Below are 72,089 nucleotides of genomic sequence, written 5' to 3'. Positions count from 1 at the left end.
GCTTATCTTGGAGTGCTGCCTCTTTTCTTTTAATTTTTTTTTTATCTATTTCGTAATTGGATATTTACTTAAGGGTCTCTGCGCCCCACTTTATTTACAAGGTATTGGTGCTGTTCTATTTTTTTTTGTCTAACTATCATTTAGTTTACATATTGCAATTAGTAATCTATCTATATTTTATCTACAGGTGGATAAATGTAGATATTCGTGGCTTTATTCTTCAGATCCCCAGTGAGTCACTAGCTTTGGGTGCTCAGCAGCAGCCCCCAGGCAGGAAGCATGCTGTAATGTAGCCATCAGTGACAGATCACATCCCCTGACCATGCTGCACAGCCTGACTCATATCTCCTGGCCAGGCTGCGCCTCCTCTAAATCACTTTACAGACAAAATCTGTCACACTCCTTGAGTACAGTGCACACCCTCTGCCCTCCTGTCGCTGTTTATATAGCAGAATGCATTTATATATATATATATATATATATATATATATATATATATATATATATATACAAGCACACGCATACATATAGCACAGATGTGCTATTTATGACTAAATCACATCCCTGTAGTGTTTCTACTATCTCTATTATAAAGGAAATATTTTTGGAATTACAAATTAGATTATAAAGGAAATTTTTGCAAAATAAAAACATCCAATAAATGGAGGGTATGATGAGCAAATAAATAATTTAAATAGTGCAGATAATTTTTGGCTCAGTGGCTAGCACTGTAGCTTTGCAGCGTTGGGGTCCTGGGTTCAAATCCCACCAAAGACAACATCTGCAAGGAGTTTGTATGTTCTCCCCGTGTTGTGTGGGTTTCCTCTGGGTTCTCTGGTTTCCTCCCACACTCCAAAGACATCCTGATAGGGAATTTAGATTGTGTCCCCCAATGGGGACAGTGATGATGATGTCTGTAAAGCGCTATGGAATTAATGATGCTATATAAGTAAATAAAATGCATCAAAGGTTAGTCTGCATTCTATGATTTTCTCCTTAGCTAATGATAATCCCTTCCTGTAGTAATCACTGACAATTTTGCTGCTACCATAACCAACATTAATCTGAGCAGTTATAAATGTAGTCATTGGGGAAAAACAACAGTAATCCCTAATTCATATTTGTTAAATCCCATTCACTGACATATAAAATGTGGAGATAAAAAACAAACATGTAAATGCAGTAGGTGTGTACAAGGCCTAAAAATGCAAAACATCTCAACTAGTGGTCTTTTTATTTTTTAAATAAAAAGCATTTAACCTGTATAAATAAAATAGTATTGACCATCATTTTCATAAAATGTCTCCTATCATTTTGTGTATACAGCTCATATGCAGACCTGGGTGTAGCCATGGTTACAGACTGCAAATGTGCCCTATTTAATGTGATCATACAGCCATACTTTCTGCATCTGTACCCTATTTCCTACAAACCTACTGAATGTATGTAAGGGTAAGGCCAGACAGTGCAGTTGTGGTATGGACATGATGCATTAAAATGATGTAAAACAGAAAAACACATGCAGTTGTTGCATAAACAAAGATGCTTAGACAGTGCACTTTTCATTGAATGTTGTTTAGCAGGATCGTTCTGGTCCATATTAATACAAATGACCTTAATACATTTGCAATAAAATAAATGCAGTTTCTAAACAAAGATCTACATGTGGTCAACTGTATGTGTTGTTTTGACCGAATAGACTGCATCACAAATGCTTTGTCTTACCCTAACCCATCAAATATAAATACCTAAAATGAAGGTGCAGTGATAGTCTGTAATAACACATTAATCCTTCAGCTGGAAAAATCCAATACACATCACTACCATTTACAAATTGGCATAGGCAAATAGTATTCCTTAGCACAGGACTGTAAAAAAAATATTATTTATTCATTCCTATTATTACTCGAGTATGACACATGTAATGCTATACAATGGATTAAAACCCCAATGCCAGATTGATCAGCCATTGGAATACTGCCATCGTTTGATGCAAATCTTTATGCCAACACAGAAGACCTCTCACAAGCTCCAATAACAAGTTATTGTAATAGCACTAATAGCCATTCACATGTGCTGGCATTGGGAGCAATTGTATGTACATGATCATATATACTGAACCAATTATAGCACTAAGGGACCGATTAATTATTGCATTTGCATTTTTTTTTGTCTAGTTTTTGGTGTTTTTCACTGGTTTTTCATTTGTAATTTTTTCACTTTTTAATTTTCACCTTTTTTTAATGTCTGTTTTATATGTGTTCACTAGAGTTGGTGCAAATTTATTCCCACGTTCCATTGCATCAGCCATGACAGTGGTCTGTGCCCGCTGGATGGGAGAGAGAGTATCGCCTCTTCCCTGGCGAAGTCCGCGGCTCTTCTTTCGATTGGCCGGTCTGACGCGACACAACATGTGCGTTACGCCACAACGATGACATTGCACCAGGCTGGCTAATCGGAAGAAGAGCCACAGATGCTGGCACATAAGAATCAGTGCTCTCTTTTCCGCCCATTGACCACAGACCAATGGCATGGCCAATGGAAGGGACGTGTGAATCGATTTGTACTATTCCAACTCCAGCGTTCACCTATATTTTTTTATGTAATTGTGGTCAGGGTTTTCCAGATGTTTTTGACTAATTCATCAATTGCTACTTTTTAAAAAGTTGCCAAACTATTGTACAGGTGCACCTGAGTCTCCCTCTGGAGCGATTTTATATACACAAAATGGTTCTATATATTTTGGGTGATTTTAGCAGAACATGCAACTTTTTGTGCTAAAAAAAGTTGCAAAAAAAGTTAAATCAAGAGAATTTTTGAAATTGCACAAAATCCATTAATCACATGTGCCATTTTGAAGAATTTATTGCAAAAAGTCAAAGAATACTACAAGATCGATAAAAATTATATAAAAAAAAAACACTGCAAATAATGAATCAAGCAGTAAGTCTTAATTCACTTGACCACAGGAAATCAATCAGTCACACCTGTATTTTAAAAAGCTACTGATAGCCCCCCCAACATGTTTCGCCTACCAGCATCATCAGGAGGACGAAACTAAAATGTTATGATTGATGAATCGATTGAATACATTCGGAGACCCAAAACCTGTCCACAGTGACGAACATAAAAAAAAAAACTAAAAATAAAAAATAAACACGTATAAAATAGACGTTAAAAAAGGCACAAATGTAAAACAGAAAAATACCAAGAACCAGACAAAAAAGGCACAAATACAATAATGACTCTGACCCATAGTACTGTCATATCAGTATACACAATCATTGACATACATTTACTTACAAAGCCAGCACATGTGAATGACTACTACTGGTACAATGAACGGTTATTAGAAACTGCGAAAGGTCTTACATGTTGGTATAATGATTTGCATCAAGTCCTGGCAGTATGTCAATAGTTGTTCAGTTCCGGATTGTGGTTTGTGTAGTATTATATATGTCACACTAGACTTATAATAGCAATCAATAAAGGTTGATTTTATTTACAGTCCTGAGCTAAAGGCTCCCATATACATTAGACTAATAATGGCCAAAACCACCAATATCTGCAGGTTCGGCCAACAGTCTAATGTGTATTGGGGGCCTCTCAACTCTCTTGGGGGGGTGATAAATGACCGGCATGTCCGATTTTGGATGGCCAGTCCTTTTGTTCTCAACAAGCTAAGCCACGACCAGAGGTGTCTCACAACGGCTCTCTCGTAGATAACACAGGAGCGCTCTTCTTTATGTAGGAGTAAGGAGAAATAACTTCCAGTGAAACAAACAAAATGGATGGGTTGGCTGACTTTTCTGTAATGTGTATGAGAGCCTTTGGGACAAGCCATCAATATTAGATCAGAGGCTATCAATAGCAGAACAGTGTGGTACAACTGATTGTTATCAGACATAGATCTCTACTTTCTGTAGTGGCTGTGCCTGGTACTGCAGCCCTGGAATGGGAGCGTTAATACCAGGAACAGGCAAAGCTAAAAGTACAGAGCTGTGTTTGGTAAACAATGAAGACTGATAAACCGTTACCAGCCAGGATTTGTGCATTCTCCATCCCTTCAGTCAGCTGATGGTGGGTGCTGAGGATGGGAACCCCGATGATCTGGGGTTCCCATCAACCCCGTTGATGGCCTATCCAAAATGGCCATGGAGTTTGTAGTCCTAGAGAACCTTTTTAACGGAAAATAGGGGAACATGTCACATGGTTCCTTGCAATTTACAGCTGATTCTCTAGTGCCAGAGCATCCCGGCCTCTTGTGTAAGTGTTCCATCCCAAGTGACTGTGTTATATCTGTGAAACAATAGTATATAGGTCCTTTGCAGTCCAATAGCTCATCATAATGAACAATTAAATTCCACCTGCATTGATGGTGGAATTGGGCTCCCTTAACTCTTGGGCCCTGCATACATTATATATATACAAACACAAATCAAGATTGCAATACCAAGAAGGAAAAATCATGGAATTGTGGAAATCACAGGAGAGATAAATGTGTTAATGATGTACAAATTATAGTATAGATTGAGTGTAACATGCTGAAATCCCCGCACTTACAGTATTGGTTGCTATCAGGGAAGTTATTAATGGTTGTCTAATGAATGCTCTGTCATGCTGAATGCAGTTTGGAAATCATCAAGATCCGCTGCTGGCAGCTCCCTTTGCAATTGCGAACCAATTACGTCAAAGATGTGCTCAATGGGAGGCAAGTCCGGAGACGCTGCTGGCCATGGTGGCACATTTAGGCCATGCAGGCTGCTCACAGTAGCACAAGCAACTTGCAGCTTGGAGTTGTTTAGAAAAACGGCTCCTGGAACACTTTGGAGAAATGGGTGTACTATTGGATCCCCGATTGCTCCATTCTGTACTGCAAGTGAAATTGGATGTCACGTGCCAAGCATAAAGTATCAAAAAGTGTCTTCCCAAACCATCAAAAGGTGTTTGCACAATATTGGGCTACAAGCCAGATGACCAGCTACAGGTGTTCCACTGACCCCACGTCAATGCTCTCAAAGGCTATCATGGTGCAGAACAAGATGGCGTTGGAGGCTGGAAAGGAAGGCTGTCCTCATCAATGATGAGTTTTGGATGCAATGATAGCCAAAGATTTGCCTGGACGCCACATGGGCAACACCATGAAGAGGCCTTCACAAGGGAACCTGACATCGGTCCTACTCCCGGGATTCTAGTGCGGGGTGGCATAATGTTCTGTCTAGTGTTCATTGCAAACCTGTCTAGTCTTCATTTCAGGTGCACTAACAGCTTCTTGTTGCCTTGATTTGATGGTGGAACCAATTGTACGGCTATTTTTTCTTGGTGTCCCAAAAGCCGATTTTCAACACAATAAAGCCAGGTCCCATGTTGCACCAGCTACTCTGAGCAGGCTGGTGGCCGAAACGTTATACCATGGACTGCAGCGTCTCCAGATGTCAATGGCACATCATTAGTTTTCAATTGCAAAGGGAGCTGCCAACAGCGGAGCTTGATGATTTGCAGCTCCAGATGCATTCTGCATGGCAGAACAGAATATTTCTCCAAAAAACATTAATAACCTAATTAATTAAAGGGGTTGTCCACTAATTTCACATTGATGCCCTATCCGTAGGATAGGGCATCAATGTATGATCGGCGGCGTCCCGCACGCGGCACCCCCGCTGATCAGTTGATATCGGTGCTGGCGGCGGCGGCTGCAGTGCTTGGCCGTCAAGTTGTAGTGGCCACTGCGGGGTACTGCACATCCACCTCACATTTAATTGAATGGGAGGCGGATGTGCAGTAACAAGCGGCGGACCTACAACTTGACGGCCAAGCACCGCAGGCAAGGACTTCCGTCTGGGGGCCGCCGGCACTGAAAACAGCTGATCGGTGGTGGTGCCGTGTGCGGGACCCCCGCCGATCATACATTGATGCCCTATCCTACGGACACTCGCAGAATTTATTACAGTAAACTTGATTGTGTTATGTATTTATTGTGGATTTTAACCACCCATTCTTGTTTATGGGCAAAATCCACAATTAATCTGCATAATTTATGCAGGTGAAATTGACATGCTTGCTGATTGAAAAATAAGCAGATCAATTTCTGGCCTAAAAATAAATGAAACGTGTATGAGTATAGTAGGATCTTAAACACTTTGATAGGATTGTTGCAGGTTTTATGTCTGAAAATGCAAAAGGAAAGTCTGCCAATAATCTGCTATGTGTGAACATACTCCAAGAGCGTGCCAACAAACCTATGATGGGCATTAATCGTGTGAGGGATAACACTATGATGGGGTCCCCTCTATAGGAAGGTAATGGAGGCCAGTGAGTGCAGAGCGCTGGCAGTGCCCTCTTGCTGCTGGCATGACTCTGTATATAAGATGTTTTCACTCTTCCTTGCAGGAATGACAGGTTTCCTGACAGCGGAGAGGACGCGGGGTGGGGAGAGCAGACACAGGACCTCACCCCCTGGCACCTGCACTTTATAGCACCCGCAGACTGATACCATGTTACCAGCCCGGATTAGTGCAGTCTCCGCCCTGACCAGGATGGGGACCGGCGCCCTCTCGCGTGTAAGCGGCCGCGCTAACCAGCAGCGCCCGGCGCCAGGAGTCTGCCGCGCCGCCTCCGCTGTATCCGGTGTCATGCCGGGGCCCTGCCCGCACCACCCCCCGGGCCCTGCCCGCACCACCCAGCGCAGCTCATCCCCGATCGTCGCCACTTGGCTCCTGCTGAGGCCTGTTCTTAGCCTTCATCTCCTCACATTCCCTGCCTGGGGCTCTCCGGTGCAGAACTCTTAATCATCTTGTCTGCTGCAGATCCTCAGCTACTCCCCTCATAGATGTCTCACTGGCCTCACAAGCCACTTAACCCTATCCATCCAGCGGAGGAGGAGGAGGAGGAGAAGGAGGACGAGCTCCAGATTTCACACAACACATAGATATCATACACAAAGTGCACTATGTACAGCACACACAACACTATACATGCATCATATACACTATATACAGCACACACAACACTATACATGCATCATATACACTATGTACAGCACACACAACACTATACATGCATCATATACACTATATACAGCACACACAACACTATACATGCATCATATACACTATATACATCACACACAACACTATACATGCATCATATACACTATGTACAGCACACACAACACTATACATGCATCATATACACTGCATACATCACACACAACACTATACATGCATCATATACACTATATACATCACACACAACACTATACATGCATCATATACACTATATACATCACACACAACACTATACATGCATCATATACACTATATACAGCACACACAACACTATACATGCATCATATACACTATGTACAGCACACACAACACTATACATGCATCATATACACTATATACAGCACACACAACACTATACATGCATCATATACACTATATACATCACACACAACACTATACATGCATCATATACACTATGTACAGCACACACAACACTATACATGCATCATATACACTGCATACATCACACACAACACTATACATGCATCATATACACTATATACATCACACACAACACTATACATGCATCATATACACTATATACATCACACACAACACTATACATGCATCATATACACTATATACATCACACACAACACTATACATGCATCATATACACTATATACATCACACACAACACTATACATGCATCATATACACTATATACATCACACACAACACTATACATGCATCATATACACTATGTACAGCACACACAACACTATACATGCATCATATACACTGCATACATCACACACAACACTATACATGCATCATATACACTATATACATCACACACACTATACATGCATCATATACACTGCATACATTGCACACAATCACAATACATGCATCATATACACTATATACAGCACACACAACACTATACATGCATCATATACACTATATACAGCACACACAACACTATACATGCATCATATACACTATATACAGCACACACAACACTATACATGCATCATATACACTGCATACATCACACACAACACTGTACATGCATCATATACACTGCATACATCACACACACTATACATGCATCATATACACTGCATACATTGCACACAATCACAATACATGCATCATATACACTGCATACATCACACACACTATACATGCATCATATACACTGCATACATTGCACACAATCACAATACATGCATCATATACACTACATACATCACACACAACACAATACATGCATCATATACACTATATACAGCACACACAACACTATACATGCATCATATACACTATATACAGCACACACAACACTATACATGCATCATATACACTGCATACATCACACACAACACTATACATGCATCATATACGCTACATACATCACACACAACACTATACATGCATCATATACACTATATACATCACACACAACACTATACATGCATCATATACACTATATACATCACACACACAACACTATACATGCATCATATACACTGCATACATCACACACAACACTATACATGCATCATATACACTATATACATCACACACAACACTATACATGCATCATATACACTATGTACATCACACACACAACACAATACACGCATCATATACACTATATACATCACACGCACAACACTATACATGCATCATATACACTATATACAGCACACATAACGCTATACATGCATTATATACATCACACACAACACTATACATGCATCATATACACTATGTACATCACACACACTATACATGCATCATATACACTATATACAGCACACACAACGCTATACATGCATTATATACATCACACACAACACTATACATGCATCATATACACTATGTACATCACACACAACACAATACACGCATCATATACACTATATACATCACACACACAACACTATACATGTATCATATACACTATATACAGCACACACAACACTATACATGCATCATATACACTGCATATGTAGCGCCCCGAGGGCTCGGCCGCTACAGGGGTATTGCACCTCAGTCCAGAGGTGTGATATTCCACTCCCGGGTAAGGATGGAGTATGGACCAGGGCTCAGTTAGCTGCATACAGCACACACACCCCATTTCCGAGGGACAGCTCAACGGTGCTCCCACTAGACAGAAGTGCAGGCACGACCGACTATGTCCCTGCCTGGAGTGGGGAGGGGGGTGGAACACCCAGTGCTGTAGGGGCAGATAGGGGTTGGTTCCTGAGCGTAGGTAGGAGCTCATTGGTTGCTGGTCACCTGGGCTCATGGTCAGAGGGAGGTATAAAAGGTGGGCACCATCTTAGAACAGTGTTCAGTCTGTGAGGAGAGGAGAGCTGACAGGGAGCAGCAGCTCAGGCTGAGTGCTGCTCCAGAGGCAGGCCTAGAGAAGAGGCCGGAGCCTGAGAGGAGAAGGAGAAGTGGGCCTGGAGAAGAGGCCAAGGGAAGGAGGAGAAGACAGAACAGGAAAGAAGGAGAAGAGAGAGAGAAACAGAAGGGCTCAGGAACAAGAAGGTGGAAGGGACCCTAAGAACCCACGAGAATCCAGGGTGAAGGGTCAGGCAGATTAAGGGTACCGGATCCCAAGTTGGTGGAGGAGAAACTACCCTCAGCCAAAGACCGGTCGTCGTGATCATTTATTGGTGCGACACCTCATCAAACCTGCTAGGAAGGCACCATATAGGACAGCGGAGGACGGGGCCCACGTTTACCCGCATAGATCCGCGGCAGCTGGACAAAAGTGGGTCACTGGTGAGGCAGGCCAGAGAAAGGATTAAAGGGGGTCCTGTGCCATGCTCCTGAACTGCCTGGGAGTTGACCGAGCCCCTCACCTGGTGGACGCAGCACGGCTCGGGCAGTCATTCCCTGCAGAAGTGACTTGGATATTAACCGTGAGTAAAGACCCTGGACTGCAGTACGTTGTCTGTGTGCTTTTTCGCTCCTCCGGCACTACCGGTACTGGGACTCTCACCACCATCACTCCCACCATCCACTACACTGCCCTGGGGCCGCACTCTTCCCGTGGGGAGTCACATCATCCCAGCTGCATACATCATCAGCCCCAGCGGTCTGCCCTGCAGCGGCGGTTCCTAACAACCGCAATCCACGGGTGGCGTAGTCGGACATAATCAATAGCTCATAACGGACTACCACTGGCCTGACCACCCTGAGCCACGGAACCGGGTTGCCACTACTACTCCCATCATTCCCTATTGCCCGGATCCGAGTGCCCCACGGCCCAGGGGGCGAGTCAGCTTTGGCGTAGTCGGCAGGATCGTTACCCACCCGCCACAAGCGGGTATTGCGCGCCTGAAAAAAGACTGTTTTATTGTACGAAAGATGGCGCCCGCCCCAGAAGAACGAGTGCCATAATGTGCACGCCAAAAGACAACAGGAAGCCACCTCCCATCGTGGGCCAGGTCCCAGAATGGCGCCAAAGAAAGAGCCCGCCCCCAACAGCCCTGAGCACGGCTGTGGAGATGTCCATCAAGGTGGGGGCGCTGCCCCTGAAAGTGATTGTCACCAAGTTGCCCCGGGACCACCCCCAATGGGGGTGGGAAGAGAAGAAAACTGTGGGGCAGGGTGTGGTCTGGATCAGTCTGGCCAGGCCACACCCAAAGATAGAGACAGGAACCAGCTCCAGCGCCCAGGCGCATGGCCTGCTGCAGGCCGAATCCCCATGCAGCTTCACGGAGCTGCTAGCACACCTCCCAAGGAAGACCCCGAGTATGTGCGGGCTACGCTGGAGGAGCTGGACCGGAGGATGGTCCGGGCGCAGTGGGACGTGATTGCCGGGTGGAAAGAAGAAATGGCCCGGCGGGCCGTGATCCTGCAGCAGGAGGCGCCGTCGACATCCAGCGGCACACCAGCCACCGAGGGCAGTGAAAGCAGAGCGGAGGCCGAGGAGGACGCCGCGGAGGAGGCCGCGACAGCAGAGGCAGGTAACGGAGACGCCCCTACCCCGAACCCTGGGGCCGCCGACCTGCCTCTGCACCCTGTTGCGGAGCCCAACGTACCTGAACCCGCCATCGACGCCGTGCCTCCACCGCTACCAACCGGTTCCCAGGCCATCGACACCACCAGCGAGCCCCGCCCCACGCCGTGCCCTCTGACCCCGGGCGTGATCCGCAGACCACAATCGCAGGCCCGGTTTCAAGGCCTAGCGCCCCCGTACGCCGCCCGTCGACGGGAGTATTGCCGCCAACAGCTGGAGGTATTCGAGAGGGAGCAGCGGGAGCGGCGCATGAAACAGGAGAAGCTGCAGGCCCAAATTGCGGAGCAGAAGATGAAGGCCCGACGAGATCCCCGAGCTGCCCGCGGTCCCCGAGTCACCGGGACTGTCGTGAAATTTCACATGGAACATGGCTGCGGTTTCATCCGAGACCCTGAGACCATCAGCGATGTGTTCGTGACGAGGAGAGATGTGGAGAGCCACCTGCCGGAGGGTCATCGAGGGCGAGATCTGTTTCCAGGCGATGTGGTGTCTTACACCCGACACCAAGGCATGAAGGGATGGTACGCCCTCCACGTCCACAGAGTAGTAGAGGAGGAGGAGCAGCACTACTCGGACTCTGAGTACCAGGAGGGCCCGGACGGGCCTGAAGATCATGAGGAAGAAGGAGCATCAGGAGGACACCGTTACCAGTGAACGGTAAAGTGGAATTGTACATAGTTACCCGTCAGGGTACAGAGAACTGTGTGGGACTGTTTCAAATTGAGTGTGGTCCCCGTTGGGACTGATATAGGACTGTGTGAAAGTTATCCCCTACATCCCCTACCAGGCTGAGGACTGAGCAGCCATTTCCCTTCCCAAAACTGTCCGCGGACTGAGAGCGGCCACCCCTTTGTATATAGTTGCGCTTCTTAAAGCGCCCCCTACTGGTTTTATAAAAAAACTGCAACGTCTACCTCAAGGTAAATTTGCTGGACTGTTGCACTTAGAAGAAGAAATAACACCTGGTCGCAAGTTGCACCGTGGCCTTGATCCAAGGATACAAGAATGTGTCTTATTTAAAAAATGTTTTATATGAAGAGTTTAATATGCTGCTAGAAAATGTTTTACATAATTTTGAGACCGTTTTATATGATAAGTGACAAAAGAGTTCCAGAAGTATTAGTATGTGTTTTATAATAGTGTGACAAGAAAAGAAAAGTGTGTCCCATAAAGGGAGTTGAACAATGTCGTCCGTTTCTAAATGTAAAAAGTTTTAAAAAGTTTTGCATGTCCTGTAATCGACTGTTTTTGCTCTTTTCCAGCCCGAGGACGTGCTGTGCTTTACCAGGGGGGAATGTAGCGCCCCAAGGGTTCGGCCGCTACAGGGGTATTGCACCTCAGTCCAGAGGTGTGATATTCCACTCCCGGGTAAGGATGGAGTATGGACCAGGGCTCAGTTAGCTGCATACAGCACACACACCCCATTTCCGAGGGACAGCTCAACGGTGCTCCCACTAGACAGAAGTGCAGGCACGACCGACTATGTCCCTGCCTGGAGCGGGGAGGGGGGTGGAACACCCAGTGCTGTAGGGGCAGATAGGGGTTGGTTCCTGAGCGTAGATAGGAGCTCATTGGTTGCTGGTCACCTGGGCTCATGGTCAGAGGGAGGTATAAAAGGTGGGCACCATCTTAGAACAGTGTTCAGTCTGTGAGGAGAGGAGAGCTGAGAGGGAGCAGCAGCTCAGGCTGAGTGCTGCTCCAGAGGCAGGCCTAGAGAAGAGGCCGGAGCCTGAGAGGAGAAGGAGAAGTGGGCCTGGAGAAGAGGCCAAGGGAAGGAGGAGAAGGCAGAACAGGAAAGAAGGAGAAGAGAGAGAGAAACAGAAGGGCTCAGGAACAAGAAGGTGGAAGGGACCCTAAGAACCCACGAGAATCCAGGGTGAAGGGTCAGGCAGATTAAGGGTACCGGATCCCAAGTTGGTGGAGGAGAAACTACCCTCAGCCAAAGACCGGTCGTCGTGATCATTTATTGGTGCGACACCTCATCAAACCTGCTAGGAAGGCACCATATAGGACAGCGGAGGACGGGGCCCACGTTTACCCGCATAGATCCGCGGCAGCTGGACAAAAGTGGGTCACTGGTGAGGCAGGCCAGAGAAAGGATTAAAGGGGGTCCTGTGCCATGCTCCTGAACTGCCTGGGAGTTGACCGAGCCCCTCACCTGGTGGACGCAGCACGGCTCGGGCAGTCATTCCCTGCAGAAGTGACTTGGATATTAACCGTGAGTAAAGATCCTGGACTGCAGTACGTTGTCTGTGTGCTTTTTCGCTCCTCCGGCACTGGGACTCTCACCACCATCACTCCCACCATCCACTACACTGCTCTGGGGCCGCACTCTTCCCGTGGGGAGTCACATCATCCCAGCTGCATACATCATCAGCCCCAACGGTCTGCCCTGCAGCGGCGGTTCCTAACAACCGCAATCCACGGGTGGCGTAGTCGGACATAATCAATAGCTCATAACGGACTACCACTGGCCTGACCACCCTGAGCCACGGAACCGGGTTGCCACTGCTACTCCCATCGTTCCCTATTGCCCGGATCCGAGTGCCCCACGGCCCAGGGGGCGAGTCACGTACATCACACACAACACTATGCATGCATCATATACACTATATACATCACACACAACACTATAAATGCATCATATACACTATATACATCACACACACACACAACACTATACATGCATCATATACACTGCATACATCACACAACACTATATACATCACACACAACACTATACATGCATCATATACACTACATACATCACACACACAACACAATACATGCATCATATATGTAATGCACACGCCCGGGCTGAGCGGCGTGTGCGTGTGATTCCACTGGACCGTGCCGGAGAGTGAATGCCTGGAGGGGCGTAACTAGGTATTCACCCGATCCGACCAGGGTCGCATGACGGCATACGACGCCAGTGCACCAAGGAGGAACCGAGCAGAGGGACCAGGTGCTACTCCAGGACAGACCCCGGACACGGCTGTTGACCCACACAGGGGAATACAGGAACAGACTGGTAGGCTGGCACACAGACTGGCGGGAATAGGCAGGCACGACTGGTATGCAGGCAGGGGGGTACAGGCAAGCACGGCTAGAGTGCAGACAGGGAGGCACTAGCAGGTAGGAACACAGGCGGGATAGAACCCAGTACACACTGGGACTCAGGAACAGAACCACAGATGTGAGGAACACAGGCAGGATAGGACCCAGTACACACTGGGACTCAGGAACAATACAGGCAGAGGGGTACAGGCAAGCACAGCAAGAATGCAGACAGGGAGGCACTAGCAGGTAGGGACACTGGCGGGATAGGGCCCAGTACACACTGGGACTCAGGAACAGAACCACAGATGTGGCAGACAAACACAGCAGAGTGAGGCCGCCCAGAGAGGTGAGCGAGAGCAGGGCAGGACAAGACCGCCTGGAGCGGTGAGCAAGAGTAGAGCAGGACAAGGCCGCCTGGAGCGGTGAGCAAAGGGTCAGAGCTGAGCGAGACTGCCGGAGCAGTGAGCAAGGAGTCAGAGCAGGACGAGACCGCCTGGAGCAGTGAGAAAGAGGAAGCAGAGCGAGACTGCAGGAGCAGTGAGGTAAAGGAAGAGAGCAGAACGAGACTGCCGGAGCAGTGAGAAAGAGGGAGCAGAGCGAGACTGCAGGAGCAGTGAGGTAAAGGAAGAGAGCAGAACGAGACTGCCAGAGCAGTGAGAAAGAGGGAGCAGAGCGGGCTAGAACCGCCGGAGCGGTGAGCAAAGGAGTCAGAGCAGGCTAGAACCGCCAGAGCGGTGAGCAAAGGAGTCAGAGCAGGCTAGAACCGCCAGAGCGGTGAGCAAGGGAGTCAGAGCAGGCTAGAACCGCCAGAGCGGTGAGCAAGGGAGTCAGAGCAGGCTAGAACCGCCAGAGCGGTGAGCAAGGGAGAGCAGGGGGGACTGGGCTCTGTTCACACGGAACAGACAGGAAGAGAAAGGCAGAGAAAGGCAGAGCCAGATACCCACAGGGTACTTGCAGTGAAGTAGCGAGTGGACCACAAACGGGAGTACAGAGACAACAAGCAGGAGTTAGGTACGAGTTCAGACTCTGCAGAAAAAGGAAGGGAACGGACAGAGGCAAAACAGGTAAAGGATAGGAGAGAGTTCAGACTGGAACTGAGTGTACGGAGGAGACCGACACTGCAGAGGGATAAAGAAGCGGGTCTGGGAATACAGCCCCCAGAGAGGCAGGACAAACAGGCAAGGAGCGTGCTCAGACAGGACAGACAAGATACAGGAGCGGGTCTAGGTAATAGGCCCCTAGAAGGCGGGAGGAACAGGCTAGGAGCGTGTTCAGACAGGACAGACGAGATACAGGAACGGGTCTAGGTAATCAGCCCCTAGAAGGCGGGAGGAACAAGCTAGGAGCATGTTCAGACAGGCCTGGAAATACAGCCTCCAGGAAAGGCAGACAAGAGAACACAGAACGGGACCTGACACCTTCAGCGTGCACGCACACACTGAATGAAACACTATGCTCAGGCATGGATTGATTGGAGCAGCTGAGTTATATACCAGGTGACAGACAGCAATAGGCTGAGGACGCACAAGGGGTGTGACCCACAGCAGGTACAAAAAGCAGGAAGTGATCGGGCGCCGCCCTTAAGCAGCAGAAACAGACACAAACAGACAGCATGGAGGAAAGCCAGAGAGACATTCTGGACAGGAGATCAAGTGCGCGCTCTTGCACAGTGGGAGATGGGCCACTATGCAAGGTCGCCGCCAGGTATGTTACAATATACACTATATACATCACGCACAACACTGTACATGCATCATATACACTGTATACATCACACACAACACTATACATGCATCATATACACTATATACATCACACACAACACAATACATGCATCATATACACTATATACAGCACACACAAGCACAATACATGCACCATATACACTGCATACATCACACACAACACTATGCATGCATCATATACACTATATACATCACACACACTATACATGCATCATATACACTATATACAGCACACACAACACTATACATGCATCATATACACTATATACATCACACACAACACTATACATGCATCATATACACTATATACATCACACACACACACACACCACACTATACATGCATCATATACACTGCTCATATACACTACATACATCACACACACAACACAATACATGCATCATATATGTAATGCACACGCCCGGGCTGAGCGGCGTGTGCTTGTGATTCCACTGGACCGTGCCGGAGAGTGAATGCCTGGAGGGGCGTAACTAGGTATTCACCCGATCCGACCAGGGTCGCATGACGGCATACGACGCCAGTGCACCAAGGAGGAACCGAGCAGAGGGACCAGGTGCTACTCCAGGACAGACCCCGGACACGGCTGTTGACCCACACAGGGGAATACAGGAACAGACTGGTAGGCTGGCACACAGACTGGCGGGAATAGGCAGGCACGACTGGTATGCAGGCAGGGGGGTACAGGCAAGCACGGCTAGAGTGCAGACAGGGAGGCACTAGCAGGTAGGAACACAGGCGGGATAGAACCCAGTACACACTGGGACTCAGGAACAGAACCACAGATGTGAGGAACACAGGCAGGATAGGACCCAGTACACACTGGGACTCAGGAACAATACAGGCAGAGGGGTACAGGCAAGCACAGCAAGAATGCAGACAGGGAGGCACTAGCAGGTAGGGACACTGGCGGGATAGGGCCCAGTACACACTGGGACTCAGGAACAGAACCACAGATGTGGCAGACAAACACAGCAGAGTGAGGCCGCCCAGAGAGGTGAGCGAGAGCATGGCAGGACAAGACCGCCTGGAGCGGTGAGCAAGAGTAGAGCAGGACAAGGCCGCCTGGAGCGGTGAGCAAAGGGTCAGAGCTGAGCGAGACTGCCGGAGCAGTGAGCAAGGAGTCAGAGCAGGACGAGACCGCCTGGAGCAGTGAGAAAGAGGAAGCAGAGCGAGACTGCAGGAGCAGTGAGGTAAAGGAAGAGAGCAGAACGAGACTGCCGGAGCAGTGAGAAAGAGGGAGCAGAGCGAGACTGCAGGAGCAGTGAGGTAAAGGAAGAGAGCAGAACGAGACTGCCAGAGCAGTGAGAAAGAGGGAGCAGAGCGGGCTAGAACCGCCGGAGCGGTGAGCAAAGGAGTCAGAGCAGGCTAGAACCGCCAGAGCGGTGAGCAAAGGAGTCAGAGCAGGCTAGAACCGCCAGAGCGGTGAGCAAGGGAGTCAGAGCAGGCTAGAACCGCCAGAGCGGTGAGCAAGGGAGTCAGAGCAGGCTAGAACCGCCAGAGCGGTGAGCAAAGGAGTCAGAGCAGGCTAGAACCGCCAGAGCGGTGAGCAAAGGAGTCAGAGCAGGCTAGAACCGCCAGAGCGGTGAGCAAGGGAGTCAGAGCAGGCTAGAACCGCCAGAGCGGTGAGCAAGGCAGAGCAGGGGGGACTGGGCTCTGTTCACACGGAACAGACAGGAAGAGAAAGGCAGAGCCAGATACCCACAGGGTACTTGCAGTGAAGTAGCGAGTGGACCACAAACGGGAGTACAGAGACAACAAGCAGGAGTTAGGTACGAGTTCAGACTCTGCAGAAAAAGGAAGGGAACGGACAGAGGCAAAACAGGTAAAGGATAGGAGAGAGTTCAGACTGGAACGGAGTGTACGGAGGAGACCGACACTGCAGAGGGATAAAGGAGCGGGTCTGGGAATACAGCCCCCAGAGAGGCAGGACAAACAGGCAAGGAGCGTGCTCAGACAGGACAGACAAGATACAGGAGCGGGTCTAGGTAATAGGCCCCTAGAAGGCAGGAGGAACAGGCTAGGAGCGTGTTCAGACAGGAGAGACAAGATACAGGAACGGGTCTAGGTAATCAGCCCCTAGAAGGCGGGAGGAACAAGCTAGGAGCATGTTCAGACAGGCCTGGAAATACAGCCTCCAGGAAAGGCAGACAAAAGAACACAGAACGGGACCTGACACCTTCAGCGTGCCCACGCACACGCACACGCACACGCACACGCACACGCACACGCACACGCACACGCACACGCACACGCACACGCACACGCGCACTGAATGAAACACTATGCTCAGGCATGGATTGATTGGAGCAGCTGAGTTATATACCAGGTGACAGACAGCAATAGGCTGAGGACGCACAAGGGGTGTGACCCACAGCAGGTACAAAAAGCAGGAAGTGATCGGGCGCCGCCCTTAAGCAGCAGAAACAGACACAAACAGACAGCATGGAGGGAAGCCAGAGAGACATTCTGGACAGGAGATCAAGTGCGCGCTCTTGCACAGTGGGAGATGGGCCACTATGCAAGGTCGCCGCCAGGTATGTTACAATATACACTATATACATCACACACAACACTGTACATGCATCATATACACTGTATACATCACACACAACACTATACATGCATCATATACATCACACACAACACAATACATGCATCATATACACTATATACATCACACACAACACTATGCATGCATCATATACACTATATACATCACACACACTATACATGCATCATATACACTATATACAGCACACACAACACTATACATGCATCATATACACTATATACATCACACACAACACTATACATGCATCATATACACTATATACATCACACACAACACAATACATGCATCATATACACATCACACACAACACTGTACATGCATCATATACACTGTATACATCACACACAACACTATACATGCATCATATACACTATATACATCACACACAACACAATACATGCATCATATACACTATATAAAGCACACACAAGCACAATACATGCACCATATACACTGCATACATCACACACAACACTATACATGCATCATATACACTACATACATCACACACAATACATGCATCATATACACTGCATACAGCACACACAACACTATGCATGCATCATATACACTATATGCATCACACACAACACTATACATGCATCATATACACTACATACATCACACACAACACTATACATGCATCATATACACTACATACATCACACACAACACTATACATGCATCATATACACTACATACATCACACACAACACTATACATGCATCATATACACTACATACATCACACACAATACATGCATCATATACACTGCATACATCACACACAACACTATGCATGCATCATATACACTATGTACAGCACACACAACACTATGCATGCATCATATACACTATATGCATCACACACAACACTATACATGCATCATATACACTATATACATCACACACAACACAATACATGCATCATATACACTATATACAGCACACACAAGCACAATACATGCACCATATACACTGCATACATCACACACAACACTATGCATGCATCATATACACTATATACATCACACACAACACTATGCATGCATCATATACACTACATACATCACACACAACACTATACATGCATCATATACACTATATACATCACACACAACACAATACATGCATCATATACACTATATACATCACACACACAACACTATACATGCATCATATACACTGTACACATCACACACAACACTATACATGCATCATATACACTAGATACATCACACACAACACAATACATGCATCATATACACTATATACAGCACACACACACACAACACTATACATGCATCATATACACTGCATACATCACACACAACACTATACATGCATCATATACACTACATACATCACACAACACAATACATGCATCATATACACTGCATACATCACACACAACACTATGCATGCATCATATACACTATGTACAGCACACACAACACTATACATGCATCATATACACTGTATACATCACACACACAACACTATACATGCATCATATACACTGTATACATCACACACAACACTATACATGCATCATATACACTATGTACAGCACACACAACACAATACATGCATCATATACACTGCATACATCACACACAACACAATACATGCATCATATACACTACATACATCACACACAACACAATACATGCATCATATACACTATATACAGCACACACACAACACAATACATGCATCATATACATCACACACAACACTATACATGCATCATATACACTATGTACAGCACACACAACACTATACATGCATCATATACACTATATACATCACACACAACACAATACATGCATCATATACACTATATACATCACACACAACACTATACATGCATCATATTGTAACAGGTCTGGGAGGTGGAACCTCTGAGCAACTATACAAAGGGGCAGTCCTTGTAAGGAAGCGGGTGGCTCCCAGGGTAGGCGGGCAAGTAGTCACAGCTAGTGACGGGGACAGTCTCTGGGTAGAAGGGCAGGAGGTCACGGCAAGTGACGGGGACAGTCTCTGGGTAGAAGGGCAGGAGGTCACGGCAAGTGACGGGGACAGTCTCTGGGTAGAAGAGCAGGAAGTCACGGCAAGTGACGGGGACAGTCTCTTGACAGGCGGGTGGTCACGGCAAGTGACGGCTAAGCCTCCAGATAGGCTAGCAGGCAGGTAGCAGGAGGACGCTCCCAGGTGAGCGGGCAAGAGTCTCTGGACAGGCAGGTGGTCACAGCAAGTGACGGCTAAGCCTCCAGATAGGCTAGCAGGCAGGTAGCAGGTGGACGCTCCCAGGTGAGCGGGCAAGAGTCTCTGGACAGGCAGGTGGTCACAGCAAGTGACGGCTAAGCCTCCAGGTAGGCTAGCAGGCAGGTAGCAGGTGGACGCTCCCAGGTGAGCGGGCAGGAGTCTCTGGACAGGCAGGTGGTCACAGCACGTGACGGCAGAGCCTCCAGGTAGGCTAGCAGGCAGGTAGCAGGTGAGCGCTCCCAGGTGAGCGGGTAAGAGTCTCTGGACAGGCAGGTGGTCACAGCATGTGACGGCAGAGCCTCCAGGTAGGCTAGCAGGCAGGTAGCACATGAGCGGGCATACAGATCCATAGACAGACTGGCAGGGCTGGTAGGCAGACTGTCGGACCGCAGGAATGTAAGCAGATAGACAAGTAACAGGCAGGTATCAAGCAGGAATCTGGCAGGTATCTGGTAACGGGACCTGAGGGCTGATGCAGAGTGATAGGCTATGCAACAACATTGCTCGGGCACCTCCATTTTGGAGGAGGTGCCTTATATATGGTGAGGTCCTCCGGCCATTGGCCGGGGACTCCTTAGGACGGCGCGCGCCGCCCCTTTAAGAGAGGGGGAGCGCACGCGGGCGCGCCCTAAGCACAGTGGCCGGGAAGCAGCGCGCGCTGCCAGCAGAGTGAGAGGAAGACGCCGGGCACGGAGCGGAGAGGTGAGGGGAGCAGTGTCCCTGCCTAGCAGGAGGCAGGGACGCCGACGCTACACATATACACTATATACAGCACACACAAGCACAATACATGCACCATATACACTGCATACATCACACACAACACTATACATGCATCATATACACTATATACAGCACACACAAGCACAATACATGCACCATATACACTGCATACATCACACACAACACTATACATGCATCATATACACTATATACAGCACACACAACACTATACATGCATCATATACACTATATACATCACACACAACACTATACATGCATCATATACACTATATACAGCACACACAAGCACAATACATGCACCATATACACTGCATATATCACACACAACACTATACATGCATCATATACACTATATACATCACACAAGCGCAATACATGCATCATATACACTATATACATCACACACAACACTATACATGCATCATATACACTATATACATCACACACAACACTATACATGCATCATATACACTATATACATCACACACAACACTATACATGCATCATATACACTATATACAGCACACACAAGCACAATACATGCACCATATACACTGCATACATCACACACAACACTATACATGCATCATATACACTATATACAGCACACACAACACTATACATGCATCATATACACTATATACATCACACACAAGCGCAATACATGCATCATATACACTATATACATCACACACAACACAATACATGCATCATATACACTATATACATCACACACAACACAATACATGCATCATATTCACTATATACATCACACACAACACTATACATGCATCATATACGCTACATACATCACACACAACACTATAGATGCATCATATACGCTACATACATCACACACAACACAATACACGCATCATATACACTACATACATCACACACAATAAACAATGCATGTATCATATACATTATATACATCACACACAACACTATACATGCATCATATACACTATATACATCACACACAACACAATACATGCATCATATACACATCACACACAACACTGTACATGCATCATATACACTGTATACATCACACACAACACTATACATGCATCATATACACTATATACATCACACACAACACAATACATGCATCATATACACTATATACAGCACACACAAGCACAATACATGCACCATATACACTGCATACATCACACACAACACTATACATGCATCATATACACTACATACATCACACACAATACATGCATCATATACACTGCATACAGCACACACAACACTATGCATGCATCATATACACTATATGCATCACACACAACACTATACATGCATCATATACACTATATACATCACACACAACACTATACATGCATCATATACACTACATACATCACACACAACACTATACATGCATCATATACACTACATACATCACACACAACACTATACATGCATCATATACACTACATACATCACACACAATACATGCATCATATACACTGCATACATCACACACAACACTATGCATGCATCATATACACTATGTACAGCACACACAACACTATACATGCATCATATACATCACACACAACACTATGCATGCATCATATACACTATATGCATCACACACAACACTATACATGCATCATATACACTATATACAGCACACACAAGCACAATACATGCACCATATACACTGCATACATCACACACAACACTATGCATGCATCATATACACTATATACATCACACACAACACTATGCATGCATCATATACACTACATACATCACACACAACACTATACATGCATCATATACACTATATACATCACACACACAACACTATACATGCATCGTATACACTGCATACATCACACACAACACTATACATGCATCATATACACTATATGCATCACACACAACACTATACATGCATCATATACACTATATGCATCACACACAACACTATACATGCATCATATACACTATATGCATCACACACAACACTATACCTGCATCATATACACTACATACATCACACACAACACTATACATGCATCATATACACTATATGCATCACACACAACACTATACATGCATCATATACACTATATACATCACACACAACACTATACATGCATCATATACACTATATACATCACACACAACACTATACATGCATCATATACACTATATACATCACACACAACACTATACATGCATCGTATACACTGCATACATCACACACAACACTATACATGCATCGTATACACTGCATACATCACACACAACACTATACATGCATCATATACACTATATACATCACACACACAACACTATACATGCATCATATACACTGTACACATCACACACAACACTATACATGCATCATATACACTAGATACATCACACACAACACAATACATGCATCATATACACTATATACAGCACACACACACAACACTATACATGCATCATATACACTGCATACATCACACACAACACTATACATGCATCATATACACTACATACATCACACAACACAATACATGCATCATATACACTGCATACATCACACACAACACTATGCATGCATCATATACACTATGTACAGCACACACAACACTATACATGCATCATATACACTGTATACATCACACACAACACTATACATGCATCATATACACTGTATACATCACACACAACACTATACATGCATCATATACACTATGTACAGCACACACAACACAATACATGCATCATATACACTGCATACATCACACACAACACAATACATGCATCATATACACTACATACATCACACACAACACAATACATGCATCATATACACTATATACAGCACACACACAACACAATACATGCATCATATACACTATATACATCACACACAACACTATACATGCATCATATACACTATGTACAGCACACACAACACTATACATGCATCATATACACTATATACATCACACACAACACAATACATGCATCATATACACTATATACATCACACACAACACTATACATGCATCATATTGTAACAGGTCTGGGAGGTGGAACCTCTGAGCAACTATACAAAGGGGCAGTCCTTGTAAGGAAGCGGGTGGCTCCCAGGGTAGGCGGGCAGGTAGTCACAGCTAGTGACGGGGACAGTCTCTGGGTAGAAGGGCAGGAGGTCACGGCAAGTGACGGGGACAGTCTCTGGGTAGAAGGGCAGGAGGTCACGGCAAGTGACGGGGACAGTCTCTGGGTAGAAGAGCAGGAAGTCACGGCAAGTGACGGGGACAGTCTCTTGACAGGCGGGTGGTCACGGCAAGTGACGGCTAAGCCTCCAGATAGGCTAGCAGGCAGGTAGCAGGAGGACGCTCCCAGGTGAGCGGGCAAGAGTCTCTGGACAGGCAGGTGGTCACAGCAAGTGACGGCTAAGCCTCCAGATAGGCTAGCAGGCAGGTAGCAGGTGGACGCTCCCAGGTGAGCGGGCAAGAGTCTCTGGACAGGCAGGTGGTCACAGCAAGTGACGGCTAAGCCTCCAGGTAGGCTAGCAGGCAGGTAGCAGGTGGACGCTCCCAGGTGAGCGGGCAGGAGTCTCTGGACAGGCAGGTGGTCACAGCACGTGACGGCAGAGCCTCCAGGTAGGCTAGCAGGCAGGTAGCAGGTGAGCGCTCCCAGGTGAGCGGGTAAGAGTCTCTGGACAGGCAGGTGGTCACAGCATGTGACGGCAGAGCCTCCAGGTAGGCTAGCAGGCAGGTAGCACGTGAGCGGGCATACAGATCCATAGACAGACTGGCAGGGCTGGTAGGCAGACTGTCGGACCGCAGGAATGTAAGCAGATAGACAAGTAACAGGCAGGTATCAAGCAGGAATCTGGCAGGTAACTGGCAGGTATCTGGTAACGGGACCTGAGGGCTGATGCAGAGTGATAGGCTATGCAACAACATTGCTCGGGCACCTCCATTTTGGAGGAGGTGCCTTATATATGGTGAGGTCCTCCGGCCATTGGCCGGGGACTCCTTAGGACGGCGCGCGCCGCCCCTTTAAGAGAGGGGGAGCGCACGCGGGCGCGCCCTAAGCACAGTGGCCGGGAAGCAGCACGCGCTGCCAGCAGAGTGAGAGGAAGACGCCGGGCACGGAGCGGAGAGGTGAGGGGAACAGTGTCCCTGCCTAGCAGGAGGCAGGGACGCCGACGCTACACATATACACTATATACAGCACACACAAGCACAATACATGCACCATATACACTGCATACATCACACACAACACTATACATGCATCATATACACTATATACAGCACACACAAGCACAATACATGCACCATATACACTGCATACATCACACACAACACTATACATGCATCATATACACTATATACAGCACACACAACACTATACATGCATCATATACACTATATACAGCACACACAACACTATACATGCATCATATACACTATATACATCACACAAGCGCAATACATGCATCATATACACTATATACATCACACACAACACTATACATGCATCATATACACTATATACATCACACACAACACTATACATGCATCATATACACTATATACATCACACACAACACTATACATGCATCATATACACTATATACAGCACACACAAGCACAATACATGCACCATATACACTGCATACATCACACACAACACTATACATGCATCATATACACTATATACAGCACACACAACACTATACATGCATCATATACACTATATACATCACACACAAGCGCAATACATGCATCATATACACTATATACATCACACACAACACAATACATGCATCATATACACTATATACATCACACACAACACAATACATGCATCATATTCACTATATACATCACACACAACACTATACATGCATCATATACGCTACATACATCACACACAACACTATAGATGCATCATATACGCTACATACATCACACACAACACAATACACGCATCATATACACTACATACATCACACACAATAAACAATGCATGTATCATATACATTATATACATCACACACAACACTATACATGCATCATATACACTATATACATCACACACAACACAATACACGCATCATATACACTACATACATCACACACAAGCACAATACATGCATCATATACACTATATACATCACACACAACACTATACATGCATCATATACACTATATACACTGCTCAAAAAAATAAAGGGAACACTCAAATAACACATTCTAGATCTGAATGAATGAAATATTCTCATTGAATACTTTGTTCTGTACAAAGTTGAATGTGCTGACAATAAAATCACACAAAAATCATCAATGGAAATCAAATTTATTAACCAATGGAGGCCTGGATTTGGAGTCACCCCCAAAATTAAAGTGGAAAAACACACTACAGGCTGATCCAACTTTGATGTAATGTCCTTAAAACAAGTCAAAATGGGGCTCAGTATTGTGTGTGGCCTCAACGTGCCTGTATGACCTCCCTACAACGCCTGGGCATGCTCCTGATGAGGTTGCGGATGGTCTCCTGTGGGATTTCCTCCCAGACCTGGACTAAAGCATCCGCCAACTCCTGGAAAGTCTGTGGTGCAACGTGACGTTGGTGGATGGAGCGAGCCATGATGTCCCAGATGTGCTCAATCGGATTCAGGTCTGGGGAACGGGCGGGCCAGTCCATAGCTTCAGTGCCTTCACCTTGCAGGAACTGCTGACACACTCCAGCCACATCAGGTCTGGCATTGTCCTGCATTAGGAGGAACCCAGGGCCCACAGCACCACCATATGGTCTCACAAGGGGTCTGAGGATCTCATCTCGGTACCTAATTGCAGTCAGGCTATCTCTGGCGAGCACATGGAGGGCTGTGCGGCCCTCCAAAGGAATGCCACCCTACACCTTTACTGACCCACTGCCAAACCGGTCATGCTGACGGATGTTGCAGGCAGCAGATCGCTCTCCACGGCGTCTCCAGACTCTGTCACGTCTGTCACATGTGCTCAGTGTGAACCTGCTTTCATCTGTGAAGAGCACAGGGCACCATTGGCGACTTTGCCAATCCTGGTGTTCTGTGGCAAATGCCAAGCGTCCTGCACGGTGTTGGACTGTGAGCACAACCCCCATCTGTGGACGTCAGGCCCTCATACCACCCTCATGGAGTTGTCTCCTGGTGTACTGGCCTGTCTCCTGGTAGCGCCTCCAGCCTCTGGACACTACGCTGATAGACACAGCAAACCTTCTTGCCACAGCTCGTATTGATGTGCCATCCTGGATGAGCTGCACTACCTGAGCAACTTCTCTGGGTTTTAGAGTCCGTCTCATGCTGCCACGAGTGTGAAAGCACAACCAACATTCAAAAGTGACCAAAACATCAGCCAGAAAGCATTGGTACTGAGATGTGGTCTGTGGTCCCCACCTGCAGAACCACTCCTTTATTGAGTTTGTCTTGATAATTGCCAATAATTTCCATCTGTTGTCTATTCCATTTGCACAACAGCATGTGAAATTGATTGTCAATCAGTGTCGCTTCCTAAGTGGACAGTTTGATTTCACAGAAGTTTGATTTACTTGGAGTTATATTCTGTTGTTTAAGTGCTCCCTTTATTTTTTTGAGCAGTGTACATCGCACACAATCACAATACATGCATCATATGCACTACATACATCACACACAATCACAATACATGCATCATATACACTATATACATCGCACACAATCACAATACATGCATCATATGCACTACATACATCACACACAATCACAATACATGCATCATATACACTATATACATCACACACAACACTATAGATGCATCATATACACTATATACATCACACACAACACTATACATGCATCATATACACTATATACATCACACACAACACTATACATGCATCATATACACTACATACATCGCACACAATCACAATACATGCATCATATGCACTACATACATCACACACAATCACAATACATGCATCATATACACTATATACATCACACACAACACTATACATGCATCATATACACTATATACATCACACACAACACTATACATGCATCATATACACTATGTACAGCACACACAACACAATACACGCATCATATACACTATATACATCACACACAACACTATACATGCATCATATACACTATATACAGCACACACACAACACTATACATGCATCATATACACTATGTACAGCACACAACACTATACATGCATCATATACACTATGTACAGCACACAACACTATACATGCATCATATACACTACATACATCGCACACAATCACAATACATGCATCATATGCACTACATACATCACACACAAATCACAATACATGCATCATATACACTATATACATCACACACAACACTATACATGCATCATATACACTATATACATCACACACAACACTATACATGCATCATATACACTATATACATCACACACAGCACTATACATGCATCATATGCACTATATACATCGCACACAATCACAATACATGCATCATATACACTATATACATCACACACAACACTATACATGCATCATATGCACTACATACATCACACACAATCACAATACATGCATCATATACACTATATACATCACACACAACACTATACATGCATCATATACACTATGTACATCACACAGCACTATACATGCATCATATGCACTATATACATCGCACACAATCACAATACATGCATCATATGCACTACATACATCACACACAATCACAATACATGCATCATATACACTATATACATCACACACAACACTATACATGCATCATATACACTATATACATCATACAGCACTATACATGCATCATATGCACAATATACATCGCACACAATCACAATACATGCATCATATACACTATATACGTCACACACAACACTATACATGCATCATATACACTATATACATCACACAGCACTATACATGCATCATATGCACTATATACATTGCACACAATCACAATACATGCATCATATACACTATATACATCACACAGCACTATACATGCATCATATACACTATATACATCACACAGCACTATACATGCATCATATGCACTATATACATCGCACACAATCACAATACATGCATCATATACACTATATACATCACACACAACACTATACATGCATCATATACACTATATACATCACACAGCACTATACATGCATCATATGCACTACATACATCACATACAATCACAATACATGCATCATATACACTATATACATCACACACAACACTATACATGCATCATATACACTATATACATCACACAGCACTATACATGCATCATATGCACTACATACATCACACACAATCACAATACATGCATCATATACACTATATACATCACACACAACACTATACATGCATCATATACACTATATACATCACACAGCACTATACATGCATCATATGCACTATATACATTGCACACAATCACAATACATGCATCATTTACACTACATACATCGCACACAATCACAATATATGCATCATATGCACTACATACATCACACACAATCACAATACATGCATCATATACACTATATACATCACACACAACACTATACATGCATCATATACACTACATACATCACACAGCACTATACATGCATCATATGCACTATATACATCACACACGAAATGCATCATATACAGGTGCTTCTCACAAAATTAGAATATCATCAAAAAGTTAATTTATTTCAGTTCTTCAATCCAAAAAGTGAAACTCATATATTATATAGAATCATTACAGAGTGATCTATTTCAAGTGTTTATTTCTGTTATTGTTGATGATTATGGCTTGCAGCCAATAAAAACACAAAGGTCATTATCTCAGTAAATTAGAATAATTAACAAAAAACACCTGCAAATGCTTCCTAAGTGTTTAAAAAGGTCCCTTAGTCTGTTTCAGTAGGCTCCACAATCATGGGGAAGACTGCTGACTTGACAGATGTCCAGAAGGCAGTCATTGACACACTCCTCAAGGAGGGTAAGCCACAAAAGGTCATTGCTAAAGAAGCTGGATGTTCACAGAGTGCTGTATCCAAGCATATTAATGGAAAGTTGAGTGGAAGGAAAAAATGTGGTAGAAAAAGGTGCACAAGCAACCGGGATAACAGCAGCCTTGAAACGATCAAGAAAAGGCCATTCAAAAATTTGGGGAGATTCACAAGGAGTGGACTGCTGCTGGAGTCATTGCTTCCAGAGTCATCACACACAGAAGTATCCAGGACATGGGCTACAAGTGTCGCATTCCTTGTGTCAAGCCACTCATGACCAATAGACAACGCCAGAAGCGTCTTACCTGGGCCAAGGAGCAAAAGACCTGGACTGTTGCTCAGTGGTCCAAGGTGTTGTTTTCAGATGAAAGTAAATTTTGCATTTCATTTGGAAATCAAGGTCCTGGAGTCTGGAGGAAGAGCGGAGAGGCCACAATCCAAGCTGCTTGAGGTCTAGTGTGTAGTTTCCACAATCAGTGATGGTTTGGGGAGCCATGTCATCTGCTGGTGGAGGTCCACTGTGTTTTATCAAGACCAAAGTCAGCGCAGCCGTCTACCAGGAAATTTTAGAGCACTTCATGCTTCCCTCTGCCGACAAGCTTTTTGGAGATGGAAATTTCATTCTCCAGCAGGACTTGGCACCTGTCCACACTGCCAAAAGTACCAATACCTGGTTTACAAACAACAGTATCACTGTGCTTGATTGGCAGCAAACTCGCCTGACCTTAACCCCTTACAGAATCTATGGGGTATTGTCAAGAGGAAGATGAGATACACCAGACCCAACAATGCAGACGAGCTGAAGGCTGCTATCAAAGCAACCTGGGCTTCCATAACACCTCAGCAGTGCCACAGGCTGATCGCCTCCATGCCACATTGCCGCATTGATGCAGTAATTGATGCAAAAGGAGCCCCGACCAAGTATTGAGGGCATTTACTGAACATACATTTCAGTAGGCCAACATTTCGGATTTTAAAAACATTTTTCAAGCTGTTGTTATAAAGTATTCTAATTTACGGAGATAATGACTTTTGTGTTTTCATTGGCTGTAAGCCATAATCATCAACATTAACAGAAATAAACACTTGAAATAGATCACTCTGTTTGTAATGACTCTATAGAATATAGGAGTTTCACTTTTTGTATTGAAGAACTGAAATAAATTAACTTTTTGATGAAATTCTGATTTAGTTAGATGCACCTGACCTGTAGTTTTGCAGTGTCTGTTGCCGTTGGGAAATTTTTCAAACATATACCTCTGGTGTACACCCACTATCGGTGCCTCCATTGCCCATAGCCCATATGCTCCAATTGTAAAAAAAAACCCCATACCACACAGTTTATGTTTATTTTACTGGATGCCTCGGGATAGAATACTGCTGCAGCATTCTGTCCTGTAAAAAAATAAATGCTCCATTTGGATTTGTTAGGGTCTGTTACATATTTCCCATTTATGTGGTACAACACAAGTGCCATGCCACTGTGGCTCACTGCGCACCAACTTGATTGATGCTAAGCACTGACGTTACAGGCTGAACTGAAAAGTCTTCAGTCACTCCCTGTGAATGCAGACTGCACGATTCCCTTGTATTGTACTTCCGGGAGGGCGGTCACATAACTGCATATACTGTATGTGATTTGCATATTTGTTGTCACCTGCCAACTAGTCTTATCCAGCTTCTCTTAATAGAAGAAAATTGAGAGGAGCAGGGGGGAGTCTAGTCAGCATGTGACTGAGAGTGTGCAAATCACATCAATGCAGTCATATGACTGCCTATCTGCACAGAGTATACAGGGGAATCGAGATAGTGTGCGCATCACACACTGTCATGATTCGACAGTGTGCAGTCACATAGAGTGACTGCAGACTTGTAATTTCAGCGTGAACAACGCCTAGAAATGTTATTAACATACAGTGTAATGTAGAAGTTTGTAGTTGGTTCTGGTCCCTCCAGCCTTTCTCTTACTGGTTTAAAACAGCACTATTAGTATGGGTTCCAAAGGAACGAAACGGCCATTACTTCCGGCTATTCCGACAGATTATGCAGTGCTAATCAGGATGTGTATTCACTGTTACATAGTTACATAGTTTATAAGGCCGAAAAAAGACAAGCGTCCATCCAGTCAGCCTATTTCTTGTGCACTGCAGGTATTCCGCAGCGTTGATCCAGGGGAAGGCAAAAAAAAACCATACGGTATAGGCCAATTTACATCATTGAGGAAAAATTCACTTCCCGACACCAATCTGGCAGTCAGATTAAATCCCTGGATTAATTAACTATCACTAAGCATAAGATGTAATTTTATTGTTCTCAAGAAAGGCGTCCAGGCTTCTCTTGAACTCATTAAGTGAGTTGGACATCACCACTTCCTCTCCCAGAGAGTTCCAGAGTCTCACGGCTCTGACCGTAAAGAATCCCCTTCTATGCTGGTGCAGGAACCTCCTTTCCTCCAGACGCATAGTGTGCCCCCTTGTCTTTGTCACCATCCTTGGTATAAACAGGTCATGGGAGAGATCTCTGTACTGCCCCCTGATGTATTTATACATGTTTATGAGGTCTCCCCTAAGCCTTCTCTTTTCCAACGTAAATAGGCCTAATTTTGACAACCTCTCTGGGTATTCTAGTCCCTCCATTCCCTTTATTACCTTAGTCGCCCTCCTTTGTACCCTCTCTAGCTCCAATATGTCTTTCCTGAGCACCGGAGCCCAGAACTGTGCACAATATTCTAAGTGCGGCCTTACCAGCGCTTTATACAGAGGAAGAACAATGTTCTCATCATATGCCCCTATTCCTCTTCTGATGCATGCCATGACTCTATTTGCTTTCGCAGCTGCTGCCTGACACTGGGCACTCCAATTTAATTTGCTGTTAACCAAGACGCCCAGGTCCTTCTCCATGTCAGATTTCCCCAACGGTTTCCCATTTAATATGTATGGGAAACCGATCATTTCAGACAGCTGAAAATCTGATGAACTGTTAATTTATTGGTCATGTTTGAAATTTTGCATTGACACAAGATTGTTCTGACTGCCATATTTGTACTGCAATGATTTGATAAGAAATTGAAAACAATAAGTAATTAATATAGTGGGATGCATTTGGTTTTCTTTAGCTTGGGTGATACATTTCCACCTCAGTATTTATTTGCTTTGTTTTTTTGATAATTCACATTTACAGCAGATGAGAATTGTTAAACTTGTTCATTGCTTTGATAAAATAAGTATAAATGTAGCTGTAATGAAATCTCTCGAACATAGCAGAGCAGTGTGCATAGCGACAAAGCCAGTATGGAGGCACTGAGAGTCCCTCTGGGTACTCCATGTGTGCTGAATGGTGCATCTGTATTTTTTTTTCTGTTACTTTCATAGGGAATCAGATAGAAAAAAAGCTTTCATATGCCTTTAACACAATAGGACCCATACATTTAAAACAGTGTAGAATTATCGTTGTGTACAGCTGGGGATTTCGCTTTTCCCCTATACAAGGCTATTATAGGTCTATAGATGGTCATATCATTATGACAATCCTACGGAGCCATAATTGGCACAATGGTACATATGACAATCTGTTCCAACCAATGGAATATTTACTGCACCTGCTTAAATAATTGATTGATTATTTCTGTTGATTGCACATTACTGTACAGCTACATGCAGCGGCTGTCAGGTGGCCAAAAAGCTACCAACGACAGTTTTGACAGTTTTGTTTTGCAGATATTCAACAGTTTTATCCACAAAACCATCTGACCACAATCATTGAATACCACGTCAATTTGTGATAAATCCAGAAAGTACTCCAGACTTTGGTCACTTCACAGATGTCACAACAAATGTCATAACTTGAGGCCACGGTCACACGTTCAGTATTTGGTCAGTATTTTACTTCAGTATTTGTAAGCCAGAATCAGGAGTGGAACAATCAGAGGAAAAGTATAATAGAAACACGTCACCACTTCTGTATTTGTCTTACAATTACTGATGTAAAATACTGACCATATACTGAATGTGTGAACGTGGCTTTATTGCTGTGCTTGCTTTAGTTTAACCTCAGTTGGTCAATGCAAAGTGCAGTTTTTGCAAACGTTCCCATTCCAGCACCACATATTTGCATGTAACATGGTTCCTTCTCACAATATTTTGTTCTGTATTTTCAAATGCATGTAAAAAAAAGCCATGCTTTAAATGCCATTTTTTGCATGTACTTTTGCAGTCATTTTTTTTTTTTTTGTGATATTTAAATTGTTGTTTTTATTATTTATTTCTTTTTTAAATGTGGTGCTTTATTGTGTCCTATAGAGAACACTAGAAAAAAAAAATAGCCAGAGCATGTGACTCGCCCCCTGGGCCGTGGGGCACCCGGGACCGGGCTTCTGTGCGATGCTGGGGGTAGTAGTGGCAACCCGATCCCGTGGCTCAGGGTCGTCAGACCAAATGCTGTGGCAGTCTATTTATCAGTGTTTTGAATGTCCGACTACGCCACCCGTGGATTGGGTCAGGGATGACCGCCGCTGCAAGGCAGACCGCTGAGGCTGGTGTTGGTGTGCAGCACAGGGATAGGATAACTCCCCACGGGAATAGTGTAGCATAAGGGCAATGTAGGTGGATGCTGGGGGTCAGGGCCGGCGTCAGCACCCGGCGTACCCGGGCAAGTGCCGGGGCCCTGGAAAATCAGAGGGGCCCAGCCGCCCACTCACTGTCGGGGCCGGGCCCACACACCCGCCCGCCCACTCACTGTCGGGGCCGGGCTCACACACCCGCCCGCCCACTCACTGTCGGGGCCGGGCCCACACACCCACCCGCCCACTCACTGTCGGGGCCGGGCCCACACACCCACCCGCCCACTCACTGTCGGGGCCGGGCCCACACACCCACCCGCCCACTCACTGTCGGGGCCGGGCCCACACACCCACCCGCCCACTCACTGTCGGGGCCATGGCCGCATCTTCGGCACCTGTTCAGTGACGCAGGCGCTGCTTGATTGCCGGCACTCCCCCAGTCCCAGAAATGGCCGCGCGCTGTCAGGCTGTGTCTGCTAGTAATGACATGGCAGGGTCGACGGCACTGCACCTTTAATTTTGCTTGTGTGTCGCCCCTGCCGCGTCATTACTAGCAGACACAGTCGCACAGCGCGCAGCCATGTCTGGGGGAGTGCCATCAAACACCGTCGGAGCGGAGGTCCTGCACAGATGGGGGGGGAGCGGCCCGGACCCGACTGCAAGTGGGCCCCTCTGATGGTCCAGGGCCATGAAGTCTGTGACACGCCGGGGGCCCTGCACTGCCCCATACCTGAGGAGCTGCTGGACAGGACACTGGACCGGGGACAGGTGAGTGAGGCTTCCCCAATCCCCATATTAAAAATACTTGTAATGGGTCTGTGTGAGTGCATGTATGTGAATGTCAGTGTGTATGACTGTGTATATATATTTGTCTGTTTTATATATGTCTTTAAGAATTTGTGTAAAAATATGTGTTTGTCTGTATGTGTACATATCTGTGTACCGTGTGTGCATGTCTGCGTACCGTGTGTCTGCGTACCGTGTGTGCGCGTGTGTCTGCGTACCGTGTCTGCGTACCGTGTGTGCGTGCGCATGTCTGCATATGTGAAGGATGAGGTGGCAGGCTGGGCCCTGTGTACTATATATATATATTTCTTCGCCGTATCTGTGCATCATGAATCGTGTATGTGTTAAAAGGGCCCACTGAGACTCTTTCGCCCGGGGCCCAGAAAAACCTGGAGCCGGCCCTGCTGGGGGTGATGGTGCAGGCGCAGCATAAATCACACAGAGTCCAATGGTGCAGTTCAGGCCTTTTACTCACAGTTGATATCCAAGTCACCTCTGTCAGCAATGACTGCCCAAGCCGTGCTGCATCCACCAGATGAGGGGCTCAGTCAACCCCCAGGCAACTCAAGAGTGTGGCACAGGACCCCCTTCTATCCTTTCTCTGGCCTCTCGTGCCCCACCAGTGACCACGCTTCTGTCCGGCTGCCTCGGGCCTTCTCTGGTAAAACTTGGCGCCAGTTTCCCTGACCCTATGTGGTGCCTTCCTAGTGGGTGTAGCAAGGGGTCGCACCAATAAATGATCACGACCTGCGGTTCTTGGCTGAGGGATGATTTACCTCCACCAACTTGGGAATCCGGTACCCTTCCACGGCCTGACCCTTCACCCGATATAACGCGGGCTTGCAACGGTTGCTGTCCATTCTGCTTTCTTTGGGTCCCTTCTGCCTTCTTGTTTCTGGAGCCTTTCTACTCCTCTGTCTCTCCTCTTTCCTTCCTTCTCCTTCTCCTCTTCTCCTCTCTGGCCCCGGCCTTCTCTCCAGGCCTGCCTCGTGGAGCTGAGCTCAGGCTGAGCCACAGCTCCCTGTCAGCTCTGGCTGAACTTCTTCTGAGAACTGAACTCTCCCACTCTCCACTCTCTTCTGACTTAAGATGGCTCCCACCTTTTATCTACCTCTCTGTGTCTGAGCTCAGGTGACCTGCACCCAATGAGCTCCTTCCTATGCTCCAGAAACCGTCCCCTACTGCTCCTACATCACTGGGTTCTCTCCCCCCTCCCCACTCCAGCCAGGGACATGGTCAGTTGTGCCTGCATAAATGGGAGCACAGTCGAGCTGTCCCCCGGAAATGGGGTGAGTGTGTGTATGCAACTAACTGAGCCCTGGTCCACACTCCATCCTTACCTGGGAGTGGAATATCACACCTCTGGTTGAGGTGCAATACCCCTGTGGCAACCGAACCCTTGGGGCGTCACATCCCCCCCTGGTAAACCACAGCACGTCCTCGGGCTGGAACAAAGCAAAAGACCATTCAGAAACATGGAGTTTTTTTTAGAATGCATTCACATATAAGATTATAAACCATTATAACTCATCCCTTTATGGGAGGCAATTCTTCTCTTTTAACATTACTGGCACATTTTCTCTTTCAGCAGTTATTATAAGACTTTCTTCACATATATAAAACACTATAAAACTCTTTTCACTTTTATAACCACATCTGTCACATATAAAACATTTTTCTTGTAAACATTCTTCATGTAAAACTTTGGTTAACTGGTCACAGTGCGCTTTGCGACCAGGTGTCCATCTTTCTATTAAGTGCAAACACATAAACACAAACACGAGGGACCCGTTCATAGACCCTCAACGAAGGCCCTGGGGTGGCTGCAGGGTGTAGCTGATCCAGCTGCTGGACCTCGTCTTCAGCCACCTCTAACGGGTTTTTGTTCTGAGGTCAGTTGTTGTTGTGGTCTCTTATAAAACCAGTAGTGGGCACTTTAAGAAGTGCAATTATGTACAAGATTGACCGCTCCCAGTCCTCGGCGGATAGTTCAATAAGTTGGCTGCTCCCAGTCCTCAGCCGGTTTTAACTGACCCGATACCGGGCAACTCTCTGCAACAGTTCCTTCACCCTGACGGGCAACTATGTACATTGGTACGCTGCCACTCCTTAGTAGCGGTGTCCTCCCTGCGCACCTTCTTCCTCCTCGCCATATTCTTCAGACCCGTCCGGGTCCTCTGGGCAACAATACTCCTGGTACTGCTCCTCCACCCTCTGGATGTTAAGGGCGTACCACCACCGCAGACCTCTGTGTCTGGTGTAGAACACTCGATCTCCCGGGAATAAATCCCGCTTCGGGTGTCCTTCTGGCAGGTGACTCTCTACGTCCCTCCGGGTGACAAACACATCCGTGTCCGTCGTCGGGTCCTTGATGAAACCCCACCCCTCTTCTTGGTGGAATTTCACCACAGTCTCTATGATTCTGGGACTGCGTGCGGTTTGAGGGTCTCGTCTGGCGCGCATTTTCTGTTCCGCGCTCCGGGCCTGCAGCTGCTCATACCTCTGGCGCCGCACCCGTCTCTCCTTCTCCAACTGCGCCACCTGTCAGTGACAGAACTCCTGCCTGTGGGCTGCGGCCGCTCGCGTCTCCTGCGAGAACCCCATGAGGTCCTCACCGGCCTGGTCCCACTCGTACTGGACCTCTTCGAGCGGGAGCTGGAGGACATCAACGGGCTGTGGAGCAGGCAGGAGCAGACGAGGCAAGGCTCCGTCCTCTGCGGACAGGCCCACCCGAAGACAAGGGTGGACCCACCCCTCTGGTACGGGGACTGGCTCTCCATCCGGACCGGTCAGTTGGGCATACAGGTCCGCGCCCAGGGGTGGTGGTTTCGAGACCGGGGGCGCCAACGGGCGACAGGCGCTTGAGGGCACCAGGCCTTGCGACCGGGCCTGGAGTGGGCCGCTTCCTACTGCACCCAGGGTCAGGGGGCAAGACAGGGGGCGTGGTTCAGCGGCGGTCTTCGCGGCTTGCGGCCCAGGTGTTTGCGGCGGGAGCGTGGAAGCTGCAGCGGCTCCCGGGACTTCTGGCTCCGCGGTGGGATCCAGGGGTAAGGCTACGGCGTCAGGACCCTGGGCAGGGGCGTCCACCTTACCTGCCTCCGCGGCAGCGCTGTTCTCGGCCTCCGGTCTTCTCTCTCTGTCTTCGGGGGCAGGCGCACTGCCGGGTGCTGGCAGCGTCTCTTGCTGCTGGGTCGCGACCCGCCGGGCCATCTCCTCCCTCCATCCGTCGATGACTTCCCTCTGCGCTCGGACCATCCTCCTGTCCAGCTCCTCCAGCGCTGTCCGCAGGAACTCACGGTCTTCTGCGGGGAGCTGGGCCATCAGCTCCGTGAGGCTGTACGGGGACGCCTCGGCCTGCAGCAGGCTGCTTGCCAGGGTGCTGGAGTTGACGCTCCTCTCCATCTCCGGGTGTGATCTGGCGAGACTGATCCAAACCACACCCTGCCCCGCGGTTTTCTTCTCTTTCCGCCCCTGTTGGGGGTGGTCCCGGGGCAACCTGCTGACAATCACTCTCAGGGGCAGCCCCCCCACGTTGATGGACATCTCTACAGCCGCACTCATGGCTGTTGGGGGTGGGCTCCTTCTTTGGCGCCATTCTGGGACCTGGCCCACAATGGGAGGTGGCTTCCTGTTGTCTTTTGGCGTGCACATTATGGCGTCCGTTCTTCTGGGGCGGGCGCCATTTTCAATACAGTGAAACAGTCTCTTTTCAGGCACGCAATACCCGTTTGTGGCGGGTTGGTCACTATCCTGCCGACTACGCCAAAAGCTGACTCGCCCCCTGGGCCGTGGGGCACCCGGGACCGGGCTTCTGTGCGATGCTGGGGGTAGTAGTGGCAACCCAATCCCGTGGCTCAGGGTGGTCAGACCAAATGCTGTGGCAGTCTATTTATCAGTGTTTTGAATGTCCGACTACGCCATCCGTGGATTGGGTCAGGAATGACCGCCGCTGCAAGGCAGACCGCTGAGGCTGGTGTTGGTGTGCAGCACAGGGATAGGATAACTCCCCATGGGAATAGTGTAGCATAAGGGCAATGTAGGTGGATGCTGGGGGTGATGGTGCAGGCGCAGCATAAATCACACAGAGTCCAATGGTGCAGTTCAGGCCTTTTACTCACAGTTGATATCCAAGTCACCTCTGTCAGCAATGACTGCCCAAGCCGTGCTGCATCCACCAGATGAGGGGCTCAGTCAACCCCCAGGCAACTCAAGAGTGTGGCACAGGACCCCCTTCTATCCTTTCTCTGGCCTCTCGTGCCCCACCAGTGACCACGCTTCTGTCCGGCTGCCTCGGGCCTTCTCTGGTAAAACTTGGCGCCAGTTTCCCTGACCCTATGTGGTGCCTTCCTAGCGGGTGTAGCAAGGGGTCGCACCAATAAATGATCACGACCTGCAGTTCTTGGCTGAGGGATGATTTACCTCCACCAACTTGGGAATCCGGTACCCTTCCACGGCCTGACCCTTCACCCGATATAACACGGGCTTGCAACGGTTGCTGTCCGTTCTGCTCTCTTAGGGTCCCTTCTGCCTTCTTGTTTCTGGAGCCTTTCTACTCCTTTGTCTCTCCTCTTTCCTTCCTTCTCCTTCTCCTCTTCTCCTCTCTGGCCCCGGCCTACTCTCCAGGCCTGCCTCGTGGAGCTAAGCTCAGGCTGAGCCACAGCTCCCTGTCAGCTCTGGCTGAACTACTTCTGAGAACTGAACTCTCCCACTCTCCACTCTCTTCTGACTTAAGATGGCTCCCACCTTTTATCTACCTCTCTGTGTCTGAGCTCAGGTGACCTGCACCCAATGAGCTCTTTCCTATGCTCCAGAAACCGTCCCCTACTGCTCCTACATCACTGGGTTCTTTCCCCCCTCCCCACTCCAGCCAGGGACATGGTCAGTTGTGCCTGCATAAATGGGAGCACAGTCGAGCTGTCCCCCGGAAATGGGGTGAGTGTGTGTATGCAGCTAACTGAGCCCTGGTTCACACTCCATCCTTACCTGGGAGTGGAATATCACACCTCTGGTTGAGGTGCAATACCCCTGTGGCAACCGAACCCTCGGGGCGCCACACATGCTGTGTTTAAAAAAAATGCCACAAAACAAAAATGCTGTGTATATATACATTTGACAACATCTGCAAGGAGTTTGCATGTTCTCCGCTTGTTTACGTGGATTTCCTCCGGGTTCTCCGGTTTCCTCCCACACTCCAAAGACATACTGATAGGGAATTTAGATTGTGAGCCCCAATGGGGGTAGTGATGATAATGTCTGTAAAGCGCTGTTGAATTAATGGCGCTTTATAAGTGAGTGAAATAAATAAATAAATAATGTAATATAGACTTTCAAGTAACATCTTTGAAAAAAAAAGCTGCTAAAGTGGTAAAAAAATGCATAAAAAATCCACAACAAAATGCTATGTGTCATTCCTAATTTGCAGATTGAATAAATATTAGATTGTTGTAAAACTAACTACATTAAATCTTAATGTCTTTGCTCTTTATTAGTGGAGTAAACTATCTACTTTTCTGAAAAATCCATTTATTTACCTATACTATCCAGTAAAGGGTTCAAATAAAAAGAATAAACAAACAGCATTCATGCCATTTCCCTTCATTACAGAATAAATCTCTTTTCATTGCACAAATCAGGCAATAAGCTCTGTTCATCTGTTACAGTCTCAGGTGAAGCTGAAGCATAGGGAACTCAGGTAGAGTAATAATAATCATTAGCTTTGGACACCAGAAAATCATAAAATGTCTCATAAATGAAAGCTGCAATTTCCCCAATTTTATAAATTGATTTATTTTTCACCCCACAGGATACAACATAACGGTATGAACTGATCTTATTTCAACTATTTCTAACTCTGGAGACTGTCCAAGATCCGCTTCATGTATCGGTAAACTGAGGATAATGCCACAACCATGAAAGAAATAATTTACAGGTAAACAATGTCAAAAGCAAATTGGATGCTACTTGTATAAATTGACTTTGAGAAAATGTCACAGGACACTTACAGCTTTACCCTAAACTCAAGCTGTAATTATATAGATTTGTTTGTAGAAACAGAAACTGAAGTTTTTGGTCCCCAATATAAAATTTATAAAGGGCCCCCAACTATCACACATTGTTTATATTACCAGCTTCATATGGGTTGACGAGATTTTTCCCAAAAATAACATAATACATTATTAAAGTGGCTCCCAGAATAAGGTTTTTTTTTCAATTGGACTTAATGCTCAGTGCTCATTTCCATCTTTTAGTCTGTCTGGCAGTTTTCTCCCTTGGTGCGGTACAGAAACTCCAGAGGAAAACTGATAACATAACTGATCCTACAAATTTTTATGGGATCGTTTCCTTTCATCAGTTGTTTCACTGGATTGGTTTTAGAGCCAGATCAGAAAACGCTACAGGCTGTGTTTTCTGATCCAGACCGATGCACAAGTTTGGCATTGGTTGTGTTTGGCTCAGGAATAAAACAACTAATCAAACAGAAGTTATATATGGAAACTCAACCTTGCTCAATGCTACTTGTAATGATAATCATTTTGTAGCCTCAACTATCTGCATAATGAATCCACTTAAAGGGACACTGTCAGCACAGAATGACTGTTCAATCTAAGTTCCGCCGCTCATTGCTTCATGGCGGAGCCAATCATTTAAATACATCTTCCCACCTGCTTGTTTTTCCTCCATCTCCACCATCTGCTTATTTGATTGACAGCTCTGGCTTAATAGAACCAGAGAAGGGTGGAGATGGGTGGAAAGCAAGCAGGCGGGAAGGTGTATATAAATGTTTTGCCACACCATTATGTTATGGATCAAGCACCTGTACTTGGTTTGAACAGTCATTCTGGGCTGAGAGAGTCCCTTTAAAGGGCTCGCTCATTACACTATATTTTCCAGCCGAGTGCGATCCGAGAAAACATTGGATAGCACACGGACCTATGTTCTTCTATGGGTCCATTGTGTTAGTGGACTGAGCAGGTAAGAATCCTATGACCCCTGCAGTAACCTGTTGAAATGTATTTAATATTTAACCCCATAGCGCTCAATGACGGACACTGCACGGTATGAGCGGGTGTAAGTTACCGCTCCTTGCCGTGCAGTGTCCGTCATAGCTTTAAACTGGCACAGCGTGTAAACACGCTCTGCCAGTTCAGTGCCGACAGCTGTCTGTGACAGCTGAGCGGCACGAGAAGGGGTGCAGGGACCCATGCTGTCGGTCCCTGCACCCAGATCGCTGCGATCGGTCAGTCAATCTGACTGACCGATCACAGCATGATGGAGCAGGAGAGGCTGAAATTTCAGCCTCTCCTGCCCCGATCAGTGCCGGAGCTTAGCGCTGCCAGTGGCTGAGCTCCGCCACTAAACAGCAAGGAGCGGTGTCAGCGCCGCCCCTGGCTGTTAACCCCCTGAATGCTGCGATTGAGCCCAAGGCGAGTTCAGGAGGCAGGCAGAGGGCTGGGAGCTCTCTCTGCCTTCAGGTCGGCGCCCCCGTGACATCATTGCGGGGGCCCGACCATTGCCATGGTGACCGGTTGTTCATGACGACCACCAGGTCACCAAGCTACTGAAAGCTCCTGAGACCACTGCACAGCATAGTCTCAGGAGCTTTCAATAGAGGTATAATATATTGCAAAGCTAGTGCATTGCAATACATTATATCTATGAAAAAAGTGAAAGTCCCATAGTGGGACTAAGTAAAAAAGTAAAAAAAAATAAATAAAAAAATGGTAAAAATCTAAAAAAATATATACATATTACCCTAATAAATACAGATTTATAGGTAAAAATAAACAATAGAGTACACATATTTGGTGTCACCGCGTCCGGAACGACCCGATCTATAAACGTGTCACACTAGTTAACCCCTTCAGTGAACAGCATAAAAATAAAAAAAAATAAAAACATTAGAAACTATGACTTTTCATCATACGGCTGGAAAAAAGTGGAATAAAACGCAATCAAAAAGACGGATGAAAATAAAAATGGTACCGCTGAAAACGTCATCTTGTCCTGCAAAAATCAAGCCGCCATACAGCTCCATCATCCGAAAAATTAAAAAGTTACAGCGCTCAGAATAAATCGATGCAAAGATAATTATTTTTTCTATGAAAGTTTTATTGGCGTGCACTAATTATTCCAGCAAATTTTGAATTCAAAAAGGCAAATGGCGCTCCTTCCCTTCTGAACCCTGCCATGTGCCCAAACAGTGGTTTTCTGCCACATATAGGGTTGTCGGCGTGCTCAGGAGAAATCGAACAACAACTTTTGGGGTCCATTTTCTCCTGTTACCCTTGTGAAAATAAAAAATTGGGGGCTAAAAGAAAATTTTTGTGATATTTTTTTTTTTTTTTTTTCTTCTTCACGTCTTTATGTTATAAACTTCTGTGAAGCACCTGGGGGTTCAAAGTGCTCATCACACATCTAGATAAGTTCATTGAGGGGTCTAGTTTCCAAAATGGGGTCACTTGTGGGGGGGTTTCCACTGTTTAGGTACATCAGGGACTCTCCAAACACAACATGGTGTTTGCTGATTATTCCAGCAAATTTTGAATTCAAAAAGTAAAATGGCGCTCCTTCAATTCCGAACCCTGCCATGCGCCCAAACAGTAGTTTTCCGCCACATATTTGGTATCAGCATGTCCAAGAGAAATTGCACAATACATTTTTGGGTCCATTTTTATCTGTTACCCCTTGTGAAAATAAAAAAATTTGGTCTAAATTTAATATTTTGTGAAAAATAGTTAAATGTTACTTTTTTTTTCTTCCTCATTGCTTCAGTTCCTGTGAAGCACCTGAAGGGTTAATAAACTTCTTGAATGTGGTTTTGAGTTCCTTGAGGGGTGCAGTTTTTAGAATGGTGTCACTTTTGGGTATTTTCTGTCATATAGACACCTCAAAGTGACTTCAAATGTGATGTGGTCCCTAAAAAAATGGTTTTGTAAATTTTGTTGGAAAAATGAGAAATCGCTGGTCAACTTTTAACCCTTATAGCTCCATAACAAAAAAAAAAAATTTGGTTCCAAAATTGTGCTGATGTAAAGTAGACATGTCGGAAATGTTATTTATTAACTATTTTGTGTGACATATCTCTCTGATTTCAGGGCATAACAATTCAAAGTTTGAAAATTGCAAAATTGTAAAAATTTTCGACAAATTTCTGTTTATTTTACAAATAAACGCAAGTCATATCAAATAAATTTTTACCACTATCATGAAGTGCAATATGTCACTAAAAAAACGGTCTCAGAATCAGGGGGATCCGTTGAAGCGTTGCAGAGGTATTACCGCACAAAGTGACAGTGGTTAGAATTGAAAAAATTGGCCCGGACATTAACGTACAAAGTGGCTCGGTCCTTAAGGGGTTAAGATGATCATAAAGCAATAGAGAATGGCTTTAGATTGAGAGTTTGTAGGTCAACTGACCTGAGCAGCAGGATGGGTGTATTTTGATGTACATATTAGTTCCAGATTGCTCACCAGTTTAGCATTCAGGTTATAGTGACTAAGAAATAATTTGCAATTCACGTATGGCAAGTTTATAAAAAATACCTACCTATTCAGAAAATAGAGAAAAGGAAATAAAGTCACAGTCCTTTTTGGAGTCACTTTACTTTAGTTTTTGTCCAGGGTTGGAAAAAAAGCAACGAATGCTTTCTTCTAAAAAGAGCACCACATACTCAACCACAGGTTGTATATGTTTTTACATTTCATGTACATGTTTTATCCGTATTTGTTATGGATAGAAGACATACCCATTGTAGTCTCCGGGTATGTTCACCTGTCAATTTTTTTGTGTGGACTGATTGCAAAAAAAAAAAAAAAAAAAAAAGTGAAATATGTATTTTATGTTTGTTTTCTGTATCTAAAATGCTAATTCAAGTGAACAGGTGCATAAAAAAGGCAAGCACTCAGATGCCATCCGTATGCCATCCGAGTGCAATCCGTTTTTTACAGTCTGATAAGTCAGAGAAGCTTAGATTTTTTTTTTTTTTACATATGTGAAAAACGGATGTCACATTAAGGCTAGGATCAGACAATTGTAGATTCTCTCATCCAAGAGCGTTCGTTCAATTATGCTAATGGAACTCTGATCAAACTCTGATAAGAGTGTCAGTATAGTGTGATCTGATTCTCTCAGATGCGAGAATCGGAACACACTGTGAGGAGAAGATGGGGGCAAAATTTCTCCATCTCCTCCATTTTGTGAGTCTGCGGAAATTGAACTGCAATTGGATGTTATCCAAGTGCAGTCCGATGATTTCCATGCACCCATAAACTTGAAAGAGCTTGTCTTTTCCTATTTATGTGTCAAATCGTAGCATGCTGTGATTTTTTTCTCATGCAGAATCGGTAAGAAAAAAAACATTAATCAGTTCTGCCCCATTACATATCATGTATGCAAAAAAAAAACAAAACAAAATGTGTGTCTGAATGAGGCCTTTTTCATTCCATTGGCACAACACAACCCATTGACAAGTGTAGAAGTGTTTCTGGAACAAAGTAGTGGTGCTCTCTAAGGGCAGGTGCAGACAACCGTGTATTCTCTGATCCAAGTGAATCGGGTCAGTTATGCTAATCACACTCTGATGAAACTCTGATCAAAGTTTGACCAGAGTGTGAGCATAGTGTATGCTGATTTATTTTCTCACATGAGAAGATGGAGAAAAAAATGTCTCCATCTTCTCCATTCTGTCAATTTGTGGAAATTGGACTGCACTCAGATGTCATCTGAGTGCAGTCCGATAGTTTCCTCAGACTTATTGACTTGCATGGCTGAGTGCAATTTGAATATCGAATCAAACTTGGGCATGCAGCGAGGAAAAAAATCTGATATGTGCACGGCCCCATAGAATAACATTGGTTCCAGTGTGATTCGATGTTTTGTCGGATCGCACTCAGACCGAAAATTCGGCCATGTGCACGAGCCCTAACTCTGTACACGAGCCCTATCTCTGTACAATCCCTTTAAATTCGCAGAATATAACGGTATCTGGATTCAGCTGATGGCACCTGCATTGCTCAGATTTTAGAATGTCCCCCTTGATAATAATGTGACACTAGACTAATATATAATTTTTTTTTTTGCGATTTAACAAGAGATCTGTTCTTATAGTCTGTACATATTTGTACCATCTTTGGTGTAACTAGTTGGTGTTATCTGTGGATAAATATATTCCAGTACTGAGAGTACATACTGTAAGTATTCATGCTATTAAAAATTTTTTAAAAAATAATTATGCCCCCAAAAGCCTGTTGGAAACAATCAGACACTTTGTTACATTTTCTAACCTTTATATTAAACATCATAATAGAAATGTCAATGGGAACACCATGGTCCTTGACTTGCTGTATGTCAGTGTTTAAAGAAACCCCAAGTCATTCTCAATTGTTGGAGCTAAACTGGTGGGAGGGAGTGTGGCAGGTTTTCCACAGGACATTTGTGCTTGAGGTTATTTAAGGTAAAATATCACCGCAGCCAGACAAATTGCCATTTTGTGAATTTTCCATTGCAGTTTTTTTTTCCTGCAGCTTTTTTAGGTTTTTGTATTTTTTTAGAATGACAATATCCTCCAGATTCTGTATTATTTCTGGTGTTATTCTTCATATTGATTTAATTAGCATGTAAAAAAACAAACAAATGCTGTTTTTTACATGTGATAGAAACGATTTGCTTAGACATTCCTAAGAACATTTTATTAATCGGTTTCTGTAAATTAATCTTTCTTTCTTCACTACTGATATATTTAGCACTCTGTTAACATTTCTTTAACACGTTTAATATGTGCTGGAAAATCTTTAGCCATTTGTCTGTCCAAGGCCACGTTCACATGTTTAGTATTTGGTTAGTATTTTAAATCGGTATTTTTAGGCCACGGCCCCACTATCAGTATTCGGTCAGTATTTTTTCTCAGGAGTGGGAGCCAAAACCAGGAGTGGGTGATAAATACAGAAGTGGTGACGTGTTTCTATTATACCCTTTCTCTGATTGTTCCACTCCAGGTTTTAGCTTACAAATACTGATCTATAATACTGACCAAATACTGAATGTGTGAACATGGCCTAAAGCTTTGAGTCTATTTCTCTGTTCTTTTCAGGCAGAAATCTGAGGTAAAAAATTGAGTTTTCCCAGGCACCCCTATAGCTTTGTCACCAGCTATAGCTTTTATTTTACTAGATGACGATATATCTTTTCCAAAAAATCCTTACAATCAAATAAAAATAAGTGCACTAAAACTGGATGTAACACAATGTAACAAAATGTTATTTCTTTGTCAAAAAATGTTCTTACTACACTGTAAATACTGGGCCCAGTGTGAATTATGTGGCAATAGCACTAGGCCTCATTTATCAACTGTGATAAGGAAAACTGTATTTGTTGCCCATAGCAACCAATGAGAGCTCAGCTTTCATTTCTGAAACTGCTCAACTAAAATGAAAGCTGTGCTGTGATTGGTTGGTTCCCAGGAGCAACACACCCACAGTTTTTCCTTTAGACTCTACTGATAAATCTTCCATGATATGTTGATATTTGACTACATTTAGCTGAATGTAAAGCTCTATAGTACACAATTGTACGCTGTGTAGTTGTAAATTGTAATCAAAGTAAGGTTTTTGGCAGTGACTGACTTGATAGAGAAATGTATATATATATTTACTTGTTTATATAGCGCCATTAATTTCCACAGCACTCTATAGATATCATGATCTCTGTCCCCATTGGGGCTCACAATCTAAATTCCCTATCAGTATATCTTCAGAGTGTAGAGGAAACCCACATAAACATGGGGAGAACATATCATACAAACTCCTTGCAGATGTTGTCCTTGGTGGGATTTGAACCCAGGACCCCAGCGCTGCAAAGCAACAGTGCTAACCACTGAGCCACCGTGTACAGAGCTAACCACTAAGTCACTGTGCTGCCCTGTTAAAACACTAGTTAGGCTGCGTGCCCACGATGCGTTTTTGCTGCGGAATTTCTGCTGCGGAAACGCTTGAAAAACGCTTGGTAATACGTGCCCCATGGTCCCCAATGACAATCCGCATGCTGTGCACATGCTGTGGAATTTTCTGCAGCGGATTTTATGTGCGCGGAAAAATCCGCAGCATGTCCATTATTTGTGCGTTTACACATGCGGAATTGCCTACTCAATGCATTAGAAAAACGCATGGCAATTCCGCACGTACAAAACGCGTCAAAAACGCGTGTGAAATTCTGCATGCGTTTTTACTGGCAAGGACATGCAGAAATGAAGCGGAAATTTTCCACTTCATTTCTGCATCGTGGGCACATAGCCTTATGGCATCTATTTGGTGCATAGTTGTCTATTGACCCTCACAGTATGTCGCAGGATCTTACAGCACCTTATTTATGAAATCCGGTGTAGATGTAAAGTAGAATAACTACCAATAGGAAGTGATCTGATTCTATTTTGTCTTTAGTAGTTTACCCTCTTCCAAGCCCTTAGGGGCCCCGATGATCCCCCGCTGTGTAAGAATACAGTAATATTATATATGGTGAATTATAGGTGAGGGGCCCCGTTAACAGTTTAATTTTTTAACCCTGGAGCTTAAAGTTATTTCTTTGAATGAAAGAATAAGTGCTGTTTCAGATGTCAGTGATCTTTGAAATCTAGAAATATATGAAGCGGTCATGCTCGGGATGGGGAGACACACAGCCAGTCCATGCATTGCGATCCAAAATTGTACATTCACACTGAAGGCATCAAAACTATGAATTAACACATGTGGAATTATATACTTATCAAAAAAGTGTGAAACAACTGAAAATATGTCTTATATTCTAGGTTCTTCAAAGTAGCCACCTTTTGCTTTGATGACTGCTTTGCACACTCTTGGCATTCTCTTGATGAGCTTCAAGAGGTAGTCACCGGAAATGGTCTTCCAACAATCTTGAAGGAGTTCCCAGAGATGCTTAGCACTTGTTGGCCCTTTTGTCTTCACTCTGTGGTCCAGCTCATCCCAAACCATCTCGATTGGGTTCAGGTCTGGTGACTGTGGAGGCCAGGTCATCTGGCATAGCACCCCATCACTCTCCCTCTTGGTCAGATAGCCCTTACACAGCGTGGAGGTGTGTTTGGGGTCATTGTCGTGTTGATAAATGATGGTCCAACTAAATGAAAACTGAATGGAATAGCATGCCGCTGCAAGATGCTGTGGTAGCCATGCTGGTTCACTATGCCTTCAATTTTGAATAAAGCCCCAACAGTGTCACCAGCAAAGCATCCCCACACCATCACACCTCCTCCTCCATGTTTCAAAGTGGAAACCAAGCATGTAGAGTCCATCCGTTCACCTTTTCTGCATCGCAAAAAGACACGGTCGTTGGAACCAAAGATCTCAAATTTAGACTCATCAGAGCAAAGCACAGATTTCCACTGGTCTAATGTCCATTCCTTGTGTTCTTTAGCCCAAACAAGTCTCTTCTGTTTGTTGCCTGTCCTTAGTAGTGGTTTCCTAGCAGCTATTTTACCATGAAGGCCTGCTGCACAAAGACTCCTCTTAACAGTTGTTGTAGAGATGTGTCTGCTGCTAGAACTCTGTGTGGCATTGACCTGGTCTCTAATCTGAGCTGCTGTTAACCTGCGATTTCTGATGCTCGTGACTCGGATAAACTTATCCTCAGAAGCAGAGCTGACTCTTGGTCTTCCTTTCCTGGGGCAGTCCTCATGTAAGCCAGTTTCTTTGTAGCGCTTGATGGTTTTTGCAACTGCACTTGGGGACACTTTCAAAGTTTGCCCAATTTTTCGGACTGACTGACCTTCATTTCTTAAAGTAATGATGGCCACTCGTTTTTCTTTACTTAGCTGCTTTTTTCTTGCCATAATACAAATTCTAACAGTCTATTCAGTAGGACTATCAGCTGTGTATCCACCAGACTTCTGCACAACACAACTGATGGTCCCAACCTCATTTATAAGGCAAGAAATCCCACTTATTAAACCTGACAGGGCACACCTGTGAAGTGAAAACCATTTCCGGTGACTACCTCTTGAAGCTCATCAAGAGAATGCCAAGAGTGTGCAAAGCAGTCATCAAAGCAAAAGGTGGCTACTTTGAAGAACCTAGAATATAAGACATATTATCAATTGTTTCACACTTTTTTGTTAAGTATATAATTCCACATGTGTTAATTCATAGTTTTGATGCCTTCAGTGTGAATGTACAATTTTCATAGTCATGAAAATACAGAAAAATCTTTCATTGAGAAGGTGTGTCCAAACTTTTGGTCTTATATATATATATATATATATATATATATATATATATATATAATACACACACACACACACACACACACACTATCTATATGCTATGCATATCTTAAAGATAAAATTTGCAGAAATGAAGATACCTTTTTAAATTTGTCCAGGTAATCGCTTTATGTATATGCTGCAATTGTGGATGTGATATACCGGTATGTGGATCTACAACAAGGCATTTTACATGGTTTACACCATACTTGCATCTGTGCTGATTATTAATGACAATATTCACTGCTGAGTGCAATCTTCCATTCACTGTGGTAAATGTGCAGGTGATTGGAAGCCCTCATGTAGATTCTCGAAAACAGGCCATGTGTAAAGGCAAAATCAGTGTATCCTGATTATGTTAATACATATTTACCTTCCACATCGATCCTACAGTTTCCAGTGACTGCTGCTTACCAGTAAGTATGGGTTTACTCTCACCTGTAACTTGATCCATTAAGCTTCGTTCAGTATCATCCAGCAGCTGTGAATAGGTTATTACCGTTATTTTATGTATTGTATATCAGGCATTATCAATGCTGAGACCAAGCGACCTCATTCAGACGTCCGTGAATCACGTACATGTCTATCTGTGTTTTTCATGGATAGAACGTGCACCCATTATAATCTAGAGAGCTGTTCACATGTCTGTGTCTATTTGCGTACCAATGCTTCTGCAAAAAATCACGGAGACATGTCTGTTTTGGATCCTAGTCATTTATCAAAATTACCCATACAAGTCTATGGCTTTGTGAAAATCACAGACAGCATCATTGTCCCGTCTGTAATTAATACTGTAATAGATAGGAAAAGCTTTACAGATTGTTTTGTTCCTACGTGAAAAATCACTGATGAAACACTAATGGTAAAAACTGGAACATTGACCAAAAATTGGATCAAAAACAATGAAGAAGAACAGTCTATAATTTTACATACAAGTAAAATCACGGACATCTGAAGGAGGCCTTAGGGTATGATTGCTTCTGTAGTTGTAGAAATTTTAATGAACAATAGGTTAAAGTTCTGGTTGGCAAATGTAATATCTTTACAAGTGCTGCAATTTTACTTAAAGGTCTGTTGGTTCCCATTCACATTAGGTTCATGCTGGAGGACCTTACGTCTCATAAGTTCATCAAGACATGGAACAACTGGATGAGCTTCCCAGACTCTGCTAAATTCTATTCTCTTGTTCTGCAGCAGAAGCTGCCACTTCATTTTCAGATGTCCTATAAACAGCACAGTTGAATAACATTGGTGTGAGGTCAGTTTTTCAACAGGATCTGGCGACGATCTAATGTGGGTGGGGGCCTTCCAACTCTTCACCACTGGGGGAAAGAGAAAGCTCGAGCATATTGAATAAAAAATTCCATTTCCTTTTGTTTCTGCAGGAGATAAGCCACTGCCATAGGTGAGAGCCCATCATGGAGATCTATGAGAAGTGTTGTCAAAGACACCTTAAAGGCATATTCCTGCCTCTCCTCTCTGACACAGAGAATACAGTTTGTGAATGGAGCGGTCATATGGACTGTCATTTGTCCTTTTAGAATTTGATTTCCTTACAAAAAGATTTACTAATCACATTTAGCCAAAATTCTGGCGCACATGTGCTACATTTCTATAGCGTTTAAGTCACCTTTTGTGCCTTACTACATAAAGAGTGTGGCATACAATATGCAACATCGCAATAACATTTTAGCATTGTTCTAAAGTTAGCCAACCAAGGTGTGTAAAGATGCATTATCTTATCATCCAGCATAGGCTACTGGGATAAACTTAGCGCATCTAGGCTAATTCTAAGCTCTCTAAATTTAAGACAGTATTAACAAATATTAGCATGCTTATTTTTGTAAGTTCTATGTGTAAAGATCATATTCTGTTCATAACATCAAAGCAGATTTCTAAATGTATTTACACTAGTTTTGAGGTGTTCATACTTTGAGAAATATGACTTTGAGGCTTGGTGTTTGAAGTTCCAATGCCACTTTTCCTGACAAGGCAAAATATCAGGAATAGTCTGAAACGATCTATGAAGATCTATACTATTTGAATGTCTATAGTACCACCAGCTATTTCATACCTTAAAGAGACCTCTCACCATTTTAGCACTGTGATGAAAGCCGGCCGGTGGGTGCAGCTCTCTGGCGCCCCCTTACCTCTCAGGTCAGTCAAGGTACTGCACCTAGAGAAAGTAGTGCCAGGTAGCTGCAACCAGCGCAGGGAACACGGTAGTGTGTTATCCCTTCAACGTCACTAAACCGTAACGTCACTACACAGCACAACTCGCTAGCGCCCTCTTAGCCTCAGGTCAGTCAAGGAACTGCACCTAGGATAAGCGGTCGCCAGGGAGACTGTCCTGTAACCTACTGGGTATCGGGGCCCTCTGTAGTGAGGGCGGTATATATATCTTCCTTGGCCGCGCCAGGAATATATATATCTGAACCTCCGACCGTCACTACCAGCCTTCCCCAATCCCCAGTTGGTATGCTGCCACCAGTCCCTATTTTAGATATACGCCCAGTCCGTGAATGGGCCTATATCGGGTCAGGAACCAACCCTGGGTAGCGTTTTTGGCTTGAGCCGAGCTCACACGGACGTGCGTTCGTTATGCAGAATAAAAGGCAGGCCCACAATTACTTGAGGTAATTGATTATAATAATACACTAGATACACGATATACAACTAAATATACACAGGTATAAGGTCAGGCTAAACTATACAACAATGGAATACAACACACAGAATCACCACAGCATATCAGTTACCGGTTTCTTGATTTTCTTGTGACGCAGGGAGAGGATTCTGCGATCGCAGGCACGGTTCTTTGTTACAGGCTGAGGCCTACCACCGCATGGTCAAACTGCTCCTCCCCTTGGTGGCCTCAGCTGGTGCTCAGATGTTCAGCACACCACTCTTGGGTCAAGACTGACTTGTCTCTTGTCTGTCCTGCTATCTTACCTGCCCCGTCCCGCCCACTGCTGGTGAGGTCAGCTGGCTCAGTCTCCACCCTCAGGTCTAACTTCGATCAGAAGCCCAAATTCTAAGGAACCCAATAACTTCTTCTGGGATGGTCTCAGGATACCCACAGGGGTTCCCACGGATTCGGGCCGCCGTAACCGACCTTTTGATATCAATTATGATACCATACGGTCCTCAGGAATGGCTCAGCGCTATATCTTGGCTTCCAGAGCACGTACAAACGTCTACCGCGGAGGCTTGTGTGCGCAATGGCTCCGGGACGCCGTGATATTTTTTATTGGCCCATCCCATGCAACATGCGTGTACTTTTCATGTTTCTATATCTTATGCCTCCATGCTTGTGACAGACAAAGAAACTAGTCCTATGGGACAAATGGTCAGGTACAGATAGACGAAGCACCCCCCCCTGCTGGCTGTGTTTCCTCTCGAAGTCTTTGAAGCTCCTAGCATTCAAGTGTTAAGTAGGCTTCTTATCTTACAGGAGCCTGGATGGGGGGAAACTATCTAGTTGACGTTTTAACAGAAGGTCCCAAGGGTGGGGGCTGCTGAAGTGTGGCCATCCCTGGATATGATTTATCATTACCAAGATGGCGGCTACAGGTTCATCACACCTCCCCCTATACGAGGGCGCGAGGGGGTAGCACATTCCTGTGTTCCCCCGTGCGTCCTTCTGCACCCTCCCCTTGCCGGGATAACCCGTCAGCGTTACCGTGGTCACGGCCTCTTCTGTGGCGAATGGAGAAGTGGTACTGCTGGAGAGCGAGGCTCCAGCGTAGCAACCTGCCATTCGACCCAGAGACCGTGTGTAACCAGCTGAGGGGGTTGTGGTCCGTCTCCACGGTGAAATGGCTCCCGTACAAGTAGGGCTGCAGACGCTGCAGGGCCCATACAATTGCCAGGCATTCTTTTTCCACCGTGGAGTAAGCCACCTCCCGGGGCAGTAGCTTCCTGCTCAGGTACAAGACAGGATGTTCCTGGCCTGTCGTGTTGACCTGACTTAGCACAGCACCGAGGCCAAAGTCACTGGCGTCGGTCTGTACCACAAACGGCCGGTCGAAGTCGGCAGCTTGCAGTACAGGGGAGCTACTTAGGGCGGCCTTGAGTGCCCCGAAAGCTGTCTCGCAGGCGACTGTCCAGTCGACTGCGACGGGCAGCTTCTTCTTGGTGAGGTCCGTCAGGGGCTTGGCCAGGGTGCTATAGTGTGGGACGAACCTCCTATAGTACCCGGCGGTCCCCAAGAAGGACATCACCTGCTTTTTGGTCCTAGGAGTGGGCCAGGATGCGATGGCATCCACTTTCCCCGGTTCTGGCTTCAGAACCCCCCCGCCTACCCGGTGACCCAGGTAGAGGACCTCACTCATGCCCAGCTGGCACTTTTCCGGCTTGATGGTCAAGCCTGCCCGGTGGATCCGACCGAGCACCTGCCGCAGGTGCTCTAGGTGATCCTCCCAAGTGGGACTGAAGACTGCAATATCGTCCAAGTACGCAGCCGCGTACCCTTCAAGTCCCTCAAGCAGCGTATTGACCATCCGCTGAAAAGTGGCAGGGGCATTCTTCATGCCGAATGGCATCACTGTGGACTCGTACAGTCCAAAAGGGGTGATAAAGGCAGAGCGTTCCCTTGCCGCGGGGGTCAGAGGAATCTGCCAGTACCCCCGGCTCAGATCCATGATGGTTAGGTACTTAGCCCCGGCCATCCGATCGAGCAGGTCATCGATGCGTGGTATGGGGAACGCATCGGTGGCCGTTACAGCGTTGAGCCCCCGGTAGTCCACGCAGAACCGTGTAGTTCGGTCCTTCTTTGGTACGAGGACTACAGGCGAGGCCCACGCGCTGCTGGATGCCTGGATCACCCCCAGCTTCAGCATCTCGTCTATCTCTTGGCGCATGTTTCCCTGCACCTCGAAAGAGACCCGATATGCTGAACGCCGGATCGGCGGGTGATCGCCAGTGTCCACGTCGTGGACAGCCATCTCAGTCCTTCCGGGCAGGCTGCTGAACAGCTCCCGGAAGGGGTGCAGGGTGGTCCCCAGCTGGGACCGTTGGTCCTCCGTGAGCTGGTGGCCAACCCCCACATCCTCGATGGACCCACCCGCCTTGGCTTGGGTGAGCAGATCCAGGAGGGTTTCTACCTCTCCTTCCTCGGGAAGGTTGCACACTGGGTGGGCAGTCGCTTCCCGCTCATGATGAGCCTTCATCATGTTCACGTGGAAGGCCTTCCTCCTTCCACGGGCGTGATCCAGGGTGACCAGATAGGTGACGGCATTGAGTTTCTGGTGCACGAAGTAGGGACCTTCCCAGGCTGCCTGAAGCTTGTTCTGTGGTACGGGGACCAGTACCCACACCTTTTGACCCACCTGGTAGGTCCTCTCACAAGCATTCTGGTCGTACCACCGCTTCTGGTCGGCCTGGGCCTGGGCCATATTGTCCTGCACCAGCTTTGCCAAGGCCATCATCCTGTCCCGGTGGCGCACGACATACTCGATGACCGACACCTCGGGGGTGGCCAAATCCCCTTCCCATGCTTCCTTCACCAGAGCCAGGGGGCCCCGTACCCGTCGCCCGTACAGGAGCTCAAAGGGGGAGAACCCCGTTGAGGCCTGCGGAACCTCCCGGTAAGCAAATAGGAGGTGTGGGAGGTAACGCTCCCAGTCTCTCCCGTGGGAGTCGACCAACATCTTAAGCATCTGCTTTAAGGTGCCATTGAACCGCTCACACAGGCCATTAGTCTGTGGGTGATACGGGCTGGCCACCAGATGTTGCACCTGCATTTGCTTACAGAGGGACTCCATCAGCCGCGACATGAACTGGGTCCCTCGGTCGGTGAGCATTTCTTGGGGGAAACCCACTCTGGAGAAGATCTCCAGTAAGGCGGTAGCCACCTTGTCGGCCCGAATGGACGACAAAGCTACCGCTTCCGGGTACCGGGTGGCATAGTCCACTACCGTGAGTATGAAGCATTTCCCGGAGTGGCTGGGAGTGGACAGAGGTCCAATAAGATCCACAGCGACCCTCGAGAAAGGCTCTTCGATGATTGGCAGAGTTACCAGTGGGGCTTTGGGGCGCGGCCCCGCCTTCCCCACCCTCTGACAGGTGTCACACGAACGGCAGTAGGCACCCACCGCGGCTCCCATCCCAGGCCAGTAGAAATGCTGAGCTATCCTGGCCTTGGTTTTAGCGATCCCTAGGTGTCCGGCCATCGGAATCTCGTGTGCGATCCGCAACAATTCCGCCCTGAACGGATAGGGTACCACTAACTGTCGGTCCCTGGGCCACGCCTCCGGTGAACCCTGCTGGACCGTTACCCGGTACAGCCGTCCCTGGTCCCAGACCACCCGCTCGCAGTCTGACTCCATGGGAGGCTGTGCCGCCTGTTCCTTGAGAGCTTTCAGGCTGTCGTCTGCTTCCAACGCAGCCTGAAATTCCTGACTTGATGTGGCCAGAATCGACGAAACTGCCACATCCTCTGTCAGCCCCTCCGGGCATGTCACCTGGCCGCTGTCTGACCCGGCAGACACTTGGTCAGAAGTGGGGAAGCCGTCGGACCTCTGCAAGGCTCCTTGGGCTCCGGCGCTCCCACTCCTGGTGACAGCGGCTATGACCGCTGTGACCGTGGGTAGTGCCTGCTTCCCCTCTGTTTCTGACCAAGCCGCCCGATCAGGCAGGCTTCCTAGGCCTTTGGACATCTCGGATGTGGGGAACTCCTGCCCTGGGGTCTTACCTGGCGGCTCCTCTCTTGGGACACCCCCACCCCCCATGGCCTGTTCCTCCCCCTGCAGTGGGCCTATACTCAGCAGCCTGGATACCCCTGGGAGCCCTACACTGCCGGTAGCTGCCCCCCTCTCCATCCCTGAGCTTCCCTCTACAGAATCCTGCCCGCCCCCTCCCTCACCGGAGGACAAGAGGTCACGGCACGCCGGCTGAGCACCTCTGCGGGCATCCCCACACTCCCCACCTGCTTTCACTAACCCTGTTTGTGTTGTGTCTGTGCAGGTGTTACCCTCAGGTTTCACTCCCTCCTCCTCAGCAGGACACACACTACATACAACATGGTTGGCATTAGCAGCAGACAAATCAATACACTCTTGGGGGGCCGAACTTGGGGGTTCAGAGGGTACATACTGCGATACTAGACACCCCAAGTCGGTCCCTAATAAAACATTTGCGGGAATATTTGGCGTTACTCCCACCTCCCGCATCCCCCTTCCGGCACCCCAGTCCAAATACACCATGGCAACGGGAAGTGCCGGCTCCACGCCTCCAACCCCGGAGACGGAAAGAGTCTTTCCTGGTACCAAGTCCTGGGGGGACACCACCTCAGGCCGTACCAGTGTTCGTTCAGCGCCCGTGTCCCGCAGTCCCATGACCGCAGAACGGCCTATGGTGACGGGTTGGATGTTGTCCAGGGACCTACCACCACCCCCTCCCACACACAAAACATTGGGCGCTCTCTGGGACTGGGATGGGGTCTTTTGGCGCTGGGGACACTCAGCCCTAAAGTGTCCTGGTTTGTTGCATAGATGACAACGTCTTACGTCTGGTCCTTGCCTGGAGAGGGCAACAGGGGGATACACCCCTTGTGTTCTAGGGGCCGGGGAAACAGGGGCATGACTGGGCTTACCCCCTCTCCAGGTGCTGCTGGCAGACTTCTTCAGCTCAGGCGCCCTGTTATTGGCATACTCGTCTGCCAGGGCGGCTGTAGCAGAAGCCCCTGTTGGTTTTCGGTCACGGAGGAACTGTCGGAGGTCCTCTGGGCAGTTCCACAAGAACTGCTCCGTGACGAACAGTTCCTGGACCTCCTGGCGGGTAGTAAGCGCTAGACCCGAGGTCCAGTGCTCTGCGGCTCTCAACAGCGCCCGCATATGATCGGTCCAGGTGTCCTTGGGGCCACGCAGCAGGCTCCGGAACTTCTGGCGGTACGACTCGGGAGTGAGGTTGTACTGCCGGATCAGGGCCCGCTTGATGCAGTCGTAGTTCTGTACCTCCCCGGCAGGTAAGTCCCCCAAGGCATCCAGGGACTTACCCCTCAAACGGGGGGTCAGGTATCTGGCCCACTGATCCCGGGCCAGATGGTGCTGAAGACAGGTCCGTTCAAATGCCACCAGAAAGGAGTCCAGGTCCCCATCCTTCTCCAGTAGAGGGAAGTCCTCAGCTCGGACTTTGGACGACTTGGTCTCCTGATGGGTTGGTTGCTCTAGCGGAAGCCCCCGCTGGGCCAGGTCCAGTTGGTGCTGGCGCTCCGCAGCTCGCTCTGCACGCTCCGCAACCTCCCGGCGCTCTGCAGCTTCACGCTCCGCAGCCTCCCGGCGCTCTGCAGCTTCACGCTCCGCAGCCCGCTCCGCAGCCCGCTCCGCAGCCCGCTCTGCACGCTCCTCCTCCGCTGCCTTCTCTGATGCTGCCAGGAGGGTTTTGTAGACGGCATCGCCATGAGACTGGAGACTTGCCATAGCCGCTTGTAAAAGGGCTTGTGATCTGGACAGGCTGGGCTGGGTAGGTGGTGGGCAGCCCACTGCGGGACCGTATACTGGGGACTGGCTCCCTGAGGTGCCCGGGCTGGACTCCTCCTCGCCATGAGTAACAATGTCCTCCCCTCCTGCCACACGGACCGTAGCATTAGCCTCTTGCAGGGTCTTGCTCCTGGTGCCGTCTGCCATCTTGGTAACCGACACCGCTGCAACCCTGAGTTTGCACACACCTTGTTATACTTTTAGCCTGACCGTCTAACGTTGGGCTGACCTTAAGACTCCAGCAGTGGAAGTTACCACTGGCAGTCTTTAGTGCCTGGGAGTAGGGGTCCCACAACACTATTATTCTGCAATCCCACCGCTCTGCCACCAATGTTATGAAAGCCGGCCGGTGGGTGCAGCTCTCTGGCGCCCCCTTACCTCTCAGGTCAGTCAAGGTACTGCACCTAGAGAAAGTAGTGCCAGGTAGCTGCAACCAGCGCAGGGAACACGGTAGTGTGTTATCCCTTCAACGTCACTAAACCGTAACGTCACTACACAGCACAACTCGCTAGCGCCCTCTTAGCCTCAGGTCAGTCAAGGAACTGCACCTAGGATAAGCGGTCGCCAGGGAGACTGTCCTGTAACCTACTGGGTATCGGGGCCCTCTGTAGTGAGGGCGGTATATATATCTTCCTTGGCCGCGCCAGGAATATATATATCTGAACCTCCGACCGTCACTACCAGCCTTCCCCAATCCCCAGTTGGTATGCTGCCACCAGTCCCTATTTTAGATATACGCCCAGTCCGTGAATGGGCCTATATCGGGTCAGGAACCAACCCTGGGTAGCGTTTTTGGCTTGAGCCGAGCTCACACGGACGTGCGTTCGTTATGCAGAATAAAAGGCAGGCCCACAATTACTTGAGGTAATTGATTATAATAATACACTAGATACACGATATACAACTAAATATACACAGGTATAAGGTCAGGCTAAACTATACAACAATGGAATACAACACACAGAATCACCACAGCATATCAGTTACCGGTTTCTTGATTTTCTTGTGACGCAGGGAGAGGATTCTGCGATCGCAGGCACGGTTCTTTGTTACAGGCTGAGGCCTACCACCGCATGGTCAAACTGCTCCTCCCCTTGGTGGCCTCAGCTGGTGCTCAGATGTTCAGCACACCACTCTTGGGTCAAGACTGACTTGTCTCTTGTCTGTCCTGCTATCTTACCTGCCCCGTCCCGCCCACTGCTGGTGAGGTCAGCTGGCTCAGTCTCCACCCTCAGGTCTAACTTCGATCAGAAGCCCAAATTCTAAGGAACCCAATAACTTCTTCTGGGATGGTCTCAGGATACCCACAGGGGTTCCCACGGATTCGGGCCGCCGTAACCGACCTTTTGATATCAATTATGATACCATACGGTCCTCAGGAATGGCTCAGCGCTATATCTTGGCTTCCAGAGCACGTACAAACGTCTACCGCGGAGGCTTGTGTGCGCAATGGCTCCGGGACGCCGTGATATTTTTTATTGGCCCATCCCATGCAACATGCGTGTACTTTTCATGTTTCTATATCTTATGCCTCCATGCTTGTGACAGACAAAGAAACTAGTCCTATGGGACAAATGGTCAGGTACAGATAGACGAAGCACCCCCCCCTGCTGGCTGTGTTTCCTCTCGAAGTCTTTGAAGCTCCTAGCATTCAAGTGTTAAGTAGGCTTCTTATCTTACAGGAGCCTGGATGGGGGGAAACTATCTAGTTGACGTTTTAACAGAAGGTCCCAAGGGTGGGGGCTGCTGAAGTGTGGCCATCCCTGGATATGATTTATCATTACCAAGATGGCGGCTACAGGTTCATCACAAGCACCTTAAACTGACCTTATCATGGAATAGTGGCTGCAGAACTGCGTAAAACATAGTTGTTATATTTTAATTTCTCTCCGTTGAGATAATGGCTTGTAAAATATAATTTATGACAAGTCCAAAGAAGCATTATCAGAAATTCTTTTCGTCCCTGAATGATGTTGGCTAATCTTAAGTAGGCAGCAACATACAGGGGGAAAAAGAACCCCCCCCCCAAAATAACTTATAGCAGATTTATGAGTGTGACAATTGAAAGACAGACAGCCCTCGTCTGCTCACTGATCTCACTGCAGAGCAATTGCAAGTGCCGTAAATACAGTAGAGATTACCAACATCTTACATTTTATGCCAGTCAGTGTGGGGGAAGGGGCAGTACAGCAGAGCTGAGCTTTGTCTTATTACAAACATGTCTGCCACTGCAACTCTCCTCTTACACAGTGATGTCAGCTAAACTGTATTCCCTCCCCCACACTTATTGCTGTGAGATGAAAGTGAAAAGGTGTTAATCGCCCTGCAGAGAAATCTGGTAGGGCTGTCGGTCATTACATGTCTCACACTAAGAAACCTGCTGTAAGCAATTGTGGGGGCATGTTCTTTTTTCCCTGTATTTTGCTGCCTGCTTATGATTATTCATTGTCAAATAGTGGAAGAAGTATACACCCACAGTGAAAAACACTGATAACACACCTTTGGACTTAATAAATTATAACAAACTTTATAGCTATTATTTCCGCAACAACAAAAAAGAAGTTACAAAATAAAATCTGCATTTTACTAAGCTTTGTGTAACGGGTCTGGGAGGCGGAACCTCTGGGCTACTATACAAGGGAGCGGTCCTTGTAAGGGAGCGGGTGGCGACCAGGCAGGCAGTCACAGCAGGTGACCGGGACAGTCTCTGGGTGTACGGGCAGGAGGTCACGGCAAGTGATCAGGGCAGTCTCTGGAAGAACGGGCTGGAGGTCACGGCTAGTGACCGGGGCAGTTTCTGGAAGAACGGGCTGGAGGTCACGGCAAGTGACCGGGGCAGTCTCTAGGTAAGGGGTAGGTACGACCTGTGATGGCTGAACCTCCAGGTAGGCTAGCAAGGCAGATGGAGGATGTGTGCTCCCAGGTGAGCAAGCGAGAGTCTCTGGAATAGCAGGTGGTCACAGCACGTGACGGCGGAGCCTCCAGGTAGGCAAGCAGGCAGGTAGCGGAGAAGCGCTCCCAGGTGAGCGGGCAAGAGTCTGGAATAGCTGGTGGTCACAGCACGTGACAGCGGAGCCTCCGGGCAGGCAAGCAGGCAGGTAGCGGAGAAGCGCTCCCAGGTGAGCGGGCAAGCTGGTCCATAGACAGACTGACCGGAGTTGTAAGGCAGACCGTTGGACCTCAGGCAAGCAGGCAGGTAGCTGATGTGCGCTCCCAGGTGAGCGGGCAAGTTGGTCCTTAGACAGACTGACCGGAGTTGTAAGGCAGACCGTCGGACCTCAGGCAGGCAGGCAGGTAACAGGAAATCAGGCAGGATTAGGACAGCAAGCTGGCAGGAATCTGGCAGGTAACTGGCAGGTAACTGGCAACGGGACCTGAGGGCTGAAGCAGAGTAGAACGGTGCAACAACATTGCTCGGGCACCTCCATTTTGGAGGAGGTGCCTTATATATGGTAAAGTCCTCCGGCCATTGGCCGGGGACTCCTTAGGACGGCGCGCGCGGCCCCTTTAAGAGGGAGGGAGGGCGCGCGCGCGCGCCCTAAGCACAGTGGCCGGGAAGGAGCGCGCGCTGCCAGCAGAGCGGGAGAGGGACGCCGGGCACGGAGCAGAGCGGTGAGGGGAACAGCGTCCCTGCCTAGCAGAGGGCAGGGACGCCGGCACTACACTTTGCAGCCACTATTCCATGATATAATCAGTTTAACATGCTCAAATTAGTGATTTAAAGAGAAGCTGAATGATAATCAGGTTCCTGGCCATCAGCTGTTAATGCTACGAGAAGTTACATATGGCCAACCATTTAATGAACGGCCGACCATGTAATATATACAGTGGATTAGTACATCAGATAGAGACCTGCTCTGGATCATAGAGGGGGATCCAGAGTGAGAGACCCAATCTTAAACCCATATGGTATGTTCCCACGATCCGGAGCCGCCTGCGGCCCCGACGCTGCAGAGCGGCCATGCGGCTTCTGCCCTCATTTATGCAAATGAGCAGCTGACATTTTTTTTATTTTTATATATGTGGACTTTTCTCATAGAGGTTTGTCTATGGGGAAAGTCCACATGCGGACCCACAGGAGAAATTGACAGGCTGCGGGTCTGAAAGACGCGTTGCCGAATGTCAGTGTCCGTGGGTGATCCGCAGGTGCACAGAGACGCACAGTGGACATGGGATTTCTAGAAAACCCATCAACTATGCTGTAACATTTAGCTGCTGCATGTTGGACGCTGCATAACACGCAGCTTCAAACCCCCAGCGGCTCCTGATCGTGGCCACGTACCCAAAGGGGTTTAAAACGAGGTTGTCTTTGTGACACAACATTATTAGGCCTCATTCATACATCATTATTTTGCATCACTGTTTGTATGCCAAAGCCAGGAGTGGAACTTACAGAGAAAAACTATAATTCAAAGATTGACAACTCAATAAGGTGCACTATTGTTACATAGTGGCATCAAATTCTGTTACAGTTCATAGCCAAAACGTTGTATAACACGTTTTTCACCAGACATTATGAAACATAGATTTGATGTCATTATAGCTGGCACCTAAAAATATTCTGGGCAGGGCAATCCAAAACAACTAGGTTTCAATACACATCAGATATTACGTTCAACGTCTTAACTGACATACTAAGACTACGTCATAGAGCTACAATGCTCAGAAACTATTTCCCATTTGCATATTAATAAAACGCTGGCACACAATGCTGAAAGACGTGCATTCATGGTATGGCATGTACGGCTCAATGAAATGGTGTTTCTGTTCCATTACTTTGTATTTCCCAAGAGCGCAGATATTTTTCTTGATTGATACCTTTCACAAAGTTTTTTATTACTGTGATCATCTAGAACTGTGTAAGAAAGAAAATAGCATCAATGGGATATTCTTTTGTGTTGTATAAAGTAAACATTACTTAATACAACATCAAAGAGTTCAGAAATTCTGATAGAAAAAAAAGTGGCAAACTATCTCGGGATATGAATTAATGTGAAATTTTTCACTTACAAAGTAGACTATCAGACTCCGCTGAAAATGTGCAGATCTTGATAGAGATACGTAGACCTTTTCTGCAATGCAATGTTTATGCAGTGGGAAAACCAGTCCTTAAAAGGGGTTGTCCGCTACTAGGACAACCCCTCCTTGATCTAATTGTTTGCCACCAATAAAATAAAAAAGCTTATACTCCCCTCTCGTGCCAGCACTGTTCCAGCGGTGTCAGCACTCGCTATTCCGGGGCTCTTGTGCGGTTGTTGTCACACATGAGCCATGCACCCAATCAGCGCTGGTGTCACTGTTTCCACCTTCATAAGAATTGACCATGAAGAGGAAGTCCAGGCTGCAACTGATCTCTGACTTCCTCTTCATGTTCAATTTGTCCAAAGGTGGGGACAGTGACATCAGTGCTGATTAGGCGCCTGGCTCTTGTGTCGCAACAACCGCAGGAGAGCCCTGGGACTGCGAGTGCCGACACCGCTGGAACGGCGCTGGCATGGGAGGTGAGTATGAGTTTTTTTATTTTATCGGGGCCAATCATGGGGTATGAAAAGGAGTCGTTCAAGTAGTAGACAACTTCTTTAAAGCGAACCTGGCAGCAGGATTGTGCTAAATAAACTACATACACTGTCAGTTGGGTGCCGTTACACTGATTAAAATTATACCTGGGTTGATGAAATCCATCCTGTGGTTCTTGTTTAATCTTTGCAGTTTTCAGTTAATTAGCGGGCCTGTGGGCGGGGCTTTATGTGGTGCTCTGCTTACATATTCATCTGTATGCGCTTATGACAGCTCACTGATCCTCCTATTTTCCATAATGCATATACTATGTGGGGTTAGGAATTTTTTTTTTTTTTACATCCAGCAAAATGGCACCCGCGCAAGCGCAGTAGCAGCTATCGCTTGTCGATTGGTGCTACTGCGCACACGCCGCGGCCATTTTTATGGTGCTAAAAAAAATGTGTTGCTCCAACAAAATGGCGTCTGCACAGTAGCATATATATCGCTTGCGGATAGATTCTACTGCATACGCACCGTGGCCATTTTGTTGGAGCAAAGAAATTTTTTTTTTAGCTCCAGCAAAAATGGCGGTGACGCGTGCGCAGTAGAATCTAACTGTTGCAGCAAATCACATCATAGCTCACTATGATGTGCCATCACTGCCATCTTTACCATGACTTAATATCACAAAGTGATGCATATCTGTAATAGTGCGCAGAACAGCAAGTTATATAAATTACTACATTGTAATATGCATCAATCATCTAAAGTGTCCCAATCTCTAGATAAATTCTCTTGTCCTGAGTTAGGTCTACTTCTGGCTTGTGCTGGACACAGTACAGCTTTTCCTGTGTCAGCGTGTCATGGGTGCTGTCTGTAAAGGGGGTGGTAATGTTGGAATATTTTTGGGAATGCACATCTTTAGGCCCCATACAGGTCATTAGTGCCATGTGTACAGAACTACAGTGGTGCTTGAAGTTTGTGAACTCTTCCAAATTTACATATTTCTGCATAATTTTGACCTAAAGCGACATCAGACTTTCATACAAATCGCAAAAGTATATTAAAGAGAACCAAATCAAATAAATTAGTAAAAAAAAAAACAATTGGACATTGTAATTTTTTACAAAATTGCAAAAGTGTGTGAACTTTTAAAGGTTTTGCAGCTGAAATTAGAAGCTGAAATTAGAGTACAGTGTTTTCAATAAATGGGATGACAATCAGGTGTGAGTGGGTGACTTGTTTGATTTAAAGAACAAGGATCTATTAAAGTCTGATCTTCACAACACATGTTTGTTGAAGTGTATTACGGCACGAACAAAGGAGATATCTGAGGACCTAAGAAGTAGAGTTGTTGATGCTCATCAGGCTGGACAAGGTTACAAAATAATTTCTAAAGAGTTTGGACTCCACCAATTTCACAGTCATGGATAAAATTCAAAACCATTGTTCCCATCCCCATGAGTGGTTGGCCAACAAAGATCACTCCAAGAGCAAAGTGTATAATAGTCTGCAAGGTCATAAAGGAACCTAAGGTAACCTTTAAGCCACTAAAGGCCTTTCTCACATTACCTAATGTTAATGTTCATGAGTCCACCATCAGGAGAACACTGAACAGCAATATTATTCATAGCAGGATTGCAAGGAGAAACTTCTGCTCTCCAAAAAACATTGCTGCCCATCTTTAATTTGCTAAAGATCAACTGGACAAGCCAAAAGGCTACTTGAACAATGTTCTGTGGATAGATGAAACCAAAATAGAGCTTTTTTGGTTAACTGAGAAGCATTATGTTTGTAAAAAGAAAAACACTGCATTACAGCATAAAAACCTTATAACATCTGTGAAACACAGTGGTGGTAGCATCGATTTTTGGGCCTGTTTTACTTCATCTGGGCAAGGACAGCTTGCCATCAGTGTTGGAATAATGAATTCGAATTTTATCAGGAAATTCTAAAAGGAAAATAGCAGTACATCTGTCCATAAGCTGAATCTCAAGAGAACGTGGGTTATGCACCAAGATAACGACCCAATACACACGAGTCGTTCTACAAAAGAATGGTTAAAGAAGAATAAAGTTAAAGTTTTTTAATGGACAAGTTATAGTCCTGACCTTAATCCTAGAGAAATGTTGTGGAAGGACCTGAAGCGTTGAAGTTTTTTTACAGGCAGGAATGAGCTAAAATTCCTTCAAGCTGATGTGCAGGACTAATCAACAATTACCGGAAACTTTTAAGATTCCTGCAGATAAGTGTATAAAAAAAAAAATCGTCCAAGTTTCATCCAGAAAAATCAGACGTTTTTCTTATTTTCATTAGATTTTCATCCCTGTGCCATCCGTGTGTCTGTTTTGTGTGACGTCCGTGTGCGATACTTTTCATATAACTACATTGATACATGTACATGATCACATACAGTTTCTTAGATTTATAATAGAAATGTATCTGTAAAAATCGGATTCCACTTTGATGGCCTGTGTGGGATCCGTTTTTTTTTCCTCACGCCCATAGACTTGAATGTCTAAGTCTCACCCAAGACTCAGATGAAAGTAGTGCATGCTGTGATTCTTCTCTCACGAACACTTGGGCTGAGAAAAAACAATTAATCTGAACAGCACTATAGAATAACAATGGTCAATGTGCTATCTGATTAAAAATCGGATAGGCACACGCTGATTTATATGCTCGTCTGAATGAGCTCTTAGATACAGTTATTGCTGCAAAAAGGGGTAACTCCAGATACTGAAAACAAAAGGTCAGCATACTTTTACTGTTCACAGACATGTGATATTGCATTATTTTCCTCATTTTAAAAATGACGAAAGGCAAATATTTTTGAGTTGTTTTATTTGATTTTATCTACTTTTAGGACCTGTGTGAAAATCTTCTGTATCTAAGGAAAAATGTATGCAGCAATATGGAAAATTCTGAAGGGCTCATAGCCTTTTGAGCACCATGCGGTAGTGCTCAAAATCTGTGACTGTGTAGCACTTTATCCCTTCTTAAATTCAATGTGTTTTTTTTAGGAGAGCATATATCTGAAAGGAGATTTTTTTTAAAAACTATGAAGATAAAGATTTGCTTTAAGTCACCAGGAAACTGTGAAATATACACACTCTTTTCAGATTGTGTTTTTTTTTTTCCCCTTATAATTATTATGTTCGAAGTATGGTGCTTTTTCTGTCTCTTTGTGGTGTTGTTCTTAGACCTCCAATGTTTCTGTTCTGTTAAAATAAAAGCAAATAAAACAAAACACACTGTTGATGTGACTACTGCGTTTTTGTACTGCTTTTAACATTACAGTTATGCTGTAATTCCATAAGGTTAGGTTCACATGTTGCATATTTGGTGTGGTACTAGCAAAGTGGATGTGCTTTAAATTAATCTCATCCACATGCTGCATTCTTTTGTGCACAGAATCTTTACATAAATTAGCTTTACACAAAAAAAAAAACACATAAAAAACAAACAAATATAAAGAAATGCATGAATAAGTGCAAAAAATATCCATGGGTGCTGAAACACTGTGGATTTCAGTTTAGAAATCCACACCAAATATGCAACATGTGAAAAGAGATCTTGGAATCACATAGTCAGGGAATAACATTAATTGTAATCTTAAAAATATAATTAAAAACATAAAAAATGCACTTACTAAAACACTAACTAAAAAAATGCATGAAAAGGCAATAAAAAAAACGTAAAAATGCAGGCTTTTTTTTTCTTTATATAAAAAAATATAATAAAAAAGGATTTGTAAGAGGTACTAAACTAGTGTTATAAAGCAAAAAAATAAACATTTGAAAGTAAAGAAAATAGTGTGCATGAGAATCCTTAAAGACATTCATGCAGAGATGTGTTGGCGCATGGAAAATCCTTCCAACTAGATTGAATATTTGCATTGTTCCACCAAGAGATATTTTTTGATCAGTTGTTCAACACTTTTGTAGCGACCCATGACACTATTCAGTATTTCCACATAAAAAAAGGTTTTTTTTTTGTTTTTTTTTTTTAGCAGTAATGAGCTAATTTTTCTGTGCATCTTTTGACTAATTCTGCATCAGGATTTTCCTGATGAGGAGTAGGGAGCATATCTAATAATCAAATATATATTTCTGAAAATGTCTAACCTTTGATTCCTCCATTTCATTAGGTAACGCTCCATATTTTACAGCTGCTTGAAATAACATTTTGGAGATTTTTTCTTTTATAAGGGGCAATTGCTTGACCTTGTTGCAATATGCTTATAAGGCTATATTCGCACCATGAGCTTTTGATGTTGCAGAATTTCTGCACCCATAAGGCTACGGTCCCATGATGAGTATTTTGGTGCATTTCTGATGTTGCAGATTTTCTGTACCCACTAAGTAATATAGGTTACTTGCATTTTTTTTTTAAATATGCAGCGTAAAAAACTGACCACAAACTCATCATGGGAATGTAGCCTAATACTCTTTCAGGAGCAATTTCAAATTACTCAGCAGGATACATAGTGCTATTTACATTGACCTGATTTTTGTTCATGAACTCCATAATAGGGCTGCCCTAAACCATTTTGTGTCTGCTAAATGTATTTTTCAGGTATTTGGCTAATGCTATACTGCATAGTATTTTTGAACTACTCATACCATATCATATATTATTGAATTATGCAATTGTCTGTTACCTAAAAGTTGCAATTTTAGCTTTTTCTGTGTTGGTCATTGGTAAAAATAAAGGCCAAACTGAATCGCTGGAGGGATTGCATTGCACATAGAAGGTGCAGACATTTGGTCAGAGAGGATAAATTAAAGAATCCCAAGTATACAGAATTCAGACAAGATACAAATCGTAAACAACCTGGAAGAGCTGTTCAGCAAGATGAACTGGCTCCTGTGTGCCAAGACTTCAGCCCTGGGTGGGTGTGAGAGGGCGTGTGCCAGTGACGACACCAGCAGACTACAGAGGCCCTGGCGCCAGCTCCTTGGGATGGGAGTGACTCCGTCTGCAAACCTGAGTCTTCCTATGATTGATTCACTACCAGAACCCTCCTACTTCCTAAGCCACAATTTATGATCACTGCACAGATCAATCAAAAAGCTCATAAAGCTGAGATGGAAAAACTCTGTTCATACAACAGCCTCATGTTCTTCTCCTTGTCTTCCAGAAATCACATAATAAATGGTTAAATAAATGTCATAATAACCCTATAAAATAACAAGAATATTCAGAACTGGGATCATTTCATCAAAACAATATTTTATTTTAAATATTTATTTTTTTTCATAAAAGAAAAAAATAATAAACAACATGGATAAATTGTATCCAAAATAAATAACCTTTGTCCATGAAATACATCAGTAGTAGCCTGGTGTGGAGGCAGAAAAAAGAGCAAAAAAAAAGAAAAAGATAAGATGGACGGATAAAAACCTTTTTGCACTGGACATTGGGAATGTTTGACCAGAAGATACTAAAAAAAAAGTCCCATTTCTGCAGTTAATACAAAGAAAAGGAAACTGTACATTAAGGATGCAGCAATTTACAAGGGTTCTATGCAGATTTCATTACAAAAGATAATTTAGACACGGGTTTCTTATATCTACATATAAAAATCATCTTTATCCATTAAAAATGAGGTTATCCAAAAAGGCACCAAATCCTGTATAGAAAAAAAAAAAAAAAACTGCACTGGTGATCCACAAACTAGAGGGGGCAACTGTGGACTTCTGACCTGTTACATTGTAACAAATTATACAAACAATAATAAGGTTTATTTGGCAAAAAACTTTGTAACATGTAGAAAAATAATCACTGATTGTCTCTGCCATTCATTTGTGGAAATAGTAGTGGCATAACAGAGGTAGGGAGGCTAGCTGATCTCAGAGTATGCTGAGACTTGTAGTTCCACAAATGACAACACTTATATAGGTTAACCTAAGCCTGTAAAGCTAATTCAGACTGAATAATGATTTTAAAACGAATACTTTTTAAATCCAATCAGGATTTGATACCACAATTTAGCCCTAATTGCTGCAATTAATTATTCCTATTCCACTATTTTTTTTACATCGATCCAATTCATGTCTACTGAAATGGCAGACAGCATTATCTCCAGTCATCAGTGAGTCCAGGGTTTGATTGATCAAATCACCAGTCTGTATGACATGAACCTGAGGCCACCTGTGATCAGTGACACAGAAAGGAGACCTCTCCCAGTCATTGTGTCCACACTGCCTATTAGTGTTCATTATCACAACCCCTTTACTGGGGGTCCCTTAGAAGATAGTCCCTGCGGTGACAGCTGCACTGCTGTGATGGTGGAGGTGGTGCTGCTGTTGCAGTAATGGACTGGACTGAAGGTGTGTGGCTGGATTTGCAGTTTGGTACCAGGAGGAGTAGCTGCCTAGAAAGGCACTGGGGCTGGAACCAGAGTTGGGGGCCTGGATGCTGGGGGGTGGGTTAGGCCCCTGCAATCTTTGATGTGACCCAAAGTCCCAAGTGACTGCAGAAGGTGGAGAATTGCAGGTTGGAGATTCGTTGCCTGTTGGGAGCTGGTCAGTGGGCAACTCTCCACTTTTCCACATCTTCTTAAACTTTGATCTACGATTCTGAAACCAGATTTTTACCTGATGATTTAAAATAGGTTTACAGTCAATGATTTAACTTTACAAAGACAGCATAGTATAAATGTATACAATGTATACACCTGTCTATCATGTCATCTTTCTATCTATAATCATATATTCCGTGCATGTTAGATCGCTCTGCGATGTAGCAAAGTATTACACCAAAGTACATTGTAATAGAAACATAAAAGTAACAAAAATTGCTGCCACTTTATTTCAACTATAGAGAAATAATATCGATCAAAAAGATATATTTACATAGATATCAACTATCTATAATATATAAACATCTATATAGATAACTATATATAGATATATATGCAAGATAAAAATGGACATCTATAATATATATATATACATATTCATATATATATATATATATATA

At 45.6% G+C, this 72,089-nt stretch overlaps 1 protein-coding gene and 1 long non-coding RNA gene across 3 annotated transcripts in view; one reads left to right on the top strand and one right to left on the bottom strand.

The window, feature by feature from the left end:
* The first annotated feature begins 21,342 nt into the window (after positions 1–21,342).
* Positions 21,343–53,220, top strand: LOC141160869 (uncharacterized). Of its 2 annotated transcripts, none has more exons than XR_012250553.1 (4): positions 21,343–21,419; positions 41,661–41,786; positions 52,218–52,381; positions 52,509–53,220. It is a non-coding gene; the product is annotated as an uncharacterized lncRNA (long non-coding RNA). The 2 variants fall into 2 exon arrangements; XR_012250552.1 differs by lacking the exon at positions 21,343–21,419 and adding an exon at positions 25,502–25,603.
* Positions 53,221–70,317: 17,097 nt separating this feature from the next.
* Positions 70,318–72,089, bottom strand: part of DLX2 (distal-less homeobox 2) — a 3,655-nt gene continuing 1,883 nt past the window's right edge. The window contains exon 3 of the mRNA XM_073645664.1: positions 70,318–71,704. Within this exon, the coding sequence (XP_073501765.1) occupies positions 71,354–71,704 (351 nt within the window). The 3' untranslated portion in view covers positions 70,318–71,353. The remainder of the gene's footprint in view (positions 71,705–72,089) is intronic.

Source organism: Phyllobates terribilis, unplaced genomic scaffold, assembly GCF_046119375.1.
Source record: "Phyllobates terribilis strain yellow unplaced genomic scaffold, ASM4611937v1 Scaffold_9__5_contigs__length_417890890, whole genome shotgun sequence".
Lineage (NCBI taxonomy): Eukaryota > Metazoa > Chordata > Amphibia > Anura > Dendrobatidae > Phyllobates > Phyllobates terribilis.
This window is presented reverse-complemented; position numbering and strand designations above follow the sequence as displayed.